We start from the raw sequence: 72,089 nt of genomic DNA, 5'->3' as shown, positions 1-72,089 counted from the left end.
ATCTGTGCTACCCCTTTAGAACGGAATACTCTTCGTATTTTTCATAGACTACAATTCACTGTGTTGTGCGATCAAAAATACTTCGTTTTATGATCATTAATCAGCATATTTGTGCATTAAAGTAGAAACACCTAAAATAGTTTTCATTATAAATCTTAATGACCAATTACTGCAATAACCTAACTTGCATGCCATTAATATCTTAATTAAAACATGCTCTTTTCAGAGCGCAGGTTTTAGTTTAGAGCTTGTTTCTGAAAACAATACCATTGAGACAGAAAAGCAGGAGTATACTGCTTCAGATCAGAGACCAGTGAGCAGACCTATGGAGCCCACATCTGTGGAGAATACCTCTGAATCAAACAGTGTGGATTAAGCATGTGTTGAAACAGGTGAACAAAGTTTTACATTGTTAATCTGTGGCAACAAATCACAGCTAAAGGATTTTTTTAAAAAATAGGTCTTTTCCATTGTGACAAATATATGTTACATTTGTATTTCGAGCTGTTGATATCTCCTTAGAAATGTTTCCTATGTCAACAGCATACCACTGGCTCTCGCAGGAGACCAAGGATTAGAATGAATGTTAGTAAAACGCCACCTGTCTATGGTGCCCATCTGTATTTTAGTAATAATAAAAGTTATTTTGTGAGTATTTTATATTGTATTTTAAAGTTTGTGACCTTGGAATTTCACTTTCTGGTGTGAGTCAGCATCAATTATAATGCTACTACCATTAAAATTGAAGTTTTTTTGTTTCCCTGTGCCTCAACACTGATTATGTTGTTCTGGTATCATCTTCACGTGATAAAAACTGACAGGACACCTCATTAAAATAGGACTGTAAATATCTTCTTAATAAGTGATTGCAATTTCATATCATAAAAAGTCAGTGCATGAAAAAGTAAACAAGGAGCCATCGTGATATTACCATTAGACAGAGTGTGCATAATACCACAGAGTAAGTCACAATAATTAAGCTGTTGTTGATTAATTATCTTTAACTCGATTAACAGATCTCTGGGCTGTGAGAGAGATGCTATACATCTGTGGAAACTTTTGTCATAAGCAGACATCTTCTCTTCTCTTCCCTTCTCTTCTCTTCTCTTCTCTTCTCTTCTCTTCTCTTCTCTTCTCTTCTCTTCTCTTCTCTCCTCCTCAAAAAATAAAGCTTAAACCCGTCATCTTAAACAATAATTGCTGCTAATGAGCTACAGATTTCTAATACACACCCACACATGTTCAAATATTCACTGACACATCACTGTGTTGTATTTTAGAACTGTTAAAATCTGAAAACAAAGTGTGTCACCTCTTTTGCTTTATGATGTTGTAACACACAACAAAGCACTGCATACAAGCATGCTGGATGTTTTCTTGGTTAAACCTCTGCATTTGTTGCAGAAAAAACATAATGACACATAAGACTGTCAGACCTGTCCTGATACAATGTAATTTATTTAAGCATCATAGGTAATACTTTGGCTATCAGAGAAAACAGATGAACTGTTGTTGCTTCTGTTAGATGATAACCGGCATACATGCTGGTATATAGACGAGTGTCCTTGACTCAGTGCTCTTGAGTTTGTGTATATGTGCCAATGTGAAGAGGAAGACAGACTGTGTTTCTGGGGCCTGGCAGCAGAGAGATGACTGATCTCTCTTGCTTATTTTCTCTGCTTCTTCATGTTTTGCTAACAGGCAGAAATATTATTTGAAGGTGCTGCTTTGACCCTCTCTCCTGCTCCTGTGGTGAAACTCTACAACATGTGGCACCGTACGGTTTTAGGTGCAATGTTTCACTCACACAGTGACTGAGGAGAGCCTGCACTTCAAAGACATATGACTCACCATTCTAAACAAAGCAAAGTAAATTAGTGATCGCCAGTGGCTGTCACAGAAAAGGCTGAATTTGATCATATAAGAGCTTGGAAAGAAACAGCCCTTATACAAGGCTTGTAATACCTTTGAAGGAAAAAGTAGTGCAGTATTAATGAATGTCTTTGTTCTTAAATGTGAAGGAGTGCAAGGACAACATGCCTATAGGATGTGGAGTTATTTTTTAGATATTAATGGGAAATTCTGTCTTTTCAGGCCACCATCATCTTGATAACCTGGGATTGATGCCCATTCAAATCTATCTATCTATCTATCTATCTATCTATCTATCTATCTATCTATCTATCTATCTATCTATCTATCTATCTATCTATCTATCTATCTATCTATCTATCTATCTATCTATCTATCTATCTATCTATCTATCTATCTATCGTGAACAGACATGAACCTCTGGAGGCAGAGGAGACGCGTCCTGACCAGGGACCATCTCGGAGCCTTAAACTTCAGGAGGCAGAGGAGGAGCACCCCGACCAGGAACCACCTTGGAGACAGGAACAACGGGTAGTGATTGTGGCAAAAACCTTTACAGAGCTGGACAGGACTTGGGTGGAGCACTGGAGATGACCTGAGCGCCGGCGTGGGAGGCTGAAGCACTGAACAGCACCTGGGCACCGGCGTGGGAGGCTGAAGCACTGAACAGCACCTGGGCACCGGCGTGGGAGGCTGAAGTGCTGAACAGGACCTGGGCGCTGGCATGGAACGCTGAAGCGCTGGTGGTGACACTGGAGACATGGGCCATGGTGCTATTAGCGATGGTGTGAGGAATGAAGTGTTGGAGCCCTGTTTTCTTCTGGCTACCCCAGCTGTTCATGCAGACCCACAAGTCATAAGTCTGCCAGGAGGTGTCCAGACTGCCAGCTCACCAGTTCTGCAGAGGTGATAAAGGCATAACCTGCTGGGTCGTTGGGTGTCCACTACATTCTATCGGGACTGTAGCGTGGATGAGGTGAGGACCCAAATGCAGGCAGATGATCAGGCAGAAGGCAAAACAGAACTAAACATGAAAAGGAACTACAAACTAAGACAAGAAGTTAACATGACAAAACTACCAAAACAAAATCCAAGGATCATGACCGAGACATATCATTTTGAGAATCTCCTTGAGCATACAGTATCTTTGAGATAAAACCTCAACTTTGTTGGGTCCTCCCATTTAACTTACAGCAGTTAAGGATTTCAAAATCATCTAAACATTTCATTTTCCACTCCCCTTAAATAATCTACAATTATGTGGTTGTATTTTAAATGGCTGCCTCGGGAGATCATTTGCAAACTGTAAGACGCATTTGATTCGCTTTGGTTCAGTGAAACTGCTTTGCTAAATAAAAAATATATTTATCAATGCCACACTATGCATCAGTGGAATACCAAAACCTAACACCACAGGTTCATGCACACACACACACACACACACACACACACACACACACACACACACACACACACATATATATGTATATATATATATATATCAATATATAAATATACACACACACTTACACTTCATTTAGGCCTCTTCAGTCTTTCCATAACTGTTTCCATGTGATGGATTAGGAGTTGTTTATGAGTCAGTGCAGCAGAAAAAGCACCATATCCCGTTTGTTTCTCTCCAACAGGCATAAATCTCAAACAGTGGGCTGTTCTCACCACTAATGACTTGGAGCATGAATATCCTTGTGTTTATAGGTTTGTGTATGAATGTGTGAGAGAGAGTGGCTACAGAGACAATAAACTAGTGAAACACCAGCATGTATTTACATTTTCTTGTGTCTTACCAGTAGGTAGGTAAAAGAATTATCTTAAATTTGTACTATTAGTAGAAAAATCTAGAAAGCACTGTTGCCTGTTCAGTCTCCTTCAGAAAGTGAAATAATGTAATCTAGGCCAAGCCAGACCAGACCAGGAAACACAACCAAACTAGTTAGTCACCCTCTGCTCAGATGTCAAAAGTACATTACTAGGCACTGTTTCAGCAGAGTGATAGTCTTTCTCTGCTAACCCTTCAGGAGTCCATGCATAAAAAATTCCTATTAGGATCATGATGACCATCTTATATGTGTTTGTGTTTGTTCTGGGTATGTGATTTGTGTTAACTTTATTGTTAGTGCATTAATTTGGCTTTTATTTGTATGCATGGTATGGTTTTACCTCACTGAATAATGCCTCGTGTCCACCAACAGGTGCAGGTTGGGATGGGATAAGAAGACTAACCTTCATCTCACAGAAATTTGTAAACAACCACGAGGTCTCAACACTAACACGGAAATCAGGGCTTTGTTAAGTCACTGGCGGAGCTTTGTCATTGTGTGTGTAAAAAGTTACAATTTCTTGGAAAAATATTAACGTTTTGCTCTCTTACATTATTTTGTGGGTGCATGTGTGTCAGTTTACTGCTAATATCCATCCACCCATCTATTTTCTTCAAGTTATGGGAGTAGCAGCCAAAACAGGGACGCCCAAACTGTCCTTTACTTTCCCTTTCTCTGCCCACTTCTTCCAGCTGACAGTGCCTCCAGTTGGTGGTTATAGCATATTTAAGTTATAATGTATTATATTTGAGTTATTACGTGATGTCTCAGATCATAAGCTCCCATTACCAGATGGTCCCATGTCTTTAGCCCCTTTGTTGACAAATTGTAAAGTTTCAAATATGCACTGAGGTCTATGTTCAAAAGTCAGTTTTTCAATGGAGTCGTGCAATGTTCCTATTAACATGTTATTCTCCAGATGAAGACATTTCCAATAATGTATTCTTTTTAGTGAAAGCCAAAGTTTTTGTTTTTCTAATTTTATTGATGGAGACCATCAAAGGATTACTTTCAGAGAGCATTTACAAGACCTAGTAAAAAAAATTATATAAGCTTTTTGTTTTTCTTTCCTTATATTTTATAGGAAGTATGTTCCAAAATCTGTCTCCTTTAGTTATAATATTAATCACAATCTATGATATTCAAATAAGCTTGAAAGAAGGTGAAAAATGCTGAATTTAGGGGTCAGCACACAATCTGTGGCTTATAGTCAAGATTAGATTATTAAATATAGGCTACCATTTCAATAACCATTGAGAAATAATGGGAAAAAAATGACAAAGTTTTATTGAAGTGAAACGGGAATGTAAAAATTATTTATAGAAGACAATAGAATATAGTTTTTAAATTAGACATAAAACATTTTCTGTATTTGCTTGTACATGAGTAATTAAATAATGCACTGCTGGGGTTGTAATGCAATGCACTAGATCCATTCTGATTAAATAAATCAAAGTAAAGCAGAGTTTAACGAGGAGTGCAGTCTATAAAGACTTGTATAACCTCATACTGATCATGTTTTTAATAGTTCAAGATTTAATCTGCACATACGGTTATTCATCTGTAGGTAAGTGTAATTTCACATTACTATTGTGACTTAAAAACCAGGCCAAACACTGCAGTGCTTTATTGGGTGTTCTGAATTATTCCTGAATTATACATGAAAATAGATACAGACAAAGCCTATAAAACTCCTTATACCACTGGCCAATGGTAATTTGAAATGGAGTGCAGCCCATTGGCAGCAGACAGCACAAAACAGGATTGGAACATGACATTCATGTAACAGCATTCATAACCACACTAGCAACGATTTCATTAGACCTTAGAAAATCTTTGTAAATTAGAAGGTTTGTTTAGTTTTGTATGCAATAATCTGATTTGTTTAAGATTCTTTGGGAATTGTGCATAGTCACAGTTTAAATATCTTAATCTTATGTTGTTCCTGAAAGTGTACTAATGCTGAGGATTTGAAGTTTGCCGGCAGACTGGATTCTTGTCAGACAGCATCGAGACTCTTACTGTATCAATGCTGCTGATCAGCAATATGGACAAATGATAATGGCCCACTGTCCCATACAAATGGGCTGATAACTGCTGATAACATTGATTAAGTTGGGTGAGAAGGTGTGAATCAGGAGCCCATTCAGTGCGAACGCCCATTGGTTGTTTAGCGTCTTACTATACTTTTTATTAGAAACAATATTAGTGGAGAACTGATAATAGGAGAATAAACTCTTTTCAGTCACATAAATGAGACAATCCAAGTGTCTGTTGTCAGTCAGTGGTTTAATTTAAAATGGTCTGATGAGAACCCCACACCTACACACAAAAACACACATTATTAGAGAGCAAAACCTTCAGGGTACCCTTGTTATATCAGTGAAATTATGATGAAGATTAAAAAAAGAAAAAAAAAGATTCTTCTGCATTTTTTGCCCTTATTATTATTATTATCATTGCCCTGATAAGCTCAGGGTTTCTTAGGATACTGTATGTATGAGGTTTTTTTTTTTTTTTTTTCCTGCATTAGAAAATGTGACTTGTGCCTTTTTTTGTTGTTCCAGAACCAGAAAAGTTGTGCAGACACCAAAGCAAAGCTCCACCTTTGACTAAATATTGCTTTGATTTCTGTGGTCCTGGCATGTAATTTTGAGTGAAACAAACATGTAAATAAGTTGCGTGATCTCGTGGTTCACATATTTCTGTGAGATCTGGTTGAAGAGACAGAGACAAGGTAAGATGTGTTTGTCAGGGTTTGTACCTGTGTTTCACTACTGGTCTCAGTCCAATTTATTATCACACAGTCCCTCTATTTTTCCCATTCTTCACTGTGCGTTATCTACAAACCTCTGAGGATCCTTGGGGAAACAACTCTCTTATACCTATGCACAGAACGGTTACTCATCGCACTGCTCCTCACAAAACCAACTTTAGTAGAATAAATATAAATTCTAACTTGGTGAGACTGGATTAGTGGTTTGAGATGAAGAGATGTTAGATCTGTCTGCCCACATAAAATATATGTGGATAGTTGTGCATGTTAGGTGTATCATAAAGTATGGAAACCAACCTCCCCAAAGGGGAATTTATTGTGATGTCCCTTTTCTTTTATAACAACATGGATATGATTCACAGCTGAACCTTTATCGTTGTGACCATAATTACCAATGAAAAGTGCAAAATTTCAATGTTTCATGGACCTCTAAAAATACATTGTTTAAAAAACATCTTTTATTTTTAATAGAAAAATACTAACAAAAAAAGCTAATATTAATGCTTTTTAGCTACAGCTTTAAAGATCTTCTGTCTGAGTTAGTGAAACCTACTTCTAAGACCTGTTGAAATAATTCCTGTGGGTGATAGGAAATAAGGAAAAACTGAAGCTTAGCTTTTACATGATGAGCGTTATAGAAAATGAATGAATGTTCTGACTGCAGTGAAAACCACATTAGTCGGTGGTGCTGGCAATTATTCATTCAGCTGTCCACAAAGAAAGTTGCAAACAGGTATAAACACACAATTTGCATAAAGTTCAAAGGCAAAGAACAACAACAGGATACTTGTTTAGAGGACAAGTGGCCCATGGAGTTGTACCCATTAACACACACTATTCTTCTATTATGCCTCAAGACCATTCTGCCTCATCTCTTTTTGAGCCGGATTTGACCAGATTTGCGATTTTGTTCTAGACCACTTAAAACACATGATCCACACAGGTGTAAATTTTTCATTTGCATATTAATGATGGAAAACATCCAGTTAGATGTGTGATTTCTTTGTACAAATAAATTATGTTTCTCAGTGATCTTGATTATGTTGCCCATTTAATCAGCTTTAACTATTGTATGTTAGTCACTCAAACTCGTAAAATAAAGTACAACAAAGAAAATAATGTATGTGTGCCTGTAACATATTATATCTTCCTTTAGCACCATACCGCAGGTGTTACACTTGAGTTTTAATAGATTTGCATCACTATTATTAATACTGTAATAGAAAATTTAAAAGGTAGGAAATGCTCACTTTGTTAAAAAAAAAAAAACAAACAAACAAAAAACAAATCCATATGACAGCAGATTAAAACATATAGCCACTGACTGGCTAAAACAGTCAGCTTCTGGCTGGAGGAGCATCACAGGGAAGATATTGTGGATTTTTTGGATGTTTTACTGCACACTGGTTTCCTAAAATTTGAAAAACTGTAAAATCGTTTCCTTTTGTGTACCTCTCTATTTACTTACAGATCCCCAAACTATGAGCTGAATGGACTAATCTGATGATGGGGCTGCACTGTACAATTGCAAAGGACCTGTTTGAAAATGACGGGTCATTGAGTTTAAGTCCAATTTGTGATTATAAACTGGTGTAAGTGTATTCATGTATGTTTCTGAGGCTTTGTGTTAGTCATCTGAAGGATGGTTTGCCTTCTGGTGTGTCCCTTGTGTGTGGCCCTTTATCAACCGAGATAGGCTAAAAAAAAAATGCCTGCCACTCTAATGTTGATAAAGCAGGTACAGTAAATGACACTATGATTTATAACACAGAGCCTGAACTATAAATGAGTTTACACTGACATAATATCAGGATTTTTTTAAGGACAAAAAGCAACGTTTTATAAATCAAATGAATAAGTATCAGGGTGAAGACTTAGGAGAAGTTATATGAAGATGCCAGGTTTAAATTAAGGTTAGGGTTCTCTTATCGAGGTAACTTGGGGTTTCAACCGGGGCTTTCTGTACAACGACACTGGTTAACTTCTTACTGGTGTATATCACCATGGTAACTTGTGCTGAACAATTAACCTGCTCTGGAGCAGGTTATGTTCTGGATAATCAATAGTTACGGCACGGTGCCTTTTCAAAATTTACCTTTTTGTTCTTTTCTGCTTTCCAGCTCCTTAGTTAGAACTTAGTTCGCATTTTCATTCCTCTTTTGGAAGCTTTTGGAAGTCATCTGTCATCAATCTGTATTCATCCAATTCTCTGGTCACGCTGCACCTACTACCTGGAAGGATCAGTTTCTTGCCCTTCAGGAAAATCCTCACAGTGAGCAAATCAGTTTTTACTTGGAGTAAGATTTTTCAGTCCTTACCTGTGGATTCACCAGTTTATTCTCCAGCAGTCTCTGTCTGATCGGTCCGCCCCAATTCCAGTGTTTTCAATCAATCACCTCACCTACAGCCACCATCTTATCAATAAATCCCTCCCTAATTGCATCAGATTGTTTTCTCTGTTCTTTGGGGTCTTGCGTCCTATTCAAACCATAACTTTGCCATAGTAAAGAATTATTATTTTAAAAATTCTTGAATCCAGGCAGTGATCTGTATCACCTCCAAAATCTAATCACTTGTTCCTTATTTCATTCCTGAGATTTCCTGAAAATTTAATTAAAATCTGTTGAGAACTTTTTGAGTTATGTTGTTAACAGACAGACAATCCAACATCGCTGAATACGGGGCCTTTACTTTGCAAAACAGTCGTTTTGCTGTCCGTTTATATTTATTTCATTTATTTATTTTATATATTTAAGTTAATATTGTATAATCTCACAAATTTACAGAGTCAACACTTTTCTGCCAGCATTCCTTCCTGTCTGTTGCTGCAGCAACAGATTAGCTTTTGGCCTGAATGATGTCTTTAAATTCTTCATATTTCTGAAAACTAATTGTTTGCCCCTCTATGGTGAAGTATGTTGCTCTGCAGGGCTTGCAATTGGTCAGACGCTGCAAACACTGCTCCTTTTATGTGAACGTGAGTTGATAACCAGATTCCTAGTGCTGCTTATCTGGATCCTGAATGTCTGGGTTTGTCAACCTAGGTAGCAGAGAGATGTCTGGGGTATGTTAACCATGCTTCATAGTACAGGCCTTTGATCTCCCTATAACCCAATATCATATGTTTAGATCAGATATTAGTAGGTTTCACCTCCCCACTCACTTCTCATTATACTTTCACAGCTAGTGTCACGTCTGAGGTCCATTAGTGAGGATGAGAAAGCTTTGGATTCTGCAGCTGTCACTCATTGGCATCTTCATGCTAAACAACATCTTAAACTTTACTGCTATCAGCAGTTTATTGCATTAAACTAAACAAAAGAAAAGTATAATAGCTTTTAATACAAAAACGTAGCTATGCTGAAAGTACTGCTACAGGTTTTAATGAACTGGAAACACAGATATATCAGTAAATGTCAGACTAACCTTCACCAACATGCTGTTAAATTCTACATGCTTAAACTTCTTCAGGACCAGCTTCTTGCTCAGGGTTGGAGGAAGGATGACAAAACAAATAGACAAAAAAATACAAGTCTGCAAAGACTGTAGCAATGTTGGGTCTTATGGATGACTTGAAAATATCATACACAGCAAAAACATAGCAGTTTTGTATTAAATAACTAGACTAAATTTTACAAGATAAACATAGGTTTTCAGTGTCACAAGGGCTTTACCTCTGCATCACTGAAGTAACTTTTACTGAAAACTAGCTCTAGGGCAAGTTATCTTTGATAAAGATATCAAACACATCAGGCTTGATTAAATATCTTTGGTGTGTGGCCAAAGTGTCAGATATATATAAATAATGAATCATGAAACTGTCATATTAGCCTTTATATCACATAGAAGAGGCCTGCTATTTTACAAAGGATCCCTCTTATGGGTTTACACTTTGTCTTCCCAGCACTGGACGTGTCAACTGTGCTGCTTTAGATTATCTTTAAATTCCTCATATTAGCTTTTGCATAATTATCCACTGAGTTTATCTTGTGAGATAAGCAGCTTCAAATCTTTGGATATGACTGGATTAAAATCAATTAATTATCAGGGATATATAGACATGTCATTAGTTCCAGACAAATGGACATGTCATCAATTCCATAAAAATGCTTTAAACTGAATATCTTTTGGTCATGACATACAGCATTGGTCATGACCTTGACTTACTTGTGACCTTTTGGTTTAAATCTAGTGATTCTAACTTTGTCATGGTCGCAAGTGTCAGCACCATTGTGCAATGGATGCACCTCAGCCCATATAACCAATGTTTACTCATAAAATACACTTAATCTCTTTAGCTCTAAACTCTCCAATCAATGATACACATCAAGATCTTAACAGTCAGAAGGAATTGCCAAACAAATTTTCTCTGAGATAATATATTTCCATTTCTCTCCTCCATGAACCTCTTCTAATCACCTCATACATATCCAGTGGCAGACAGTGTGCTTACACTGAAATAGAAACCATCCCTCAGGCATCACATAGAACTGTGGTGAAGCTTCAGAGACACTTTCTGTTTTGGACTGGTACCAGTATCCACTTTACCATTTCCAAAACATGAGCTGTTTCCAAAGTGGATCAGAATTTGATTCTACTCTGACACTGATAATGACAAACAGAAAAATGTCAACTATTTGGAAATAAGCAATGACTTGGTAATAATGTCTGGTAGAACTTTTTTGAATGATATAAGAAGCACCTGTCTTTTCTTTTTAAGTATGCACATGTCTAATCATACTATGTGTTACATTGCCCCAAATTTTGCTTCAACAGATTTGATTGAATGATAGTATCAGTCTTGCACAATTCCTGGGATTCTCCAAAGCTGACAATTAAGATAGAAATTCACGCCTGATGCATTTGTATTCATTGCCTATATTCAAGACTTTTTGTACAAAATGTGACCTTTTTCTTCTTCAGAGATAAACCGTTTGCTAACTGATTAGGTGCACATTTACATTTTGACATACTTTCAATTCAGAGATAAGCCCATGTCCATTTATAAAAAGAACCCCATAAGATCAGAGAAGAGAGTGGAGAACAGACATAAGGGAGAGGCTGGTCTATTTAATGATCACCCTGGTTTGGCTTCTTGCTCCACAAGCAAGCCATTATGGGATATCATACCAGTGTCCCACTGGCTCACATTGAGCAGACACACTCACATGCATTTGTATTTCTCGTTTTTTGTAACGCTATAAGCCCAGCTTTGGAAGCCCAGAAAAGTGAGAAGGAAGGACCCCCACAAAGCCAGATTTGGACCAGTTTTGGGGTTTAGTTATAAAAGAAATAAATAACAAAGGTGAAAACATTTTTAATTGCACAGTCCTTAAAAGAAAATGTGTAGAAAAACAGCGAACTATACTATAGAACACTCATAACATTAATAGTATGCACTTATAATTTATGTGTGGACTGTGGTTTTTATAAGTGTATAATCTCATTTTTATTGTTATCACTAGCTTGCTCACTATCACTAGCTTGTAATGTAAAAAGAATTGTTGTGAACTTGTCCTAAAGCTAGATAATTTATGCATTCATTTGACCCCACAGTGGAGGGGCAGGAGGCAAGGAATTCTGAATATTTATTTCTATACCTAGTGCAACAATCCAATTAAGTCCCAACATTTATAAGTGCATCTGTTTTTAAAAATAAATGTTGTAACACGTTTCTCATTTTAAACAAAATTGTACCTTCAGGATATGATGTAAATATTTTGTATTGCCCACCCATAAAAACAAAGATGAGGGATGTGATGCAGGACAACTGTTAGAGTTAGAAGTTACTGCAGTGGGTTTAAGAAGATGAACATCACTCTTTGCTACCTCATTGCCTTCACAAGGCTCTAAATAGGAAAAGAATGTTGCTTTGCAGCTTCAGGTCATGTTTAACATTATTTTTTTTCCAGCTTGGAAAGAAATTGCAAAGTCACTGGTGATGTCATCACCTCATAAGCTCCTTCCTGTTTCTCTGCAATAAGTCTTGTCTGAAAAGATATGAGTTATGCAACAAACGCACCACCTGGTGATCTGAGTCTTTAGTTACTTGGTAAATACACTCATTACACATTTAGCTTTTTACCTTAATCTGGCATGTACATCTGCACGATTGTGCTCACATGTATGCTTTCACTAGATAAGGATTTGCCTTACAAACATATGGAAATCATAAATAGAAAGTAAACTACAAGATAGAGCTGTAAAGGCTTCATTATTCTGCCCATCCGCTCTCTTCCTGCCTATTCCTGCTTTTCAAACTGTCTGTTTCTTATCACCCCAACACCTTCCCATAGAAGCTGTGGGCTAAAGCCAACAGAGAGCAGGGGGAGGGTGAGAAAGGAAGAAAGACAACAGACAGAAATGCAGATCTACTTAGAACAAAATCCTAGGGATTGTTCTCTTATAGAGCAAGACTCACATCAGCTTGATAATTAGTGACAGTGGAAAATCCATTATTGTGATTCTTGATCTTGAAGTCTGGACTTTTCTGTTTCCAGTGTCACATGCCATTTCGTTCCCAACACTTAAAACTAATATTGCTTTAAAATATACTTATAAATATGTGATCTGGTAAAACCTATTCTTATGTCAAAATATCTGATTTAAGAAAGTGTGGTTAAATTCTGTCTGTGGTTCACATCAACAGAAGTCTGCATGTGCCTTGGTTATTCACTAACTCCACCTCACTTTTACTCAGTACGTTCCCTCCTAAGGAGAATGGCTGGTTCATGAGTCCATCGTGATATTAGAAATTTCCCACATTTCCCAGAGGTGTTTTATAGAAAGTCTGAGAATCTTGCTCATTGCTATTTCCTGAGTCACAGCTGCTTATTGTTGAATTGGGATTTCTTCCCATAAGGGCTGTCACTGACCTCACTTTGTGACAGTCCAAAAAGTTCATTACAAAAGAAAGGGGACAGTAGTACTATTTTTGGGCCACTTACAATGTCTTCGTCAAGCACTAAGAGTGTATCTGCATATTTTAAACATGTGGCTCAGATACTGAATATGATGAAGGTATCATTTTAATTGAATAAAGTAGTTGTAATTTAACAATTGGGAATAATATGTAACTAAAGTGCTAATTATTTTTTAGGTCAGTTAAGATAAATTACACATACACTTCCAAATCTCAATGTATTATGATGAATTTTACTTTTACTGATTTTGATTTATTTTTTCTTTTTAACTTGTTTATTTTCTTTTACATTTAAAACAGACTCTATAATACTATAGTACTATATAATACTATAATGGTAGTCCAACGAATTTCACTGTGTCAGTCTAGAGAAATGTCTCAGACAGACCAGACGAGTTGGGCGTGAAGCGTGTGTGCGTATGCACACACTCAAAGATAAATAGAATTTATGCTGGAGTGTGATTACTGTTAGTACCTCTGGGATTACCAGAGCTCTGTGCAAAAATGGTAAGATTTAAAAGTCATTACAAACTGTCAGTGATATCAGTTGAAGGTTTCTGATCAATCAGAGCTCATTAACATGTTGTGCTTCCCTGCTAATGAAAACATGTCTCTCTATAATTCATTTGCTAGGAACAATAGCATTTTGCCTTTGCCAGTGTTGTGACTGCTGATTTACCCAGTGCAATATCTGTACTATATACACACTTATTTAACACATGTCCATCATTCAACCTGTGTAATATGTGTATAACTGCTTTTAGCTGCAAATGAAGGTCGCACAGTGGCAAACCGATCCTGAAAAGAGAAGAAATCTTTGCCCCCTAGTAATTTTTTTTTTATAGAATTGAATTAAAAAATATATTTCCTAAATGCTCTGTTCTAGCTAAGCTTGCATTTTCATGTTAACAGGGCACTTTTCTCTTAATATGAAAAATTTGAGCACAAAATGGGTCTTGGAAACAAATGCAATACTAAAATTTTGCTGATAGCCTCTGAACCTTTCTTTTGCCTATTTAAAAGTTTCATCCATTGTCAACTTCCTGTTTTCCCTCATTTGCAATATAGTCAAACTCTTTAGATGTCCTTTTTGTAATTGTAGATTTCAAGTCTGTCCAACGGTTTTATCTAGGACTCTTTGCTGGCCAGCTGATGTATTTTGAGTGTTAGGCCTATAGTACAGCATAGTTAAAAGACCCAATCTCATCACTTAAACTGATATTATTGACACTGGGGATTACATTTTAATCTGAAATGCAATGTTACCTCATTTCATCATTCTTTATACATTTAATATCTCTACAAAAGCAAGAAAGCAGCGCCTTGGCCTGAACTGTTGACGGCAGGTTGTGTTTCTTTTTCCTTTTTCTTTTTTTTTTTTTGTGTGTGTGTGTGTGTGCATGTGTGTGTGTGTGTGTCCTTCTTTTTGCAGTCTATAAAGGGATTGATGCACTGAATTCCCAAAGAACTTTACTAGATATTATTTTGTTTCTACACTTTGTGTGGTTTTCTTTAAATTGTGATGTATTATATGACCTTTACCCAACAAGTCTCAGTTCTTTTAGGATACAGCTTTTGGTAAAGGCTGAAACAATCACTCCAAATTCCTCCAGGCTGGTTCTCAGCTCTTATGTGATTACCTTGTTGCCTTTTCTAATTGTTTTGCTAAAATAATATTTCAGATCCCAGACATTTACATACAGACACACAAATTTTATAGGTATGTGACTTTTATGACTTTATAAAAATCATTTGATTATATACAATTATATACAATTTATATATGTATATAATTGTATATATATATATATATATATATGAATGAGAATAGGTACCTATAGATAAGATTCTCTTATACTCATGAGTAAGATATTGCTGGAAATGGATGGTATGAGCAGGAGCATCCAGGGTATGAGTGATTATGTCTGCAAGAGATGGAGATACACACAGAAAGAGGTATTTGTTTTGGTCTAAAACAATTGTGTGAATATGTGTTTTTTGTGTATTAGACATGCATTAATAATTTATTTATTTATTTATTTATTGTGGAATACAAATGTTTGACATTGCACAAAAGAAAGAGAAACACCCAAATGTTCATAATGCAGAAATATGGATTTGAATGTGCATCTGAGTATTGCTCAGTCAAACAGCAATGATAATAAGTGCTTATATATCGTGTTGCATATATGGAGTAAGGGTGGCATTTTTACATGAGGGATTTTGCAATAGAAAAAAAATTAATTATGCCCCTGATATAGTAATAAAAGATATTTAAGTCAGTGTGAGCACATTTACTAAGCTTTCATATCCACCATAGAATTTTTGTGCATTTCTGGAGTTACTGTATCATTGATGTCTTGAGTATCACTGCTCCTTCCGTCTGTCTGCTCAATGGTAAGCTCCCTCATGCAGGCAGCTCTTGTCCAAAGCCAGCATTGATGTCATAAGTGGCCCCATTTCTCTGCCTCCTATTGGTCTATCCAGTGTGACACCGCTTTCTTGTTTGACGTACAATTAACAAATTCACGTCACTGTAGTAAGTGGTCTGATCTTTCCCCTTCTCTCTCACACACACCTTTGAGCCATTCGTCTGCACCGTTCTGCGTCCCTCCTGCTGCAGTAAAAGGAAACACCCAGTGAGCTGTTTGCTGATTGGCTAAGACAAAACCAGCCAGTGATGCATGTCGCTGTCGGAAACAGGACTAGAGCTCATGTGTTTGTGTATGACTGTGCTCAGTGTTTGTTTATATCCCAGTTCTCATTACAAAGGAGAGTCTGCCATAAGCACAGATGGTGATAAGTGCATACATCATTCGTCACAGTCTGAGTCTGTGGATGCATTTGTGTATGGGTGTTTACCCTCTCATATGGTTTTGGTTCTGATATTTTTTGACTACGTCCTCCTGATCTGTCTCTTGTTAGTAATAATTAGTTAAATCTCTGTAGTGAATTTCTTAAACTTAATGTTATTGTTTGAGGAGCCAAATGATAGAGCAGAAGTAATAATCATTATATTCACAGCAAAATAATTACAAATGCTGTCCTGAGAGTAACACGTATGGTTGTTATAGTAAAAAGCCATTATAGGCTTGGAGGACCCAAACATTCCATGAAATTTAAAATGAGAAAAATAAGTAGCGTACATACACTTAAATAAAGCTACCAAAAATCTTAAATAGATAGACAGGGACATTTTATACTGGGAGCAACTACATTAACTGCCTGTGTGATAATATAAAGGCTTTGTACAATATCAGTGTTAATGTTTTAAAGTAGTGATTGTAAAACTATTTTCTTGTCAAATAAACAAAGAGTATGTTTAGTCAAGTCATATTTAGTAACTATTATTAAACAAAAAGAATTCTGATTATTTAGCAATGTCATGGGAGTTTGTAAACTGTGACAAAATCCATTTATTAATAACTTTGGAAACCATTGTCTGTATTGTCAATGTACATAGAGATTTGGTGATGCAGCTGCAGACTATCATCCAGGAGTATCACATTTGTATTTATACACATTTCTTAGAATTTAAATTAAAGTGAATATATTAATTTTTAAGATGTTAGAATCAAGGTCCTATTGAGTTCAAACAAACTGCAACATTATGGTTTGGTAAAATGTGCATTATACTGTAAATGGGTGAAATGTGTGTTTTGCACCATCTCCTCTCCTCTGTATTTCCAAAAAACCTGCTGAAAAGAAAAAAATTGGGAACCTCATATGGTTGTATTTTATCTTAATTTTATGATTTTACATTTTATTCTACTTTATTACTTAGGAAAATCTTGTTAAATGTATGGTTTTATAAAGTATTCATTTATGCATATTGTCTGTACTGAGAAATAAATCTGTATGAACCATGACTGCACAGCTGAATAAACTAACCATGTTTATTTATCATTGTGCCCAGTATTAGAAAAATAATCTAATAAAATAATAGAACATTATAGTAAGGTCCATACAAGAAAAGATAAATGTTTTTATAAATCAAATCTTAAGCTACCTCATTTACAAGACAAGACAAGAACAAGAATAACTGAAAGCCTTTAAATAGAATATTGTACTGGCCAATGTAACTGGAACTGTTCATGTTTCCCCTGCAGGCAGAACCAAATTGATGTTAGTCTATGTCATTTTTAAACAGTGGGAGCAGTTGTCCAGAAACATCTAATCTATTTATAAAATAATAAATGCTATAAGACTTATTAATATTAATCCAATGTAGAGCATTTCCTTGTTGTCATGCATGTTGTTATCATTTGCATTTGAACCTAGAATAAAGGGCCTGATTCATTCAGAAAAGATTAAACCACTCTGAGGTGTACCATCTGAGATTATGTGCTAAGGTTTGAATCTGATTCATGTTACCCCAGAGTGTATAATCAAATCAAATGATCCTACTCAGGTTATGGCTCTTGAGATAAACCATGCCACTTTTGCATTAGTAGTCTTTCACATGGTTTACCCCAGAGCAGGTGTGTGCTGGTGCATTAGCATGAATGGATGTTTTAGCTTAATTCGGAACTGCTTTGCATGTGTGTCTGTTTTAGCAATCATGCATAAAAGAATACATTTTTTCATGCCACATGATGAGCACATTCTGAAAGGAGCAAAAGCTTAACAAATGCATTCTACATGTAAATTACAGATATTTGTTTTTTGTTAGGGTTTTTTAAAGATACTCCGATTCCAAATTTTTTTTACATGGGGAACATATGCTGGCTATTTTTAAAATCCTACCATTTTATTTATTGAAGAAACCCAGACATACAAAAACGCATATCACCTGCATATTAGTTATGCAACTTCCAAGCATGTAAATTGTGCTTCAACAGATGGGTGTCCCATCGGTGACTGGCCAGTCTGTCGGTGAACCTTAGGGCACCTGCAGCCTTGAGGCAACTGGGCAAACATTTAAAATATTATGCACGGCTTCACAGAAACAAAGTCATGTCCTGGTGACCTGTTGAGGAATATGAAAAATGTAGTGGAGAAAGTCCAAAGAGCATACTGCACTCAGTCTCTCCAAAATAACTAAGCATTAGTGGTTTGTAAATAGTCACATGATGGCACTGTCAGCATGTGAGTATGTCAAATATCTGTTAGTTAGTTAGATAGATAGATAGATAGATAGATAGATAGATAGATAGATAGATAGATAGATAGGCAGGCAGACAGACAGACAGACAGACAGACAGACAGACAGACAGACAGACAGACAGGGTCACCCAAAGAGCATAGAGGGTCCCCAAGGCTTTGAACATTCAGAGCTATTGTGATTAATGTTTACACATTTTCTCTATTTTCAGGGAAAAAAAAGAAAAAAAAACTAATTAAGGCTATGTGTTGTTATTTTAACTTTGGCTTTATCGAAGGACAAGACTCAGCCAGAATTTTTCATTTCATTTTTCATTTTATTTATTTATTTCTCACATGGCTATGCACAAGCAACACAGAATTTTACGAAAACAAATCAAAAACACATCTTAAGGCACAACCATGCTTGAAAAGGAGCAGGAAGAAGAAAACTTATAATGCCTGCCCCTTTTTAAAACACAATATACCAATAGATAATTTATCAGTTACCTATTAGTCCTCAATGGAATTACTCATATATGTTACATAATAGCCGTCATTCAGCAGATTCATACTCTCCAATTATATTTATAATATACACATATATATTCACACACATACACACATATATACATATACTTATATATACATACTCATATACACATGTATATACACATACATGTATATATTTATAAATATACACAGATACATACATGCATAGGCATGCACGTACATATACATACACATACTAGCACTCAGGCATACATACATCAAAATGCTTCTGTCCTATATTTATGTAGTATATGATTTTTCAAAGTACTTTTAAGTTTATTAAGAGTTTGACATGATTTCATTTCATCACTTAAAGTGTTCCATAGCTTAACTCCTTTAGTTGTAATACAATGATATTTTGTTTTCGTTCGTACCATAGATGTTTTTAGCATACTTGTACCTCGTAGAGCATATGTACTTTCCCTTATCTGAAACAACCCCTGGATACTTTGTGGTGCTTTTTGATGAATTACTAAATACATAAATTGTATTATTTTAAAGTCAACTAGATCTCTGAATTTGAGTGCTTTCAAATTGACAAAGAGTTGGTTTGTGGATTGTCTGTACGGAGCATTACAAACGATTCTTATTGCTTTTTTCTGAATAATATATAGGAGTTCTGTATTTGTTTTGTAGGTGTTACCCCAAAGTTCCACACAAAAAGTCAGGTATGGGAGTATGAAGGAGCAGTACAAAGTATATAGTGAATTTGAATTTATAAGATTTTTGGCTCTAAGTAATATTGCAATTGATTTGGATATCTTTGACTTGATGTAGCTTATATGTGATTTCCAATTTAATTTATCATCAATTATTACTCCAAGAAACTTGATAGCTGTTACTCTTTCTATTTCTATTTTGTTTATTCTTAGTTTCTTACATTATTTATGCTAACAATCTCACTTTTGAAAGCATAAAAATCAGACATGGTTACAGCACAGTGTGGGGCAGGGGGTCCATGGCTTTTCAGTATTTGCATGAAAGGGGTCCCCAATGAAAATAGGCTGGGAACCACTGTACTGTGCAATTATTTTTTATGCAGTGGAAATTCTTGTTGCTTTTAGTCATTATTGTCATTTTGTCTTGGATTACTTTCTTTTTGCTGCTTTATTCACAAAGAAAGTAATGAGCAACCCCAAGGCTACTCTCTACTGGAATGGAAAGGGATTGTGGTTCCCCCTAATGGCTAATTGAAGTATAAACCAAATGTTTCCTGTCTGATTTCTGTTTATCAATTAGTAATTAGTACTCATTTTGCCCTCTTTCAGTCTAAAAAAAAAGAACGACAAAAAACCTAAGAAAAAAAAGGAAGAAAACACAAATTACAGAAAAGTGATTACTGACTGAGTTTTGTAATGTTTTAAGCAAGCAGTGGCTTTTTCCTGAGTCAGAATACATCTAAAATGGGAAACTGTTCCCCTATTAATCTTTGGCAATTTTTCTCAAAGCCTTCAGCCTATAAACAGTATATAACTAATGAATAAACATTAAACATTTTCAATCATTTTGTAGATCAACCTTTTGTGTACCTTCAGCACTTGATGATCAGTCCTAATTAACCTTTTTACTTTATTTTTTAAAGGTTTTGATTTATCAATATTATTTGTTTGTTGGCTTTTACAACTAGAGCAATGTTTATGAACAAAACTTACTCATGATTATTCAAAGTTAATGAATAATTATGGCATAGGATATACCAAAACACGGTGCTAGTGCTATGTCCTTCAAACATACTGATTCTAATAATATTTTAAAACCAGAGACCTTAACTGGCCATGACAATACTAGCACTACCCACTAGTTGATGCTGCAGGACAATACACGTAGGTATCAGCAAGCTATTTTTTTTCTGTCACAACAGAACAGACCTGTGGTCCCAGTTAACACTATAACCACTGCAACCATATTACACTTACAAAGTTGACTATAGAGTCCACAGCTCAATTAAAGAAGGGTATGATTGATGTCATCCATCAGAAATAAAACAAAGGTAAACTGAATTAAATCCACTTTGCAGATAATTTTGCATGTTTTAAACCTTTAAAGTTGTAACTTAATGCTATTAAATTTAAGAAACTGAAAGTTTATTATTGGTTTCATAAGTGGATGGAAATTTAATTTTTCAAACTATATGACCTCTCTTCCAAAAATATCACCATAATGAACTTGTTGCTATGGTAACAAATAAGCAATTGTTCCATTTCGCCTAGTTAACTTCCCTTTCTGTGTATGTGTGTTTGCTTGTTCAATGTGCAAATCAATGAGTGGCCTCATTGGCCTCACTCTAACCCCATTGTTCAGCAGACAGCGGTTTGATCTCCACCTCTGTTAAGAGACACATGACCAGATTCAAATCCCTCTAAATTCATGTAAACACAATAAGCAAGTAGCAGCGGCACAGTGGCACCATAAACACCAAGATATATGACTTTGACTGCATCATAATTACGCAGCAATCTTCATCCATCCTTTGTTTAACACTGATGAAGCAGGTGGTTGATATTGTGCTTCTAATTGCTTGTTTGGCTGCAGATGAGATCATGTCTCCTCCCCTGAGTCCCTCAGTGCAGCCCACCTGCTCTCACAGCCGCCCAGGGAAACTAATGAAGTTACTCCAAACCTCATTCAAGCTCTTAAAAGCTCCAGCAGCTGCCCTGATTGCAGGGCAAAGTGCTCCCCATTGCTTTACCTCTGCCCTCTCTTGGCTCAGTGAACAGATTGTCATTTCACATCAGCCAACAGACTGTGCCTCAACTGTGTCTGCTGCTCATGAAGCTTCTCTATCTATTCCCTTCCTTTTTCATAGATTTCAATCAATCTTTCTCCCAAACTTCAGTTAAAATTAGTTTCTCTTCTTGTTATTCTTTAATGCTAATTGATGCAAATCTCCAACTAAAGGACGCGTTTATGTCTCAGGAGTTTTAAATCCTGCTTTACAGTTTACAGATATCACTTTAAGAAATCATTTAGAATTATAAACCCACAAACCAGCATGCTATGTTTGGGAATGCTGGGATGGTACTGATGCACCCCAGATGCTGATATCTGAATTTGACTTTTTCCCTGGTTGCCTGTTGCATTTTATATAGCAATATGTTCCTTTAAAAAGACCTGACTCAATGAGTAGAAGCAGAAAAATAAAAATAAACTTTCACAGCTCGTGCTATTTGCTACACTATACTTTGCTATCTATACTATATTGTCTACTGGATATTTTCTCTGAAGACAATGTCAACATCCCCAGATGTGTTTACTTTTTCAAAATGTACCTTGTCGTTGCACATGCGCTTGTGCCTTTATAGACAGAATCAGTTGGAAAGCCTGTTAATGGATGTTAGTTTGGTGAGTCCATTAGGTTTTACAATCTGTGGCTCATGCTATACCTATATATCTTCCAAATTATTGTGCCTTATCATGCTGTTTGGAGATGCAAGAGAGAGGATGTCTGCTCCATTTGCCGATGGCATATAGAGCTCTAAGTGAACTATTGGTCCTTTCCAGTCCATTACCCTGACCTTTGTGGAACCAACTAACCAGAGTTTTTTTATTTTGTTGCAGGGACTAAGACTCCTAAGGGCTGACTCAGAAAGAACACATCACCAGGACTGGGGTAAATCAAAAAGGTTTTATTGTTCAGACTTTGGGAGCAAAATGATAAGAGTCTTTATGGTATTTAAAAAAATAAAAAATAAAATAAAACCACTAAGGTAGGCAGCAGTCCTGGGAAGTCATACCACTAAGCAAGCATTATATGTTAGCAAACCGTCTGGCAGTGAATGATTGTGACACCAGGATGATGATGATGATGATGATGATGATGATGATGATGATGATGATAGGGTATAGGTGTGCTGACACACCAGGAGATAGGGAGGAAGAAAAACAAACATTACAGCAAAAATTAACAATAAATGTGCTTTTAAATGGTGGCTGGTTAGCTCAGTTGGCAGAGCATCAGTCAGAGTTTGAATCCCCCAGGGGATGAATATTAACACCTTCCAGTTGGGTCCTTAGGCAAGACCCTTAGCGCTACTGCCTAACCACTGTAAGTCGCTTTGGATAAAAGCATCAGCTAAATTACTGTAAATAAAATCATTTTACTTAATTAAATTAAACATATCTAGAATTATTATTATTATTATTATTATTATTATTATTATTATTATTATTATTATTATTATTATTATTATTATTATCTCAATTACCCAAGGGAAATTATAATATTAATATTTGCAGAAATATCAATTAGCTTGTCATAATTAGCAATTTTGAGCAATTTATTCTTACATTCAGATGACATGTCTTCAGTGAGGTTTCTCTCATATTAATCTGAACAGAAGTGCATGATGCACTGCGTGTGGACCAGCAAGTGTCAAAGGAGGGGCTTCAAAAAATGGGACAAATTAAAAGAAATCACCATCTTCATAATATAGGTATTTATAATCATAACATATTTAAAGTTACTTTCAAACATGTTAACTTCCTGCCAATCGCAGACCCAAAATGAGTCCCAAATGAATCACTGCATTGATTGACAGGTTCTGTGATCTCAACAAAGTTGATGTGGCACCCAAATGGCTAGCAGCAGCCCTGAGCCTGAAATGAATCTTTTTTCCTTATTTAAAGATATTAATATAATAAGAGTTGACCAGAAGCTTATGAGCTGAAATTTCCTCAGTGTGCTAGCAGAACAATTTGTTTATTTGTTTTAAAGGTCCCATATTATGCATTTTTTTTCAACAATCTCATATGGGTGTCAAAGGTCCAACAACATCATTTTCAAAGTGTATTACTCCAAATTCAGCCTTGGTCCTTAATTTCATGCATTCCAAAAGTGGCTCTAGTGAGCTCTACGGAGAACGGGCTGTTTCTGTGTCTGAACATTTAAATGAGTGGTGCTTGTCTGCGCCCCTCACTGGCACCCACTCTGTGGTTTTAGAGGGCAGGCTCAGCTAGCTGGGGGGGGCTGGTCAATGACAGTATCCACTACCAGGGGCAGTGGTAATTCCCTTTGTGAGGTGACAAAGAAAGATCTCAGACTCACCCGTTTGAACACACATTCGCTAAAAAGTACAGCAAGCAAGTGAGAGAGATGACAGAATTTTCTCATTTTTGGACCTCATACACAGGCTATGAGGACCAATATGACTGTTAGAAAACATTTAGAAAGTGAAATTTGCATAATATGGGACCTTTAAACACAAGAATGCTTATATCTCTATTTGTTGGCCTTTGAACAAAAAACTAGCTTTTGTTTGGTTTGCCTTTGTATTTGTGTATAGGTAGAAATAAGTATTAGATAAAGTATAAGCCTTCCACAGGGACCATTGTGTTAAAAAGGCCAGATATCCAAGTATATTTTATTCTAGATTAGATCTGCTGCTGCCCCATTAAACTGCTAACTGAGCTCAGCAGTCATACTGTTTTGTAGTGTATGCAGGCTTTTAAGATAATTTGATACAAAATCAACTTACCATGCATCAAATTTTAGAATCAGAAAAAAAGTAAATGCCATTTTGTCTTGAATAACCACTGTTGTTTAATATAAATCAAACATTCTCTGTAAACTGTTATGAGAGCTTGGATATCCTGCCAGATGCTGAGGATTTCTCTTCCCAACATGCCTAAATAAAATGCAGAGAAAACAGAATCAAGTAGCAAATGTAGCAAAGGGGTGTGCTCCTGTTAGTGTGTTTATGTGACACCATGTGTATTGGTTTGCGTCCATGAATATAACAATTAGTTGGGAACTCGCTAGACAGTAATGTATTAATGAACACCTGTTTCTGTGTTGCATATAAGTATTTGGAGCACAAGCGCATTAACGTTAGTTTTTAAGCAAGTGGTGCAATGTAAAATACTTTTTGTATTTCAATATATTCTAATTTGGATTCATTTTTCTCTCATGCTTTCCTGACTTCAGTCTTTTTCTTCTTTAACCTTCCTTCCCCTCCCAAACACACACACACACACACACACACACACACACACACACACACACACACACACACACACACACACACACACACACATTTTGAGAAATGGGATCTTGTCAGCCTAGTTGTCTCCTGATGGTATAATGGAGTGCATTAGTCAAATGTAAAAGTTCTATAATGCCATTCACTTGCAGTAAAAATATCTAATGCTCCAGTCCTTCTTCTTCTGGTATGTTAAAAGCTAAAGGTGGCTGATACTTGCAAATTTTAGATATTTTTTCTCTTTAAGGCTGATATTTGTCAGATGAATGCATGACTACATCATTGTTGTACACAAGCACTGTTTAAATCCTGGAAAATGAGGTGGAGGTAATAGAGGAATTCCATGGAGCTCAGCTTGACAACAGACTAGACTAAAAAAACAACACAGAGGCCATCTACAAAAAGGGAAAGAGCAGACTCTACTTCTTAAGGAAGCTAAAAGCATGCAATGTCTGCACCAATATGTTGCATATCTTCTTTAAGGCTGTTGTAGAAAGTGCAATCAGCTTTGCTTTGGGACAGCAGCATCAGAGCCAGAGAAAGAAGTTGAACAAGCTAAACAAGAAGGCTGGTTCTATGCTGGGAATATCTCTTGGGCTGCTGGAGTTGATAATCCAGAAAAGAATGCTGCTTAAGCTGCTAAAAGTAATGGATAGTTTTTCACATCCTCTACACAGCACAGTGAAGAAACAATAGTGTGTTCAGTGACAGGTTTCATCAAGTCCAGCGCAAAACAGGAAGATACAGGAGATCGTTCCTGCCAGCAGCCATCATCCTTTGGCACAAGGCCTTATTATCTTATAATCAATTATTATTACTCTTTTGCTTTAAAAAAATGTCTGTGCATGAGAGCTAATATTTGGAAAATGATCAGTGCTAGAAGCCACAGCTGTCTGATCTCTTTGGGATGATTCAAAGTCAGAACCAGGGTAAATAAATATCCACGTTTTTGTGAGAAGATGTAATTGAGAGAAATTAAAAAGTAAAATATCCATCCTAGCCTTCTTACACAATATGAATAACAATATTGTGCAGTAGTTTTCAAAGCATGGTCCTCCTGAAAATCCTGCTGTTGCACATGCCTCGAGAGGCTCAAATTCTGTTTTAACGCAGCCCTCCTCTGCACATTAACATCCTTTTTACCAGGCTTTAACAACATTTGGGAGTCTTCTAGATAAAATAAGCCAAGGTAAAGTTTACGGAAATGTAAGAAAGAACTCAGGTAAGTCAGAATGCGTGACCTGTTAGATCACTGCAGTTGTCTCCATTCAAATCATATTCATTTAACTTTCCACATCATCATCCTCCCTGTTTTGGCTCTTGCTGGAGAGTTCCTGCCATAATACTACAAGGCTTTGGTTGTCTGGTCTTTTGCATTACCCAATTTTTTTTTTCTTTTCAGTTGATTTTAAAAAATATGGCACTGATTACAGAAGTAACACTGAAGCAGAATGAATGGTAACATAGTACATTTATGTTACAGAAAGAGGGTCTCTCCAAATTAGCATGTAGGTGACAGTATTATTACTTTCACTTCATATTGTATATAAACCAAGTTCTATATTGTGACTTATTTATTTCCTTAAGAATCCGTGTGTTTATGAGCTGTTCTCAAAAAGGTACATCACAAAGTATGAATATGGGTTTTGGGAGGAATGAATGTATGTTGAATCAGATACATTAGCCACATGGTTCCATGTTTTTCTGGGTTATACCCAAAACTCCTAAATAAAATGTGGATGACACATTTGTCAGATTTCTTTTCTTTGTTCATGGCTTTAGCCTTGAATGACTTCCCTTTACAAAAGCAATATTTTAGTCACTAGAAATATTTACTGCTGTTTCCCTGAGCAGATCTTTCAATTTTTAAATTAGACTGTACTATGATTCTCTTATATTCTCTTTTAGTGTGCTTGCCTATTGTTTGTATTCACCATATACTTTTCATTAATTGAAACAGGAACATCTCTGTTAGATAAAACACCCACACACAAGGCTAACCTACATATATTTGTCCTGTTGTCAGTCATACATAACAGCTGACCCAACATTGATAAATGTTGACATGTCATTCTGCCACTCCAACATTTCCCACATCACTTTTTTTCTTCTTTATTTCTAAAATTAACGTATTTACAGTCCAGTCTCACATGAGAATGTGAAATGGTCAAAAATGCCAAACCTTATGTTGGTGGTGATGAACATGGATTTTATTTTTTATATTTTTTTGTCTCCCAACACATTTTTTAAAGTAAGCTATGTGTTGATACATCCACCCTTTCTGTGCTGGGTGGATGTGGTAGTGTGGTTAGGAGTCCAGGAAAAGAGTCACTTGACACAGTTATTCTACTACAATTACAAGCCATTATGTTGTCCTGATCAGATATATTGTAATGGCTAACCTTAGCCATGTAGTTTGTAATGAGTAATTCCTCAACCCTCCTGACCTCCAAATGTGGAATTTTGATCTTGATGTGCTTCAGTGGTTGTTTTGTGTTGATGGGCTTCTCCATGGAGTTATTTTCATGTACACTAGCATGTAACCAACAAAAACCTTGTCTGTAAGTATATATATCAATATACCTAAATGTTCTAAATGTTCCTAGTTCAGGACTTTCATGACTATATGTGATTTAAAAATTATAGCAAATTGATGTAAATCACATGAACAGAATGAACATTGTGTAAAAGGTCAAAGAAAGGACAGATGAAAAGAGTTTTATGAGGAGTTGCTCTAAGTTATCAAGAGATTTTCATCTCCCATGCCAAAATTTGTGTTAGTGTTTCATATCATCTCTTGAAAATCTCCTCAAGACTTGAATATCAAACTATTTAATAAAGGTAAATCTATGGAAAAAGGCTTCTTTGTTCTCTGTTCTGCTTTCCTTTGTTTCTTCTTTGATAGAGCTGGATATTATTGTAGAAGTGTACCTTATTGCACCTTTATATTCTCTATGTGCCGTTAAATCTGTAAACATGACAGATATTTTTACCATGACATCATGTGTGAATTATATTTTATGTGTGAATGTATCCAACATGTGTAGCCAGCTTCACGTGTAAACAAACAAGACAATCCTGCCATCTCTATGAATTTTGCATTAATGTGGATGGCTTTTGTTTAAAGGTAAAAACTACAAACCGGAAAACTCAAATCACTAAATCTCTGAAATTCTGCACCATCTGTAGTAGAATAAACCACCTCATTATCAGGAGTTCTTGATTTCTAGTGTGACCTCCACCCCTTTGTACAATCCTTGAATGTTTATGCATGGATGACAACAGCCTAAAGTCTTAATGAGTGCTAAGTGACATAAACAGTGCATCCAGAAGCAGGCCGTGTGTGTAAATAAGAAATGAGGAGACAGACTGTGCATTGCAGAGAGCCTGGGAAATATTGTTTACTAAGGCTGGATGCCAACAAGGGCAGTGTAAACCCTCATGAGTGCTCCATAGACTTATTAGTGCGTGTTTGGGCCATATAAACATAATTATTTTTAAGCTTGTATATAACTCCACTTTGGAAGGACAAATCAACCTCTGCCGTGCATGCTATAATTTTTACGTATCAATATCAAATGCAGAAAAATCAGACGCTTGATAGTAGCTTGTTTCTAAATCATTTCTGACAGACGTGCCAAGTACAGCGATTACTAATGTCACAGCCCAGCTGCTGTAATTAAATATTATTATATTTTTTTATTATTATATGAGTAAGCAAAGCAAAACTTGTCTTACTGGTGGATATTGCTTCTCTTTTCGTCTCCAATTCAGCATCCAGGTTAGAAAATGTCAGAGATGAGATGACTTGATCAGATACTGTGCTGTGTATTTTTTGACTTAGCTGCTTATAGCATAGCGTTTTTCCTCCCCGCAACCTCAATCTAGATTTGTAACTGAGAACAAATGATTAGAAAGGAAGAACAGAAAAATGCTTTTTACATTTAAAGCACAAAAAATTGTGTGTCACTCCTGTTTAATGTGAACAAAAATGTCAACTAATAACACACCTTGGTGTGTTGTTTTGTGTGTATTTTACATTTTACTATGACATCATGCAAGACAGTCTACAAGTTTTCAAAAAAAATCTATTCTAGTTACCAAAAGAGTAAAATATATCCCCATAATAACAATGATGTAATACAACAGGCGTTTTATTTAAAAAAAAAAACATTAAAATATAAGTCATAGGGACAGTTATGACTTATAGTCATTTTTTCAGTATTTAATGTTCTAACACTCCTAAACGACAGGCATAGTGTATTCATTGAGAATATTAACATCTCAAAGGGCTGTTTTTGTTTAATATAATGCAGCATTGTCCCAGTGAGACCTGTCAGTGGAAGTGGGGCCATCAAGTTAACACAAAAGTTCTTTTACAGATTCATCTTTTTTCTTGTTCTTCAACTCTCTTGTGAATGTGACTCAGGTCAGCGTTGGAGGTTTTTGCTTGATCTTCCATTGGCTGTTACATGGCTGTGAGCTTTCATTGTTTTTATTGTTTGTATTTTTTTTTCTCATGGCTGGGATGGGCTCGTGTGACTTTATTGTTGTGTGAGACTTTGTCAAAGGCCATTTTCTATGTGCATTCTCCTTTCATGTTAGAACTTCCTTCCTGCCATTCACAGTTGATGTCATTGGTGCTATTTCAAGAGCACATCACAAACTGTCATTATTGTGTTACTGACAAGAGGACTGTACACTGAATTGTTTGGTGAATGTGTTCTGGACCCCAGTGAAGGCGTCTCTGATTTATCTGCATATGGATATACAACTCTGAAAAATGAGAAAAGTGAAATAATAAAGAAAACGTGACCTAAAAAAGAGCATTTATATAGAAACAGGCATAGATAGTGAGTCAAAAAATTATGTGAAATTAAAGCATCACCTCTTTCCCGTTAAGGTTTAGATAACTGTGAGTGACTGAAAGATTGAACTCAAAAGTAGCTGAGTGGAAATGACCACCACTCCTGCTTATTCAAAGATTGTTGTTCTGACTAAAGGGTGTATGTTGGATTATATACAGTAAAAACCAATGTGCTGTTGGTAGAAAGCTACAAATGCTTCTGTCAGGCTTCAAGCACTTTATCTGCAAATATGCAAATATCAGGGCACCACATAGCTGTGATAATATAATAAAACCTAAAATATGAATCTAGTCACCGGCCAATACAATTTTAAAATGTATTATGATGATGATGATTATTGTTATTATTGTTATTTAAAATGTTTTTTCTTACTTTTTTATTCATTTATTTAAAGGACTGAAAAAATTTTAAAAAAAGTTCAGATGCCATTTCTCATTTGTGATAATTACGTCTCCTTTGAAATGTTTAATGTTATTTTTAAAAATTGAGTGGGCTTTATAGGCAAGTATATTGTTGAACGTGGGGACACACTTAGAAAATCATGCTGTTCTTGTTTCATGCCTGCCCTTCCCTGTCAAGATTACAGTTCAGTGACTGCAATTAACTTTTATGGGCACTGAGTGGATTAGGAGGGAAAGTTCTCACCACAAAAGCAGCTATGTGAACTCTTTTTAATTAAATGGAGAAGGATGTGACATAAGTGTGTCTGTGTGTGAGAATCAGAGCTATGTGAAGGTTACTATGAGGAACTCTGACAGAACAGGAGAATATCAGACATATACTGCAGCTTTTCAACATTTTGTTTAAATACAAAAACAGTGGCATCTAAAAGAATCTTTCCTAAACGTTAAAGGCTTTTTATCAGAGAATAAAAAAAAAAATAAATAAAAATAAAAACAAAAAGATGGGAACCACTTCCAAGAAGGTTTCCTCAGCCAACACAGAACTGCAGTTTTCAGTAGACTTAAAAGGCATGCCCTTTGAAATAAACTTCAGCTGCTAAATCTCTTTCCAGTAGGAGCATCTTCACTATAGTTCCAATCAAGAATTGGCTGATCTTGCTCTTGAGAGCTTGCTCAAGATTTAGTGTGGATATGTTCCTGTATTCATGGTCCTCTGGCTTGATGAGAGGACCAGAAACTCTGGTGCTATTCTTTTGTTATTTCATGAGAGATAGTTTCTAGTAATGGAAAGACCAAGAATGTGTTCTCACTTTGAAACTAAAACTCCCTCCAATTCACCAATATCAGCAAGAATTCTCCCAATGCTTGTTATTATACAGTCTATCAGGAGATCCATGAAACCTTTGCCCAAGTTACCAGTTTTACATAACCTTCTCATTTTCATTCAGCTCACTGGAACTGAAAAGTCATGTACTGTTTACTATACATTCAGAGCCGGTATGAAGAATACACACAACAGATGAAAACAAATGTAAACACCATGCAGGACTTTTAAAGTGAACCTGCTCAACTATGTAGCAGATAAGAAAGCAATCGTCCATGAAAGATGCAAACAAAGATGCTTTACCAAAGCAGTCATTGGATGAGATCCAGCATAAGCATGTGGACTTTCATCTTGCTAATTGCATATGTTGCGGTTACAGAGAATGTGGGGCACTTGATGGGCACTGAACCCTCGTGTTTATTATTGTAAATGTCATCCCTTAGTTATCTACAACAACAACAACAGTGGGGAACAGCTTTGAAGCTGACCATGACATTCTTAGCATGATTAAAAGAAAACAAAAGAAAAAAAAAAAAAAAAACTGAGAATAAAATTAATTGCTGTGGATTAAATAAGGTTACTATATCTCTAGTGTCAGGTCGGCAGCTCTATTTGAAACAAGGAAATTGCCATGGCAACCTAAATTCTAGTTTAGGATTAAGTTGCTGATGTTAACTGACGTTAACAACAAAGTGATAGAAAATTACATTTCTTTGAATGGCCACTTGGTGCTTACTATAAATAAGTCATCTCCTGTATGCCCATGTTAAAATGTTAAATTTTAGAGCTGAAATTACCATGTTTACAAATTGGTACAAGAAATGGTTTTGGTCTTTTTCATCCTTTAATACAACTGTTTGGTAAGTAACTTTTTCATAAAATGTATCCATTTCAGCTGTAATAAAATTTAAAGTTATGTTTAGGTTTTAAGGGAAACAATTTTAAAATGTTCTGTGGACATGTGTACTGTCCTCTGGTTCTCAATTTGATCCAACCCAGCTTCTCACTTCCTGTCAGATCTGTGTATGCTCTGACCACATGGCCTCATGGAAAAAGGGTCAGTTAGAATGTGGAAAAAACATTTCTTAATTTAAAAAATCAGATCGTTAGAAAACAAGCTATGGATTTGAATTTCTGGGTATTATTGAATCTGTTGTCTCCATATGTACATTTTTGGGTCCACTTCCTAACTAAAACCATGACATATCATAAATATGCCCTTTGCAGGCATTCAAGCAATTTTATGTGCATTGGTCTATTTGCAAGGGATTATCAGGCTTCAACATCACAGCAAAAAATAAGTTATATTTCTGGTACAGTAATTAGCAGAACTCATGAGATTGTAAAATTTTATTGTGACCCACTCACTGCTTCAATTTAATCACTCAAGTCTAGTTTGGACACACAAGTGTTGAATCTTAAAGAACAGATTTGCACTACTCAGACAGATGAACAGCAACTACTAGTTTCCATGCTGAGGAAGGATGACTGTTGTCCTACCACATGTTTACCATTGCTAACTTCCTCTCGGGCACCATCAGTGTGAAATAAGATTATACATTCTCATCAGCCAAGTCTCTGTTTTTGTCCAAACAGCCTTGTTGCTAAGTTGGAACTCAAACTAAAGAACATTTACGAGAAAAGCTCCTGAGCCAAGGGCCCTACATCAGCAGACACTTGATATTTTATGAGCTCGTGTTGTTCCCTGTAGTGCACTCCTGCTGCATTTCCCCTAGTATGTTCTGTCTCTTAGTCTCAATCAGGCACTAAAGATTGTAACAAATGATGGCCAAAACAGATGTTGATTTGATACTTAAATGTAAAATAATAAACAGATCTTAACGACTCGACTATTCAGTGCCATTACACATTGTTTAAAATATACAACAAATATTAAGTTACACAACTTTATTTTTTATTAATTTATAAAAATTTCACTCTCAAAAACCTAAAATAGGCTAATTTTTTTTTTTTATCAGCGCTGTGAGTATATTTCATCAGATTGGATTTAGTGTTGGACTCCTCCACTAGTGGGCGATGCTAAATGGGCCTTAAGACTAGCAATGAAATATTTAATAACAGCTTTAACCTGTGTGTGTTTTTTAGGGTCTTTGTGTATTGATTTTCTGTTGCAGCTATCTCACGTAGCCTCCTTGATTCAGTTATTATAGATTGTTTTAGCACTTAATATGAATGAACGCGTTGATGTTTATTTTTGGGCATCCTACTTCTCTGTTGCTGTGGCAACAGCAAGAGAAATTTTTCTATCTGGAGAAACACCCCAGCATAACAAATCTTGGACATAATTCATCCTGTCATCTTATTATCATGTTTATAAATGCCTTGGCAACATGTGGTTGTTACACTTATGCTGGAATCATTTCTTTTAATGTGGTCCACTGTGGCGATAAAGTTCACCTAAATTTTCAGGTGAACTGTCAGAGGATGCTCTCAGGTGTCTCTGGTTGTGTCTTTATCTGACAAAGAGTGTTAATGTGAGTAACACTATTACGATATAAATAAAAAAGTCATTTCTAGTGTTTTGACTTGGGTGAAACAGAAGAAACAGTCTACCACTGATAACAGGTTTTTAGGACCATTGATAATGGTGTGTATGTTCTTCCATTCTCTAAGTACTAATGAAAGAAAAAATGTATATTGCTTGATTCGTCTAGTGCAGTTTGTCCCATTTATATGTGGCCTGGCACACTCTCTTTATACTTTTATTAAGAACATGTAAAAATGTGGAGAAAGATTTATTAATCCCCATCTAATCTTTTTTTTCCATGAGGCAACTCATTTGGCACAACTAGGAAAAAAAGGTTAAAAAGAGAAAAGAAGCAGTCAGATACATCGCAATAATTTTGTATATCTTTGTATCACTTTCAGTTTGTACCACCTCTGCTTTCTTTGTGTATCAGTTTCTAGCTTCTCTTCAGTTCATCCTCCTTCCTTTTTCCTCTTTTTGTTTTATTTTAAACTTAGTCACCCCTCCCTTCCTTCTTTGGCTTTCCACCAGTTTCTTTTTGTCCCTCAATCAGTTTCTCGTCTTTCCTTTAATTTGGAGTCCCAGTCTTGGGGGAATGATTATATCTGAGAATAAGACTTGAATTAGCTTTCCTGTTGATGGGCTTTAAAATTAGAAGTGGGCTCTGGTGGTTGGCATAATGCAGTTGGCCTCTGCTGTTCTTGCACTGACAATATTTCATAGAGTTGAAAATCAAACATTATCACCAACAGAACAAGGTCAAACCTCAAGTGTAAACATTCAAAAAGTCAAGTTTAAGGTTCAAAAGCCTGGCAGCTTTTACAGACACGTCCTGAAAGATTTTTATTAGACCTCATTTAATACTCAGTTTTTTTTAACAGCATAGCAAAGTGCATTCCATCACACACCATTAGCATGAAAGGTTTCTGTTGCCTAAAACGTTTCAAGATTGAGCTGAAATGCTAATTTTATGTCACCGGAAATTAAACTAGAACAGGAAGCCTGCTTCTGAGGATGTGGTCATGAGCTGACACGAGTAAGTGGGTAAAACAGTGAACTTTGCAGCTGAATGGGCAGCTCATGACTTGAGAAAAACCTGCACAACTCACTTTTCTTTTTTTCCTTTTTTCACGTGTGATTACATTTATTTGATTACTGATATGAGTCAACATAAGATTTACGTCACTCTCAGGGTTCAAGGGAAGTACAAGCATCACCACATTCAGAGACGCTTATGTTTGAAAAGAGTTAACATAAACAAGAGCTTTTCATATGGTTGCACTTTAGCAGGTTGAGTGAGAGGTGACTGTGACGTATCTCCATCTTCAGTTTACCCCAAAAACAATCAGTCGTCAGTCAAGCAAACCAAGTCTGAACAAGGATGCTGCTCCAGTTCTCCTGAATTACAGTAATCCAGTACTCTGTGGTTATGGCTGTGCCATGGTGACACTGCAGGGGCTGAGCTAAAAGAAGGGCAGGAAGTGGAGGCAGGGTGAGACAGGCAAGGACAATGTGAGACCAAGACAGCAGCAGATAAGTCTTCTGTCTGAGAAAATCAATACACAAAGGCACAAAATGGCAGAACTCCAAAATAACCATAAATGATTTGAATACCCAGCAAGAAAGCAAATATTAAAAAATGGCTTCACAGAAAATGAATAATGTATAAATAAACTTTAAATTATAAACTAGTCCTAATAATCTTGTCTACTTTTACCTCAGTAATGGTAATGGCTAATAGCATAAGACACACATGATGACTAGTTAGCAGTTAACGTTTAAAAAAAGGGATTAATTACTGTTAAAATGTTATTCTTGATTTTACTGGGAAATAAAGCTGCTTGTGTTTCTTTTGGGCTCCTGGGTGGATGTCTGCTAGAAGGTTTATTTTTTTGCATTATCTAGATGGCAGAGGAACATAAAATGTAACCAGAATATAAAAGCCTTTGCATTATTTTGACTTTTTTGGTTAAAAGTACAAGAAACACATTGAAAGTAAATGTAATACCAGCTGAAGAATTTCCACTTTACATTTTCAGCACCTGCAGGGGAAGCACAGCTAAATATTTTAGTGATGAGGAGAACAGTTTTGGTGCTACACCATTTTAATTTAAATAGCTTGACTTTAGTTCAGAAAAAGAATTATCTGACTTTAATTATTGTAGTAATATGCTGGAGGAGATTCTACATTCAGCAGCAAGTTATTTTTAATGCAAGGTAAAACATTACAAATTCTATTATTTCATGTTAAATGCTGAGAACAAAGTTTTGATTGCAATTTCACAGGGTGAGAGCAAGTGGAAATAATGGAACAACATTTATAGATGTACAAAAGAATTAAATATTTTACATATCTGATAGAGCATAATGACACAATGAAGAAACGAGACAGGACAGAGCCCCCAGATTCCAGTCTAATTTACTTTCTTTGCTCGTTAAGGTTCCTGACTGAGATAAATGACCTGTGAGTTTCAAAGTGTTAGCCATGATAAGAGATGGTCAGATTCTTTAAATGCTAAGGAAAGAAACTTTCTTTAAAATCTCCTTTTGCATAAAATAGACTGAACAGTCTTCATGAAAATAAAGGATTGGTTCCTTCCACAGGACTTGTGTGTGCAACATATAGTGCATGTGAGCCTGTGTCAGTATCTTTAATACTTTTATCTTTTGCTTTACTCTTTTGATTTACCAACCAAGATATTGAAGGAATATTCTATAATAACTACAATATTGAATTTCCCTTTGGGATTAATAAAGTATTTTTCATTCATTCATTCATTAATTCATATTGATAATATTATATATGTACAGTCTCTGTGAGGCAACTCTTTCCGGGAAGTGTTTAACACACTTATTGTGGAGTAGTTTGTAAACATCTGCAGTCACTATAAAATAATTTTATTGTTTTTTTTACATCTCTGTGCTGTCTGCATTTACTCTTCCACAGTAAAGATGTGTAAATGTCAGCAGAATCACAGCCAGAAGAGTCATTCATGTAATCTCTAAAATGCATCCAGACTTTTTTTTTTTTCTTTTTTTTTTCGGCCTACTAGCCTATTTTTTCTATTGTGTCAGCACTCCTGGGTGCATGCCTCGCATTCTGCAAAGCAGATTGCAGATTGGGTGTGTGTGTTTTGTGTGTCTGAGTATGGACATTTTTCATCTGAATTCACTTGTTAAGACTTATCACACCTTTACTCCTCCACTGAATAAAACAAACACAGAATCTTGTTAAACTATCACTTCCCCTTTGCTGTTTATTGATAGCATGGCTTCAGCTTTAAAGTGGAAATTCTCATGATGCCATCTTGTGATAATTAAGTTCACCAGTGCAGGGTTGACTTTGGTTAGCTTGTTACTTTAGTTAGAACATCTATTCACTCCCTAAAAGTAATGAAAGAGTGAGCAAGATCGCTTCTGTTGTCACTGTTGTTTACTGTGTTAACAAACTGATTATTTATGTGCCTTTTCTCAGTTACCAGTAAACCTTAAGATGAGTCTTTAAACAAAGCCCTGTCTATTTGTTTTGTGACAACCTCTGTGAAATTTTCCAGGGGCTTTTTACATCACACAGGTTCTTGTTTCAAGCAGCACCAGTGCACGTACAGTCCAACCTTATCTAATGAAGTTATTTCTGTAATCTGCTCCTAAAGGTCAAGTTGATTTGATTCTTTCTGGCCTTTTTTCTATTTCCCACCTTTACACTCCTGTTGGTCATCAGTGATCACTCACCTGCCCTGGTTTCAGTCATCACTTGCTAGATAGCCTGTATCTGCTGTACTAGTGGTCAGCCTGTTTTTCCTCTTGTGTGTGCTCTCTGTAAGTTTTGATCTCAGCTTGTTTTAAGTTTGTATTTTTCCCATGATACAGATAACTGCTTCTGGATTTCTGACCATTACTTTGTTTCTTGCCAAACCCAAAAGTGTGAAGTGTGTCTACTTGGGTGTACCCCTTCTCTATCCTCTGATTGTTGAATATTAATATTAAAATTGTTGCCTTGCCTTGAGTCTTGTCTGGGTCTGCCTTCACGTGTGCTGTGGACCAATGTCTATGACACATTCTGGAATGAGACTGTATTTAAATCTAACATTTTCCATCATGGTGAAACTTGGCTTACTTCCCTGCTCTGGGTTGGTGTCAGTGCAGTCAATTTGCATTTGATGTAGAGAAACTAGAAGCACAGCTTTCTACATTTACTAAGTACCTTTGCTCAATACCATACAGTTAAAAGCTTATCTTGTACTGGAAAAATTAACGTTAGAAGGTTAAAAGTCAGTCCCTAACCTTTGCATGTATACAAAGGATAAAAAGTCTATTTGCAGTTGTAGGAACTGGCATTATTAAAAACTCTCCTCCCCCCAATTCTCCAGTGCACCACTATTAGCTGTCTTGCTGTGGCATCCTCGAAGATGGTATCATAATCTCTGTAGCTGCTCATTTGTCTTTATTCTCTGCTCATTGGTTTGGCATCTGCCATTAGTTTTCATTTACTATCAGCTAATTTACTGGAATGACATAAATACAAACTGGAACATGTAGACAGTAATCTACTGCACTGTCAGTTTCTGTTTAGTTTGTTTCCTGATGTAGTGCACTGCACATCTACATCTAATACCAATTTACACTGAGGATAATGTGCATTGCCATTCTGCCACTGGTTAAATGACTGTTGAAAAAACTGTTTGCTAACAGCCTCTTTTCATCAGATCTGTCAGTGTGGTACATTGTAAGGAGTGGCATTAAATGTTATTTGTCAGTACTGCAAATGTAAATCGAATATTTTACCATTGGTTAAAATAATCTAAAAGAGCAACTGTTGGACAGCCTTGTTCTTTTATTTTGCCTCAAGCAGTAAACATATGTCCATTTAAAACAGATGTTATCATCAACACACAGAATAAGTTCTTTAAGATAACGACATAAACAGTTTAATCTTTCTTAATCTTGAAATATATGTGCATTTAAGTTAAACTACAATTTTCAGAATTTAAATTTCAAGAGGATGTTGGGTATCAAACTGGATGTTTGCAAAAGTATATGTCAGAAACTGCAGGTATGAAAACACTGCCTGTTTTCTGCATTTTCCTCAATAACTAACAAAACTAAGACACTGGGGCACAAGCTGAAGCTTTTACATAAGCAGACTCAACAGGTTACATGACTTTACTCAGTCTAAACCCAAGTATTTGCTTAATTCATGTTTGTCCTCTCAATGGATCAAGAGTACAAGGTCACAATGAGTACATGTTGCCAAATTCTTTCAGAAAGAATGTAGATCTGATACAGAAAGTTCACCTCTAGTGGCAGGTCTGTTCGTGTGGCTTGCTTATTAAAAGCAAGATTTTTATTTTTTTTTTCTGTCATCTCTTTTCTAAGAGAGGTGGAAGGATTTGAAGAAAATGCTCGGAGCGCACTTCTTGGTCCTGGTTCGTGGAAGTAATTAAATTGAGGGTTATACAGCATCATCAAGCACGGAGTACCTGTTCAGTCAAGGGGGTGGGCGGGGTGGGAGAGGGGGTTGGGGCGTTTCCAACACTGGCTGCGCGTCAATCATTTCTCGCGCTCCAAGCTGTTGGGTAGAGGCTACACAGTCACCCTGAATACACGAAACGTGAAGGGACTGGTCTCGTTTATCTTAGAGTAAGCTATAGGAAGAGGTGAAATGGTGTATGTTTGGACTGAGCTGAAATGAGAGCAGCGTTGGCTAACAGAGACGTCTGAACTGGTGCGCGCTGGCACTGGAGGGATCTTTAGGAAGGAGCTGAGCACCAGTTAGTGAGTTTGTTTCCCCATTAGCTGCTTTTCATAATGTGAACGTGTATAAAAACCAGCTTCGGCTCCAGAATTAACTGTGGAAGTGTTCGCGTTGTCCTCGTCTTGTTCCTCACAACCGTGCCAATGCTGGAAGGGCTTGTGGCTTTGTGTATTCTGATCCTGGTGGTCTTTATATGGCCGGGTTCCAAATATTTTGGTACTGGATACCAGTCGGATGATGTGCTTCAGAGATTGGGGATCTCACAGCGGGGAGCGAAAAACAGGGTCGGCTCAGACCTAGATGGGAACAACGTCGCCCAGCCGGTCTGTGTTGGAGCTGTGACCGAGGAGAACGCACACACCGCGGCACTTATATGCAAACCGTCCGCGCTGGCCAACTACCTTCAGAAACACTGCAAGACTTTCACTAATTACTCGCCATGTGTCGGCTGGACGTGGCGAGCCAGTGCCTTGCTTCAGACTGTGTACGAGTTGTGTTGGCCGGGCGAAAGATCGATCCAGTTTGTGCGGGACAACCTGCAGCTGAGTGATGACGGGCTGGTGTCATTGGACTGGGCAGTGCCATCCTACCAGAAAAGACGCAGAACTTCAAGTCACTCTACCAGTCCGGTTCTTCTCATCATCCCGAACTCTTTCGGGAAGATTACAAGAAATGTGTTAAAGGTAATCTGTGTGTCACTGGCTCGACTTACACACTCAAATGCATGAAATTATACATAGAAATCACAATTTGACATTCACGAAACGCAACAACACACACACACACACACACACACACACACACACACACACACACACACACACACACACACACAAGGAGCAAAGTCATTGTAAATTTACCCTTACGCATGTGTAAAACAGGAAACTTACAAAGAGGTGCACGTAAGATTTTTCACAAACTTGATAACTTCCTACTACTTAAAAGGGATAGTTGGGAAATCATAATACTGTCTGCAAACTGGTGCTTCTCAATGATTTGTCTCCTTTCACTCGCAAATGTTAAACTGGCTTAGTGACGCATGTTGGAAACCATCATTGCAGCTGCTCTTCTTCTTTCTTACGTGTGTCAGCATGATGGAAAACGCAGGAATTCCACTGTACTGTTTTATTGTCTATAGCATTTTGCACTTTTACATACACTTGCACACATTATGTTTGTGTGTACAAAGTATGTCATCTGGTCAAGGCAGACGTGCTTTAGTTATTAAAAGGAGATGATTGGCTGTGTTATTGCAAATCAACAATTGCCATTTGTGCAAAGGCAGCCTCTTGAACGTAAGCCAGATGCAATAGCTCGAACAGAAAAGTCTTTTAAATAAAAATAATAAAGAAAGAATAAAGTCATGGGTTTTTGTAAATTAAAAATAGTGGGATAGACAATGGCAAAATAAGAGCTATAAGCAACAAAGTGTAACAAAAAGAACAAAAGAGGAAAGTTATGGAGAAAAGTAAAAGAAATGCCTCTGATCTATTTTCATCATCAGATTGGAGCATTTGTGATGCTACCAACCAGATAGGCTTGAGAGGTCTGGAAGCAGAGGCACCATAAGGGATATACACCAATTAAGATTGCCTCAGTCACTGGCGAGACTCATGCAGAAACCACTGTGTGAGCAAGCATAACAGACGAGATAAAAAAGAGCTCATGTTTGCACAAGTACACACAAGTTTCTGTTTGTGAAACAAAAGAAACAGAAAGGGAAATGTTATGGTTTGGGGTCCTTGTCACTCACTCTTTAACAAAACACATTTCAGGAACTTATGAAATAATAAATTAGTCATATCTTCTTAAATTTTATGCTCTCATAACCAGCTGGTTACTGTGCAGCACATTTGTAAGCTATTTTACACAAAATATTCTACCACTGTTCATCTGAGCACGAAGCTTGGTTGAAGGTTTTGTGCCTTTTGTGTAATCATGCTCACAGAAAAAGTCACAAACAGCCAATCAAATGACAGTGATTGACATTTTCCTCCTCAACAGCTCACATGTTGATAGAGAAAAGTGGCTTAACCAGGAATTAGTTCTGGGGTCATGATGATCCTTACTCTGCTTGGATGAGAAATAGATGGGCATGCCATCACTCATGTAATCATTTTGGGGGATTTTGTGCATAACTGAGCTATTTTTCCTGCCGATTTGCTGTAAGTGTTACATATTTTTAGGACACATAACACATACAAATAACTTAAAAAAGGACAGTTCTAAGAATACACTTGAAAACTTAAGTATGTACTTTTAGAAATTATTATGAATGTAAAGTTAATTCCACCTTGAAGGGAAAAGTAAAGAAAAACAACTTTGAATATCTCAGCAGGATTCAGTGTCCCTTCAGTTATGTTTGATTGAGCTGATGAAGCTCAAAACAAGTATTTAAACCCTTAGCCATCAGTGCACTAACTTAAGTCACCAGTAACGTAACCAACAATTCTGACGCAGATTTTATTTTTTTTTTTCGAGAAAATTGGAAAAAAAAGGAAACAAATGCAGATATAGAAAAGATCACCTTTTCAGTAGTGTGATACATCCTGTTCAATGGTGATTATAGAACACACTGCAGTGCTACTACTAATACAGGTATTAATGAAAATGGTGATGCTAACTGATGTAATGACCATAATCCAACCTTCCATTATCTATACCCATTTTATCCTGTAGAGATATATTTCAGAAAACACTGGGCAAGAGACAAGGTTCTCTAGACAGGTCATCAGTTTTTCACAAAGATACACAAAAAGACACACACTCATTTACTGTTGTACAACCACTTAAGAAATGTGTGAGACACGGTGCACCATTATGCCACTACAACTCAAATAACAAAAAAGAAAAAATAGCAAGGGAAAAAATGTTTCCCCTTTGAGTGAAGTTAATAGTAATACCGTTAATAATAATAATCATACAGCAGATCACTGTTCATGGTCCAGTTTAAATTTACTCCACAGATCTGCACTACGACCAGCTGCTTCAGCTTTACTCAAGGTACTGAAGAAGGAAGATCAGTCTTCTTGTAACTTCTGGCAAGAAAGTAAAACAACATGTAATTTCTCTTCATAGTTAGCCCATCGTCCCAGGTAATCTAAACAAATTATTATTATTATTATTATTATTATTATTCCTAAAATTAATTTTATCCAAAGAGGTCAGTGATCAGAGATGTTCTTTTAAAGGCCGTAGATATTCCTACAAGCTTACATCCGGCTGTTGCAGTCGTCGCACCTTGTGTTATAAACAGCCATCACATATTCCTGACAGAGCAGATTTACTCGTGCGCATAATGTCATGACCTAGTTACAGTGAGTTTCCTGTGCATTACTCAATATTTATGCTTTAAGTGCTCAGTTTTTTAGTATTTTTCATTTCTTAAAGAGACACGGTGTGTTATAATTTAGTTATTTTGTGTAATTTCTCCCTCAGCATTGAAATAATTGTCATCCTCTCTGTCTAACTGCAGACAAAGCTACTTCTGCCCTTTAACATGTTTTGTGGGATGCAGTTAAAGCCTTAGCTGGGTATTGCTACTGTTTATATATATTTTTATATCAGTGGTGTAATTATGCAAGGAAAATGTAAGCTTTTCCAGATTTGGAACTGTCTTTATCATGAATATAACCACAAGATGTAACTCATTACCAGCTGTACATACTGTATGTCTCCAAGGCTACTAAGTATTTTGTTTATCTCGCTGTGATTTTCAGCCCCTGAGCTCTCTCTGCGAAGTTCACACTTTGGTGTTGGCAAAGGTTGACTGAGGAATTAACACTGAGTATAATACGTATTACAGACAAAAGGTTATTTTCAGTGTTGCTGGGAAGACTTTTACTGTCAAAGTGGGTGAACCGTTCAGTTCAGTTCAGTTCCTTTATTGTCCCTCAAGGGAAACTTTGGTTTGCAGTGCAGTACAACATACGAGGGACACTCAAAACAACCAAGACAATAAAATTAAGAATCACAACTACAATACAACCCTGGATAAGTAAAAAGGGTCAAATCAAGCCGTCAATATAAAAATAAATCTACAGAAAGAATAAAAACAATACTCATAATTCAAGTTCCAAGACCGAATGGAGGACTTTTCAGTCGCTGTAAGCAAATTAAATTAAATCTCTCAAGGCTTAGTGCAAGTTAAGGACATTTATTGCACTAGGAATAAAGGAAATTTTAAACTTATTGCTTCTAACCCTTGAAAACCTATATCACCACCCAGAAGGGAGAAGAACAAATTCTTCTGATAATGAGGGATCAGAGCTGGTCAGGATTGATTGCACCTTACCTGATACTTGTCGATTATAAATATCTGACAGAGAGAGCTGCTGTGAGCCAATTATCTTACTAGCTGCTCTGAAGATATCTGACAGACGGTTTTTGTTCTGAACTGTGAAGTTTCCATACCAGCTAATAATACAAAACGTATTCGTATTTTATCTACATTAAAAGTATTTAATCTGCACAAAAAATAGTCTTTGTAGATCTTTTTTGCAGGTTGCTTTCTTGCAGGAAATTTAGGATATGATTTAAGTACTGGTGGATATGTCTATAAGAGAAATTATGGGTATTTCTTTCTAGTGTTAACTAAAATTAATTTACAAAACAATCAAGACCTTTTTTAAAATAATATATGCGATTATTCACTAGTGTTTGGTAGCATTTGTCTATAAGTCATAGCTGCTTATCATCATGGCAAGCTCAATAGCCAGTTCAATGAGGAATACTTATTTACCCCAGGATAAGGACAAAATACTCAAATATTGTATTTTAATACAATTGTAACAAGCCCACTACAAAATCAATTTTAAGAAGGATGATGGGACTTGAGCTTGAAAAATGTTTTGATTTCAGGTCTTTCAGTTTCACTCTGTATTGTCAGTGTTGCCTTAGAGGTAATTTGAGTCAGAGTGTAGAATCTTCTAGTTGTCAAATAAAAAGTATTTGGAAAAGGGCAGGCACTTTAAAAAGAAAAAAAAGAAGAAGAGGTCAAAAACATCTTTTTTCCAATGAGAAAAGCCTTCAGCTTTTTTCTTTGTTCTTCTTCGTTTGAAAATACTGTGTATGAGGTTATGATATAGCTGATACTTTAATAGTATACAGTAAAATCATTGGGAGCATCATTGTGACTTTCTTGTGATCTTGCAAGAATCCAACTACCCACACTATAAACAAAGTCATTTATTTCTTGAATAATCATTAATGACTTGTACTTGAATCACATACCTGTTGAAGAGAGTTTAGACAAACCTTTTTGCCTGAGAAGAGGACAGCATTTTGCAATGAGGCACTTTCCTGCCACTATAAAGCTTTTAACTAAATCACACCCTAACTGAAGATGATATGTGATTTGATATTAATGCTAAAGGTGGTGTAGCCAAAGTAATTTACAATATTAAGTCTGAATTAAAGGGAATATTACTGGAGTGCAGAGCCCCCATGCCGTTAGTGCCTTTGTAGTAATGTCAGGGCAGTGGGTGTTGTCTGTGCTAAAGGAATTTGTCACTCAGCTGACATTTAATCAGCTCTGGCAGAAAACCGCTGGAGTGTCTGCCATTGGTTTTTACTATTCCTGAAATTAACTCTATTAAAAATCTATATTTTCAATGCACTGCATCACAGATTTTATGAGAAAATTTCATTAAAAAAAATAAGATATCAAATAACTTAATTCTTTTTTTTTTTGTTGTCCATCTAAGTACTAAGTAAAATGTCAGTAGAACTTGTAGATTTCTATAAATTCATACTTGGTCATGAGTCATTATGTATTCCCTTAGAAAAATGTAGCTTTTGATGATAGAACATGAACTCTGCAACATCTCTGGATTCAGTAAAAATCTCATCAGTAACAATGTTACTACCAGAATATCCTGGGTGTGCCCAAAATTTTAACACTGATTTGTTACTTTATTTGTGTCCATATTACTGTAGATGTCTAATTTTAGTTTCCCCTATGAAGCTAGATTAATACCTGAGCTGGCAGGCACTGGTAGGAACAAACCAGTTCACACTCGTATCACCTCATTTCATCTCAGCTGCTACATTCATCGCTCATAGCTCTTAGTCAAACTGTGAAATATCTAATCGTGTAGCACTTCATCTTGGGAATTAAGCTGAACTCTGAAGTGATTCATATTCACATTAGCCTTCCACTCGTATGCTCCTCTTAAATCACAATGATTCAAAATCTCATTGGGTGCTCCTACAAAGAAGCTAAAGAATGAATAAATGAATGGCATTGCAGTGTATTTGCTTAGCAAAGAACTAACCTGTCACTGCCCTGTAGTGTGGCTGGAATAATTAATTTTCTTTTCATATATTAGAAACAAATGGGTTAACACTACTGTGGTATTTCTCGGTTGATAAATATTTAATGCAGTGATTTTAGCACTTCTTCTGGATTCCAGTGAGATTTCTGCAGATTTAAAGCAAAACATAACTCGTTTGGATAGTTTATTTGTTGTGGGTACACCACAGACCCATCATTTATCTCGAACTTTAGAGAGGAAACACACTTAAAAAGATGACAAATCTTGTGCCTCCAGACTATGTCAGACTGTAAGTCATTTAGTCAAACAGTGACATTGAGGTTGTAGACTGTAGCAATGCCTTATTTTTATTCTCTGTATATTTTTTCAAGCAAAATATAAAGCAAAAATCAAATGTTTGAGTATAATAAGAAAGCTTTCTGATATCCCTAAATATCATGCATTATAAATAAACATTTGATGTTCCAGCCGCACACCCCGGGAACCAGGGCGCCATCGACCTCCTCCCCCCACTCCCCACCTACTCCAATCTGCTAAAGACAAAGTGAAAATCTTAAAGGAATTCAAATAGAGAACCAGGAACATTGTACTCTTTGCTGACGATGTTATCATGGCTCTTCAGGATTTGGACAGAACCTTCCCCAAATTGATGTAGATATACTAGAGATTTTTACTTAATACACAGACTACAATTTAAATTTAGCTAAAACACAAGTTCTTACATTTAATTACTCCCCAGGCCAAGAACTCAGAGAAATAAAGAAGAAGAAGAAGAAGGATACACAAGCGAGCGGACAATTTCATCTATCTTCTACATTGGTTATGCGCACAATTTGGACCATTTTCATGGAGCTTCACTATCTGGGGTTTGATGCAGAAGACAGAGCAAAACCACTGAAAATCGCGGGGGCAGTGCTGAGCAGAATAGCTGACATGCGACCAGCAAAAGAAACAACCCAAAGGAAAAAAGAATCAGGAAGGGAAAAAAAAGCAAAAGAACAAAGAAGATGAGGACAACAACTGTAGAAATTGTGCAAGCTTTTGAAGAAAGGGTATGCGAGTGTTTAGTGCATGTTGGGCAGCTAGAAACAACTAGATATCAGTGCATAACCGCTGCCAACCAGTGTCTGAAACTAACATTGGCTTGCTGGAGTGATCTCTGAACTTAGCACTGCCCTCTAGTTGAGGAACTGACTTAATAACCATGGCAACGCAAAAGACACATGGAAGTATGAGAACATATGAGAACGTTTGAAACAGACGACACTTTTTACGTAGGTAAGGGAACATAAATAGGCCTTATCTGTGAGTAAGATCCTGGGTTCTTAATAATGCTGTGAGTGTTTTTATGTGTCTTGAACGAGAATGTTTTGAATAAGAAAGATTGGTACCTATGTACACTGCTAGTAGCATGTAAAAGAACTATCACAAGGAACTGGTATGAAACGTAATCCCCAACCCTTAATCAGTGGATGGAAAAAGTTAAGGAAATTTATGCACTCGAAAGGTTTACTTTTAGTTGGAGGACCAGAGAAGCACCCTTTTACAGAAAATGGGAGAAATGGACTGCCTTTGTCAAAAGGCTAGAAGACGCTACTAATTGTTCAGATCTATAGAACTCTAGACATGAAACACCTTACTACAAGAATCAGAAGATCTACTTCATGGAAATGACATCACTTCTTCAGCAATGTCCCCACAGCTCAATTTTGTCATCATACCACATTTCTATAAAGAAAATAAAATGATAGCAGTTCAGTGGATAAAACAATGAGTCATTCCAAATTTGTCTTTTGCACAGTTGACTGGCAAACATCCCACTAGTGACATCGCAGGTATCCATATTCATACCCTTTCAGCTCTCCTGTGCTAGTTTCACTCACAGCTTTTTTTCAATGACAACTACAGTGATGGTTTTCTGTGGGCTGCACGATCATCTCAGCTGAGATCGTGCATAATATCTCAAGGACAACACAGGGTCTAAGAGCTGCCACAAATGCTTGTTTGTTCTCCAACTGAAGGTCATAAACCTGAAACGTGATAACATGTAGGTACTGAATTAACTCTTAAGATATCAGTATTCCTGGGTGTTACAAACAGACAGTTTTATATAATAAGCTGATGCAACCTCTCAGCCTGGACTTTGGCACTAATGTTCACTTATTTAGGCATAGGGTGCATAACACAGAACAGTAACACAACTAAAATAAAAGAAACATTTTGATTTAATGAGAAATATTTGCAATAAGAAAAAAACAAATCCATTCTCCAACTATGTTCTCATCTTTTGTCAGCAGCAAGCTGTTTCGTTTTCTGTACAAAAGTCATTCCATGCATGCTCAGGTATTAGAGCTGTGTTGAGATTTACTGGAATAAAGTGGAAACAGTGTTCTAAATGGAGCCATTGTTTAATACAACCACAAGATGAGACCACACAAAATCAAACATGTGGCCTAGTCAAAAGGGCAATAAAAGAGGATTGCTTTATATCAATGTAGCATGTTTAAACTACATTCCTTATCTGCCATAAACCATTTCACAGCCTGGTGTTTTTGAGGCACTAGGCTATCTTTTTATTTATTCATTCCTGCCTCTCTTTTCTCCAGCTGTGTGAAATGGCACTGTCCCATGGCTACCTTCCGGCAGTTTTCAACCGCCGTAGTCACAACGGCACACCACTTACCACCCTCAAACTGCAGCAGTTTGGCGACCCCACAGATCTGCGTGAAGCTGTGCGCTACATTCGCTACCGACAGCCAGCAGGAAGACTGTATGCAGTGAGTGAGAGCTCTGGGTCAGGCCTTCTCCTGTCGTACCTGGGAGAGTGTGGATCATCAAGCTATGTGACAGCAGCTGTCTGCCTGTCCCCTGTGTTTCGCTGTCAGAGCTGGTTTGAGAATGGGCTATGTTGGCCCCTGCAGTGGGCCCTGGCTCTGTACCAGAAGATGGGTCTCAGCAGGTAAGGAGAAAGAGCTGAACAAGAGAAATATGTTCACATTAATGATATTTACAGTGTAATGGGAAATTATTAATGAAAAAGGAGTCCTCGCCTATTCTACAATTCTGTTCTGGCATTTCTGCCTTCCCAGATATCAGTAATTAACTTGCTGATGGGAACAATACCTAGGGCTATGAAAAAATAAAACTAAATTACAAAATAATAATTGGCAGCCATGAATCCATTCACCATACTGTTTTTATGCTTTAGGAGCCAAGTCACAAAGGAGCCAGAGCCAATCAGTGGCCCTGTTTATGCAGAGATAACTGAACTTCTTATGTTGAGATGTTTCATGTCCCATGTGAGACTTCATTATTTCTATCCGAACTGTGAGGTGACAGTACCCAGTACTACGGAGGACTTAAACTGCCTAGATCAAAAGTAAATACAGAAATATGAAATGGCTCAAAAAACAAAATGAATTGCTAATAAATTATGCAAAAAATATTGATGTACTCTACCCTGCCGATGCCAAAGGGCCTATCAGAGCTAGCCAGGCTGGGCTGTATAGTCCTTTTAGAGCCTGTGACCTGGTCAGTGTTGTTGATCAAGAGGCAAAGATCTGCCACCAAGACATGCCTTGAAAGACCACACTCCCTCATTTACATAATGAGGCATAATTGCATACAGAAATGTAAAAAGGAGACACAGAAATAAATATGTTTATGGAAATAAATAGAGGGAGAAAAAGCAAGAATGGAAATAATGAGGAGGTAAATATGACTTTGGATTTAAATGAGTGTCAACAAAATGTAAAATACAGAAATAAATAGTTTGGGGGATAAGAAAATCTTAAAGGAAAATAATACAGAAATAAGTACAGGCATAAAATAAAGGAGGAAAGAAATAAAAAAATCATATAACTTAATTAAACTGAAAATTACATGAAAAAATATATAAATAGAAAATTAATACCACCTTAAATTTAAAAAGTTGAAAATGACAAAAGAAATATAAATTTATGTCACATTTTATAGGTTTCTTAATGGAAAAGTGATCTTTTAATAATTCTTGTATAATTTATTGGCATATCAGTTTACTTATCTACTTATGATTTTGGCAGTTTCGGTTCTCCATATAGCATTGCTACCTTATCACAGTTTTTTTTTTAAAAGATCTATTTTCAAGCATCTATAGTAGATTTGTGATAGTAAAATTAGTTACTTCACATACCCTTTATTACATTCATTCATTCATTCATTCGTTCTGCTGCTTAATCCAGTTCAGGGCTGCGGGGAAGCTGGAGCCTATCCCAGCAATTAGCAGGCGTGAGGCAGGGTACACCCTGGACAGGTCACCAGTCCATCGCAGTATTTTCAAACATGTTTCCTTTTTTTTTCCTTCAACATATATAGTAAGTTTGGTAGACTAAAATAAATAGCTCCACCCTTCTTTTAAATTTCCTTACAGTAACACACATCACAAATTTTTTAAAAGATTATAAGGCTGTTGCCTTTTTTCGTTTTTTTGTTGAAAAAAAAAACTGCAAAACAGTACATGTAAGTCTAACAGATGTAAGTACTTACGTACTCGTATTTATTGGAAAAGCACAAACAATTGGGGAAACAATCATGTTACCATAGCAACAGATGGCCTGCTCGTTGTCAAGTAATTGTTTTGGAGGGACATCGTGACCCAGGTGAAGTTTCTCAAATAAAGACCATTAGAGAGTACAAGACCTTTGCAGCTCTTGAAGATACATGTACCGTTTTTCACTTACTGTCTTCTAACTACTGCTGTCATGTGTTTCTATGTACGTCTTGTTTGGTGCGTATGCATCTTGTAGGTACAGAACTGCGCTGGGTGAGACCATGCAAACAGATGCCCTGTTTTCTGCCTGTACGTTGCGTGGTGTGGAGGAAGCTCTGTTCTGTCAGACTGGACATGTGGGCTGTACACCAGCAGTGCCAACAGGGATCAGCAGTAGCAGCAATACTTCAGGTACCTGGGATATTTACTGGGAACGAAATGAACCTTTAAGAGACGTGGATGAAGTGGCTATTCCTGTTCTGAGCGTGTGCGCCAGGGATGACCCAATCCGCGGAGACGTTCAGACCACAGTTCCCTTGGAACTTTTTGAAACCAACCCACACTTTTTTCTCCTTCTGACTGACCATGGAGGTCACTGTGGTTTCTCCACCCAGTCAGAGAGGAGTGTCACTGGTGCATCAAGTGCAATCAGTTCTGTAGCTGCTTCAAACAGTGGACTGACAAGTCATGGTACTAACTGGAGCCACAGAGTTCTACTTCAATTCTTCAGGGCCACCACAGACTTTTTCAGCGCAGAGGAGAGAGCAAAGCAGCTGGCTGCAAGGAGAAGAGGGCTGGGGGGAGCTGCAGGAGGGAGAGCGTTCCGTCACCGCAGTGTCAGTACCTGTAAACGGGTGCCAGCGTGTTCCCACAATATCCATGCTATTTACAACTGGCAGAGATCCTACACACGATGAACAAAGCTTATCTGAAGTTGTAGGTACTTTGTAAAGTATCACGCAGTCTGCACGCTTGTGGATTAATTGAAGTTAATGAACTTGCTTCTCACAAAACACCAGGAAAACAGAATTTTCTTTTGGACCATGCATTGCTTATGTCACTGCTTACTAACACATAGATCTCTGTCTGTGCTTGAGGTATCACAGCCATCTGTAAATCAGCTAGAAAGTGTGACACCGTACAAACAAAACAAAACACAAACCTACTTATTGCACTAAGAGTGTGAAACTCCACACGGAACCATCAATAATCTGCACTGATGTTTTAGTTTGGATTTAGGATGTGAAGGACTTAAATTTTTCTGTTTCATTTGTGACACAGAAGGGTTCTTCAAAGTGTTACTGAAGTCAGAAAGTTTGTCAGTGCTTGTGTGTATTGTCATGTTTATAAGTCATGTTGTGAGCTGTAAACCATTAGGTGAAAGAAAATGAAGGCCACAAGATTTCATGCAGATTGTATGTTTAAATGTTCAAGCCTGACAACAAACTCTCAGTATGGGCATCTATGTATTTCTACAGGCAGATTCACATCCTTTTAATGCCAAACAGAATCATTTTACATTTTTATTCATGTATATTTATTGGTAAATTTAATCTGCTTCACATTCGCATATTTCAGTTAATTTGTTACCACATTTGCATTGTTACCTCCAGAACTGCATTGTCATTTGAGATATTATAATTGTTGTATATTACAAAAAGTGTATTTATTCGTCAGCAAGCCCTGTGCCTTGGCTAAATTAAAAGAAAATTCATTTGAGCTAAATACTAAATGAAGATGACATCCACTGTTATTGTCCAAGGGACAGAGAGTTTATTCTATGTATTATTACATCAAAAAGCGGAACGTGTGTTGTTTCTATCTAGTGGGCTTTTTAGAGGAAAATCTGTGTCAGTTACGACATTTTAGTCAATAACTGGCTGGAGGCATGTTTCTGTTACATCATTTAAACATTTTAGGTTTTTTATATTTCTCCAGCTGGTCAAGATCTGTTGGTGGTTTCACACTAGGATGGAAAAAAATGAGACTTTCTGTTTAAAACCTTTTTTTCCATGAAATGTTTGTCACTTGTATTCATATTTCTGCATTAAAAATAAATTAATACATATAATTGAAGAAGGTAAGTTTTTTTAAAGGGAAGTTTAAATATTTATTTATTTATTTATTTATTTATTGTAACCCATAAGAGCCTGACATGACATATTTGTCACATACATTTTGTGAGACATTTTGCTTTAATTTATGGTATAAACTTTGCTCAAAATCCTGTTGAACACAATCTGATATTTGTCTTCTGTCCACTAATAGATACCCAGAAGCAGAAAACCATATTATAATATTTTTAAACTATCACATGGTAATAAATGGTCATGAGCTGTGGGTAATGACGGAAATAACGAGATCGCAAATACAAGCGGCCAAAATGAGTTTCCTCCGCAGGGTGGCCGGGCTCTCCCTTAGAGATAGGGTGAGAAGCTCGGTGATCCGGGAGGGGCTCAGAGTAAAGTCACTGCTCCTCCACATCGAGAGGAGCCAGATGCGGTGGTTCGGGCTTCTGGCTAGGACGCCTCCTGCATGCCTCCCTGGTGAGGTGTTCCGGGCACGTCCCAACAGAGAGAGGCCCCAGGGCAGACCCAGGACACGCTGGACGGACTACATCTCTCGGCTGGCCTGGGAACGCCTCGGGATCCCTCCGGATGAGCTGGTGAATGTGGCCGGAGAGAGGGAAGTGTGGGTTTCCTTGCTTAGGCAGCTGCCCCTGCGACCCAACTCCGGATAAGCAGAAGAAAATGGATGGATGGATGGATGGATGGTAATAAATGGTAGATATTCCCCCAAAAAATGTTAAATTTTTATTGTTACATTTTGTTTAGGGGCAAAAAAGACCTCATATTTAAAAAAAATTGGACTTTTCTTGTCGGGCCTTAACGAGTTTAGTGGGTCAGTCTTTGTACATTTTTCCCAAATTTGAATTTGAGGAATATTGTTGATTATAAATGACCGTTAAATGACATAAAGGTTTATAGTAATAGGCAATACAAGTTTAAACACAGTTACCAAATACTATTTGTCAAATTATTGTATTCATTTGATATTTTGTTACTTTGAATGTGTTATTGTTTCCAGGCAGGATGTCAAAAGACCTTTAAACAAAAAGAAGAAGAAGAAGAAGAAATAGAATTAGAAGATTCTTTTGTTAAAGAAAGAAAATATGCATTGAAATACATTGGATTTGGCCATCCAAAATATGTTTTTTCATGTAAGCCCTTGCTTATTTCAGCAAGACAATGCCAGACTATATTCTGTATATTTACTGTCCTCTCAATTAAATTCAAAATGAGTATATAGTTAAAATAAAATAAAATAAAATTGGTAGTCTCAGTAAAATCTAAATGTTGAGTTTAAGCTGTTTGGAAATCATTGTCGTAATGGGGTTGTGAAGCAAGAATATACATATTTAAAAACAATATTCATCCACTACAAGTGAATTCCCCGTTAAACACTGCATGACTTACTCTGTATTATAGACCTCACACAGTTGTGATCTGTGGTCTTGTCAAAGCCCATCTTAGTCAGGGCTCACAGACTTTCTTTATTATAGCACAGTCCCCACAGCCATTCCATGCTGAGCGTGTGTGTGTGCGCGCGCATGTGTATGTGTGTGTGTGTGTGTGTCTGTGTGTCTGTGACATTCACTGCAGTGTTTATCCACCCACTGAGCCTTATCCACTCGGACAGCTGGAACATAACAGTGTACACACAGACACACACAAAAAGTGCGCTGGCAGACACACTGTCAACACCAATCCTGACAATCACACACACACACACACTAGCAGACATCAAAACAAGTTGTTGCATAGAGGATATTCTTACACATTCTCATTATCTACAGTAAGATTCATAGTCTCACACAAAGCAGAAACTACCTGCAAGACACACTTACACTTACTATGTGTACTCCATAATAAATGTCTTTCACATATAATCATGAACTCTGAAAATGATTAACACAATTTTAACAGATGTTTATTTTCCCATTTCTACAGGATGGATTTATACTTTTCATTGTCACTGTCAAATACTGTTATAGTGTTCTATATGTTCTATAATACAGCATAGTTATCTGTTCTGCAGCTGTAAAATAAAAAGAATTTGTGCTTCCCTCTATCTTTTTCCTATATTCAAATTTTGTTAGGTTGAAACTGTATTTCCTCTTAAATTAATCTCTGCATTAACCTCTGGGTATTGTTTTGTGTTTTGTTTTTTGTTTTTTTTGTTGTTGTTGTTTGTTTGTTTTTGTTGGTTTTTTGTTTGTTTTTTATTTTTTCTGAAAGAAACCATTTGCAAGTTGACTTTCTGCTAATGTGTGCTTTTTATCTAATAATGAGCATGTCTGCAAAGACAACATAAAACTCAATGAATGCTCACTGAACAATATTTTTTAATGATCAAAAAAAAAAAAAAAAGAGAAGAAAAAAAAAAAAGAAAACTGTTTCCTTCACGTGTATGCATTTTAGCATTAACTGTCCTCATCAACAAAGCTGATGTAACTTGCAGCTTCAGCTTGGTGTTAAAATTGTTGGAGTGAACAGTAACTGATCAGAGCGGTACCAATATGGTGTCCTTATTCCTGAAAATAAATCCAACTTATACATAATGAAAAGGACTCTAAATGACTGGAGGGGGATAGTGTTTTAAAAGGTCTTATATAACCAATTGTTGCTGACATTAAACCACGTAATTTATGGCCAAAATAAGACTGTTTCTTCTCAATAAATGCTGGATTTTATTGGCTTGTAGAAAAATTAAGCCATTATGGTAGAATTGGCCTTTCTCACTTTGCTCATTCAATTCAGATCCACTAGTGTGCCTCAGTGTTAAGACTGATTTAATTAAAATGACTGATACCCAATTAACATAGGCATGTGCTCAATTCAGGGCTTGTAGATTTGTGGAATGACATTTAATATAATTTTTTAAATACACAATTTTTCTAAAGTTATAACCTTAATGAGAGGGGGTGGGTATGAGAGTTTTAACATGAAAATATTATCTTTGTGTGTAAAAGGGAGAGATGTAGTTTTTGAAAGATGATTGCACATTCTTTAAAATACCAATAAGATTCAAAGTGAAACAATGGTTATTTAATCATCACATCATTACATGTGATTAAATCGTCACAATCATTTAATCACTATTAACAATCAGTTAATAATATTAAGAATAACAATTCTTAATATTATTTGGGTACAATGGTACCAGTCAAGATCTGAAGTATCTTTTTCAGAGATTTACAAAACGTGAAAGCAGCAGGAGATACTGTATCTACACAGAATGGTGAAATTGGGTTCATGCAGTCCAGCAAACAAGTTCTTCCCCAACTAACAAGTGAGAAAAGGAAATAAAGGCATAACAGCATGAGGAGAGCAGGTGTTCTGTGGCATAACAGTTGAATTAGCCTTGTCTAATTTACTTGTTTGCTTTTTTTATTTTTATTTATTTTTATTTTTATTTTTTTTTGTTTGTTTGTTTGTTTTTTTTGTGTGTGTGTGTGTGTTTCAGTCACTTCAGGACTTGTAAGACCTGCAACTGGACTCTGTTAGCTTTCCTTAACAAATGTAGTTTAGATATTGCTGTATAGCATTCATTCATGAGTTTGTTGATAAGTCCTCTTATGTGTTGCTCTTTAGCTTATAATTAGACTAGCAACATTGATAGCAAACCAGGTGTAACCAGCTGCCACAATACTGCAAAAATAAGTTAAATGCGAAAATTAGTAACAATGACACTTGGTGTTTCAAATCAGAACCGCAGTCAAAAGAGAAATACAGGAGCGTTCTTCTTCTCTTCCCCCGTCCCCCTCTGAGAGTTTTGTACAGGTTGCCAGTTTGTGAGAGGACAGCTCTTTACAGTCTATGGAGGACGAAGAACATAGCATTAGCAAACATTATGATGACGAGCAAAAAACAAGGTTTTTCTGAAACTATATCTGGTCCGCTTTTTTCACTAGCTTCCATACCTTCAGGCTGCTGCCCCTTTGCCAACATAAAAAAACAAACGCTGCGCTGTTGTTTGGCAACCTTGGGGAGTTGCAAATGATTGGTTAAGGAACCAGGAAGTAGGAAAGAGCTACACAGTTATTCCATCACGTAACTCTTATTTTGAAAGAAGAAAAGCTTGACAAAAACAATGTTGATGTAGAGAGGCAGATTATCGGGAAGCTTCCTTTTATCGCTTGCAAGAAATGAGAACATTTTCAATTATTTTTACATTAAAAATGCTACTCATTTAGCCTTTATGTTATACAATGAAGGAAAAACATTCCAGTTCATGAAATATGTTTGTACGATTTTTGTTGAGCATTAAATGGAGATGAATAATTTAGATGGCCACAGAAATATCTTGGCATCTTTGCTGGGAACCTCATAGAAGTTTCTGTTTCATATCAAGATGTGTGCATGCTAATTGTTGGTAATATAATTAGTTTTTTTGTTGAGATTATAAAGAAAACCAAACTTGTTTCTTTCACCTTTTTTTTTTTTTTTTTATCATTCACTGAAAAGGAACCTGTGAACATGTCAATCTCATCCCATCCCATTTCTCCACCCACCAGCATGACACCAGCTACCCTGTCTTCACTACATTTTGCAACGATTAGCTCTAATACTGTTATATCAGCTGTATATATCCGAAATAAAAAGCCATTTTATAAAGCGGAAACAAAATTGCAGGATCCAAGCATGTAATATTGTATGATAATGCACTGACTTATAGCTTTTAAAAACAGTATGTTCTGTTATGCCTCTCTTCCCCGCTCGTAGCTCTTGTGCATGTGGCTAATTATTGGATGAACCTGGTCCTAACTGTCTCCACCATCTAAGCCTGGGTCTGCTCTTCATTTAGCACCAGTTTGTTTGCCCACCAGCAGTATTGTACGGCCACCTGAAAATCTGTTGTGACTAATTCAGTGTTCCTGTTCCTTCCTTCTCTGCCCTTCTCTGCCCAGCTTTACTCAGACTGTTATTTTTGGGGCTACAACCCAAGTTTCGACTACCCAGACCATCTGCATTTTGTTGGACATCTGCCACATTCTGCACAGACACCGCAGATTTCTCAGGACTAAACCTATTTCCCACTGTTGTTAAACTGCTTTCACACTTTTATCCTTTTTGGTTTCTGTGAGGTTCTTGCTATCCTCCCTTATCCTCAACACAGTATGAGCATAACAATATCAGAGCAGTGCAGCTGGTTTGCCAAGGACACATGGACCCCAGATAGTGCTTTCAGACAGATGCCATTCTGGTTCAGACTCGGGCTTCATTCTGGAGCCTCAGAACCTAACCTACCATCTTCATTTTTGGAAGACGCAGGGATGGAAGCCAGAACTCAGTCACCTTCTTCTCTGGTTGTGGCTGCTACAGCAGCACACTTCAGTTACTTGTTTTGTTGGACCTATCACGCTGTAAAGCAGTTGAACGCTGGACATGTATTGTAATGGGAAAGGGCTCTAAGTACTGGGAAAAAAAAGTTCTGTCCAAATGCAGAAATTGTAAACTAAAGAAAACACATAAGAAGAGGGGAAAAAACATAATGGTTGACAAAAATACCTGTCTTTAGCTTGCTACCAGTGGTCAGACAAGGGCTAAGCCCTCGGTGTCTAGCCTCAGTGGTTATCTGCCAGCAATTATTTAGTCAAACAAGCCCACTCATACATGTGGTGTCTCCCAGAGAAATAATAGGAATGTCATCAGACTTTGAGTTAGTTCAATGGTAAAATCAAGCTGTTTTTGTGTCAAAAAAATCAAATTTGCAGACCCATGTATGATCTGGTGTTTTTGATTGAATGATGAAACTGAATCCACTTTTGTTGTAGCTTAACATCTTTGGGTAAGACAAGAAAACTTAACGAATGTGTCAGGTCTGTCATCTTCACAACGGGAACAAACCAGACCAAGCAACTTCTCCACCTTGAGTTTTTCTCCTCCTAGATTGTGCTACCTTATTATCTCATTGGTTCCTCAAAGCACGTGCAAATTAGCTGTAAAGCCCAACCCAGTGAGAGTAGTAGGGATTGGCCTGTCTAGAGCTAATTCATTAAGTTGGTGTCACCAAAGCCAGAACCAACATAATTTTAAGAAGAGAAACATAAGGCCCTGATATTGATGTCATTGTAATTATGAAGATTTCTACTATTCCACATGTATACAAGGACCTCTTCTCCAGTTTCTAAAGTACCTTCTGAATTTCATTGCTAAAGAAGATCTAGCTGGTTTGGTCAGGCCTTTAACTTGTTTGTCACAGAAAATAGCAGGAATGCCTGAGATCTGACAGAGTACACTTTGGAGATGTTTCAACTAAAAGCATTATGTCATCAGAGTTTCTTTAAAGCCAAGACAATTAAACTTGATCAGACAGAACCTAGCAACCAGCGGGCTGACAGAAACATAAAACAGATGTCTGGGTTTGGCTCAGTGATACTCTAACTGCACTTACTTTGGATGGTAATGAGCAAGGAAAAAATAAAAGTGTTTTTCTGTGTCCTCATTGGCCCTGGTTCTCTATAAGAATCCAAAGTAGTCATACGGCTGTGTTTATGGTGGAGGAATTCAAGCACCCCTGGTTGTTTACACTTGAGTGCAACTTAAATAAAACACCCATGATAGTGTTGTGGACACACAAAGCAGATTTGTTACTGAAATCTTTTAGTTTGTTATATTTTTTTTTTATTTATTTATTTTTTATTATTTATTGTATTTCACTTGCTGAGAGTGTGCCAAAGGAAAATAAAAGTTTGGTCGACAGTGGAATAAACTGCACATTGCTTGCTGTAACTCGTGTGTGACATCTTGCTGTTTCTTAGCCTTCGGCTGTACCTCACCTGTACAGATTTGCATAAAAAAAATAATAATACTGCTAATAACTGTATTAGTCAGACTAAAACCAGACTTTGAAAATGTGTGTAAGTATGTCAGTTTAAATTAAATCTGAATCAAAATACTTTCTAAACCAAATTCAAAAGTTTAATATATTTACATCTTTTTGTAAAAGTAAAGTGTAAGTGTATACAGCCAAATTGCCACTAAAATTGTTTTCAATTATATATTTTTCAGTTTTGTTGAGCTAAATGTGCCAGAAATAGTGCCAGATGAGCAGTTCTGCTACATAAAAACTTGTAGCCACTTAAAGCATTTCTGGACTGTTGCTTTGCTTGAATACAGACTTACATATACATACTTACAAACAGGATAATTCACAAAGAAAACTGATATCAAAAGTATGTCTTAAATATCTTTACATTTTTCCACACACCCACAACATCCCAGCATTGAACATCCTGCCTTCTATTGTTTGTGTGCTAGGACATGCACAGTCATGTAATAAATAGTCTGATGGAATAGGTGGCACTTAAAAGATACTGTAGAAAAGGCATGTTGCATTTTGCAATCCCTTTTACATCCTCTATGTATTATGGTTCCAAGAATATTTCATTTTTGGCTACAGAAATTGTTTGTACTGTCTCTTAAAGTAAGGCAGTAAGATGTTTTACCATCCTTTTGATTTATGTCTAAATGCTCTTGTCACATAACAGTGAAACAGGGATTACTAATGATTTACCAGTTACCTTGCAAAACTAAAATGGTCTGAAGAAAACACAGAAATACACTTGTAATTGGAAAATGTGAGCTAATTCACTTGTATAACTGAAGGCTCTGCCTCCCATTCTTTTTTCAGAGCCACGGGTAAACTTGAAGTCTGAGAGCAAAATGCTCTGTTGGGAAAATATAGTACGATGAAACCTTTAAGATTCAGTGGAGCTTAGCCATTGAGAGCTTTGTATGGGAGTATAAATTTAAATTATATTCCAGATTTAACAGGAAGCCAGTTTAAGAGAAGCTAAAACTGGCTAAAAAGAACCTCCCCTGCTAATTTTCATCAGAACCCTTGCTGCAGCGTTTTGGATCAGCATTAATTGCATTTTTTTTTAAGTGCAAAAATAAGGAATTGCAGTAGTCTAATTTTGAACTGGCAAATGCATAGACTAGTTTTTGGATTCATTCATTCATTCATTCATTCATCAATGTTGACATACGCTTTTATGAGTTTCAATGGTGATAGTCATGTTTAAATCACTTGCAATGAAAACTTCAGCAGAAGAAAAGCAATGAAAATGTACTTTGAACAATTGCCCCATCTTGTGGATGTTGGTATTGTGGAATATTTAAACTTAAAATGTTAGAATATGATCACATTTTACATTAGATCATCCCATAAAGTAACATAAAAAGAAGAAGAAAAGAAACACAGATACTATGATGGAGTATTAGAGCCACGTTAAGAAAATATTTTATCACAGGCTTTGAGATAAAAGGAATAACACGAGAATAAAGTTGTAATTTTGAAATAATATTTTAACCAGTTCTTTTAGAAGAGGAACGTTGTTAAAATGAGGGAGGTTTCATGAAGTTGTACTTCAGCATAGGTTTCACAAACCGGGAGATCGTTGAGCACATCAGCACCACATTATGATTAATATCAGGACTTTGAAAATAATCTGCAAGAAGATGAATCTATTGTGCAGAAAGAAGCAGACTAACTTGGAGGAACCCATTGCTTTTGTGGAGGGGAAAAGGAACTGGTACAATTAGGACTTTTTTCTTGTAAAATAACGACTTAATTTTTGTAAAAGTATGACTTTATTCTCGTAATAGTACGTCTTTTTTTCTGGTAAAATTACAACTTTATTCTCGAAGCTTGTGAAAAAATATTTTTCTTAATCTGGCCTTAATACTCTGTCGAAAATTTATAGGCTACACCACAAAACCCAGCTTTTTTAATTGGTTAAATTAAAAAGCAAACAGGGGGAAATACAAGAACATTTAAAACTGTTTGACTAATAATGTGACCAAGGATGAAACACAAAGTTTGAGGGGAATATTGGGAAAAGAGTTACACATCATAAAACACTGCATTATCATAAAACAGAAAACAATAATAAAATAGGAAAACAATGGATTAAAAACAAGAAGCACAATATAAATAGTTAATTAATGGTTTAAACGTACTTGGATGCAGTACTAAAAGGAAAATATAGGATTATATATTAGAGTAGTGTGAACTAAAGAGGATTTTTGCCAACATTGATACTTCAGATGAAGACATTATCCATATGTCTGAGAACTGGCTTCTGCTTAAATGTCAGTTAACATAAATTAACATAGTTGGTGCTAGAACAACATATCTATTTTTTTGTTTTAGTTTAGTTTGTTTAGTATAACAGAACACATCAGTCAATGGCATGAAATTAAATAGACTAAGATATAAAATTGGTTATTCAGACTTTTATGACAGAAATCACAGGAAAGAAAAATAGTGTTCAAGATTTTCAGCGTTTAAATTATGAACTGGATTGAGGAATGTTAGCACAAAGCTACTTGTTACATGGCCTCGGTTTGCAATAGAAGCTACAATCACTGCAGCCCTCTGGTAACATCATCATTCAGTGTAGCTTTACATTCACAACCCTTCAAATGGGTCTCTCTGCTCTGGGACCTGATTGCCGATGAAGCCTTTATCTTAATTCTCCAACCATGTCATTAGACATTGCCATGGAGACCTCCTCCTCAATAGTTATGGGAACCCGTACAGCAGATGGCAGTACCAGCAAGGTTTCAGCATGGAATGTTCCACACTGCAACTTAACCAGGGGTTAACTCTGCTCTGACAGACACAATGACGCAGCTATCTCTGCTTTTGGCTTGGAAACTGTCTGTATATTTAGCACCTTATTTAAAATTAGAGCTCAGCACATGGGGATTAAATTTAGCCTGTAGTTTAAATAAATACCTGCTGAGTCACAAAAATTGGACACAGGCTAGGTAAAGTGTATCCATAACAGATGCAAAGAGGAAATGAATTATCTGGAAACTTGAACATAAATTTATCACTTGCCTTCAGTGTTATGAAATGAATAACGATTACTTTATACCATATGATTCCATGGTAAAGAGATGTAAACATGGCAAAATGGTTGCGGTACAAGCTATACAAATAGTAGATTGTAACCACACACACATACACACATCCTGCTGTAACAGGACAGCATTTACATCTTTTCACTCTGCAGAAGGGTGAGGCGCAAACAAGCCAGAACAACAATCAAAACAGAAACAGAACAGCAGCACCAGTGTGCATAGTAATGTCATTCAAAGAGAAATCCTTGTAAATGAAGGGAAGATTTTTATGTTTCACTTGCATATTGTGGGAAAAAACCGTGTTGTTCTCATTACATTTTCATCCTTTCCCCCCCAATATATACTTTTTGTTTGTTTTTTGGGTGTTCAGTATTTCCTCTAATTTTATTTTTAGAACTGTTTTGAATGCTGGAATATGAATGTTTCTTTCCATCCATACTCAAGGTTTGCATGTATTGGTTCAGGTTAATAAAATGTTACAGATTTACCAGCACTATACGTCTATAACTATTGTTCTCTTTCTTTTTTAGATATTTCTGAATGCATGTTTCCAAATCAGGGCCTAAAAAGAACTTAAGAGAAGCTCAAGTATAATTATAGGCTAAAAATGTATGAAGTATATATTTTTCAAGTTCTTGAGTCAGCACTTATTTGTACTACTGTAACATGTCATGACCTCCTTTAATGGAAAAGGCAAAACGTCAACTTGTTTGAAAAGTATTACTGCTATCAAATTCATAATACAATTAAATTTCTCAGTTTTTAGCATTTCATATATCATTTCTGTTTTATATACAAATACTGCAAAATATGGGGTTGGAATTATTTGCAAAGGGTTATGGTATGCTATATCATCACAACTTCTTGGACATGGGCTTTGCTTGTTTCCTATTATTTACAAATACATGTACAAAAATGAAATGCCAGCAAACATCTGCAATAGTCAAAAAGAAGCCAATACACTAAAAACTGTTTTTTATCGAGCCTGACTTCCACACCACTATTTACTTGTCATTCACACCACCAGTGACGTCCAAGTACCTCCAACTTATGCAGCAAATATTTGCGGCTCGCCTGCAGCAAATTCCTCAACTGTCACATTTCATAGGTCATACTGGGTGTGGCCTTTATTCGTTGGAGAGGAGCAGATCAGCTTAACTCATCTACTGGGAAGTGTTTGCTGGTTTCACTTTTTGTTGGGCCTGATAGGAACAAAAGTGGGAGCACCAGAGACATGAGACAGAGACCTGGTGAGGCAGAAAGGATTAGCACATATTGCTGTGTCAGTGTCTGTACATGTTGTATGTATATGCATGTCCTTTTCTCTGTGCAATTAGATGTTGCTGGTTGGAATCCACCTCAACTTTAGGCTAAATTGGAGTCACCCAGTGATGAAGTATCTAATTTAACATGACAGTTAGGCTGGTCTGCATAACAGTTTATGCATGGAGTCTAACCAGCCCTGCAAGATCACACAAGTCTCACCTGTGAGCTGTCAAGCACTGCTTGTTTTGTATCCAAGCAAAAATGAAGCCCTGCTGATTTATGTTATGCACATTTACATTTAAAAGAATCAAAGCGAACTTACCCGCGCTCCACTGTACTCCTGACCTGAATGACCAAGTTGCAGTTCAGTTGAAACCTCCAAAGACTGTCTTGTTTTTCAATTAAAACTCAGTTTTATTGTATAATCATAAAACATGATGCACTTAGTACATAAATTAATTAATTATTCTTTTACAGGCAGAAGCTGCTGTTGAAAAAAATCAATATGTAACATTTCTTAGATTATTTTAACACTGTTTCTCTTTTCTACAGTCAAACATGTTTCCTCTCCATTTTCCTCTCTCCTTGTGGATCCCATGGAGCGTTGTGCAAGGCAATGTGCTGTATGACAGGGCAGCAGTTGACACGGTCCAGAGACCAGCAGGTGGGCCACACAGCAGGGCTCATCTTTCCCTTCACCAGTCCAGTACAGTATGACCCGACAGTACCTTCATCTTCAGAGGACTCTTTCTTTGTTTGTCTCTAGTTTTTCCACCTTTTTTCTCTTTGTGTTTAACAAACGCAGAAAAGAAAAAAAAAGAAAGAAACACTTGACATGTTCAGCAATGAGGACAGGGCCTGGTCAGCCAGTTTTCTCCAGTTCTGCAACATACAGTCCTGGCTTACATGAGTAAACACACACATACACACATATTGAAACATAGATGTTGCTCTTCTCTCAAGATGCTCATTTACTGTACATTTTATTCTGAACATAAGCAAAAGTTTCATCTTTATATATTTCCCAGTCTGTCATATCAGCACATGATAGCAAGGCATCACCAGAGGATGCTTCCTTGTCCTTGGAGCTTGTCTGGGCTAGACGGCTCTGACAAGAGACCCAGACTAAAGGGGAGGTGGGGAGGAGTGAGAGATGGGGTGTGAGGAAGGATGGGGACAAAGTGGAAGTGACTTAACATAGGAGATGGTGAGGGGGAAGGAAGAAAGGAAAGTCAGGTGGGGAGAGAGCACTGCAAGGGGAGGGAAGGACTTAGAAATAACTTAAGACTCATTTTGTCTACTAAATACTTTTCAACTATGCTCCAGTGCCCATGAAAAAGATATGTTTGGCTTGCCCAGTCTGGGCTACAGTAGTGGCAAATGTGAGATCATAGTTCATGAATATCCTTAATTCGAATTTAGACTGCAGAAAATGTCCAAATAACTGATCCAGACTTTTTATTTACGTAATGTAAAAGATTCCATTACCGTAGTAGATATTGAATATGAGAAGAACAATCTGCTTTTTTTATTTAATAGGAGAGGAAAAAATCACAAACTTATATTTATATTAACAGACAACAAGAAAACATGTGTTTAAGCTTACCATTAAGTGACTACCAATAGAAGCAGAGGAGACACTTCTACTTAAGCATGCCCCATGCAACTTTGAATTTTACAATTATACAAAGCAGACAGCACAATTTATTGAGAATACAAGTAGAGTTATTGTTTGGGTATGTGAAGTTATGAAGAACACTTCCTGTTTTCTCCATCATGATGAGTCACCATCAAGCAGCCAAAAGTGAAAATGACTTGTTCGGTTGTTGCTCTGATTAACTAAAGTTGCAGTGAAGGCAGTTCTCAGCAATAAAGCTGATATGGACTGGTGATGAAGTGGTGACCTATCCAGGATGTACCCTGCATCTGGCCTGCTAATTGCTGGAATGGGCTCCAGTTCCCCTGCAACCCTGAATTAGAATAAACCACATAGAATATGAATAATTATTGAATTGAACTGAATTGAATTTAATTGTCTTTTTTCTGTTCTTCAACTGACACTGCCCCTTTTTCACACCTCTCGCCATGTGGCACAGCTCACAGCACCAAAACAGGAAAAGATCAGATCAAACTCCTGGTATTGATGCCATTGTTAAAAATCTATGTTTGAAAAGAAAAACACTCAAAATTTAAGCCAAAGCATTCAGCTTTCTAGGATGTCAAAGAGAGTTAAATATTTTCCATGACTACTCTTGCATGCTTATGTAATTTGTCCAAATAAAATCTACTTCTCAGCCATGAGCTACCCCCCAACATGTGTTTTTCATTCTGTGTGGATGCATGTCTGGGCATGTTGTGGAAACGCCTCACCCACCCGAGTCTGAATCTAAATGCCTACATGACTCTCCCGACGGGCGTGAAGGGGTAGAGAAACGTCTCGGCAAATGAAGGGAAGAGGAGCCAAACGGCAGGAGGGAGGGAGAGATCTCGAGGAGGAAGGAAAAATGTAGGTCAACACAGTCAAAGCCCTTTCACATGTTCCAGTCAGCTGGAATCTTGCCTCCAGTCCAAACCAGAATGTTACGTAAGAGGTTATTGATCCATGAAAGCGCATGTCAGAAAACTGAGTGTGAGTCGGTGCTGAGGCTGCTTTCTGGTCTGTCTGTCGCAATACTGTCACATGGTGTCGCAGTGTGGAATGTAGATCTGTCAGAGTAATGATAGAGGTGAACTAACTGTCACAAGCTGATCAGATTTTAAGTTAAAATGGCACAAGAGATTTTTATGAAATTAAAATTTAATCTGCTCGTGTGAAAAAGCAAGCTCTGGCTCTTTGAAACTGTAAAACAGAAAGTGTTTCAGAGTGGCCTGTCAGCTCAAATAGCTACCACTTGTCACAAACACGTCTTCTCTCTATCTCCTGACTGGAGTAAAGTCATCACTTTTGGCAGCCACTGTTTTTCCAAACTGTCTCCATCTATTAATTCAACAGTTCTTTCTCCTTTTGTTTCCTGTTTAAAGCAAGGGGAGTGGGGTTCACTTGCAATCATTAGTTGTTCCAAGCATAAGATAAATAAGGGTGTTTGGAAAAAACAGAGGTTGGATCAGACTGTCTGAGGATAATGTGTTCCTTTTCCACCAGCAAGGCTAATCATATCAGTAAGTAGGCCTTTGCCCTGGATGTGGCAACCAAGATAAACTTTGTAGAATTACTGTTCTCCTGTAATCCAAGCACAAATGCACATTGCTGTAAACTCCTCATCTTCATGTAGGGATCAGAGTTCCCTGTCTACTGAAAGGAATAGGGGTTAATGAGCAGGAGGACGATATAAAACTAGGGCTAAAGTAACCCCTCATTCATAAAGTAGCTATTGCAGTGTAGAGGTTGGTGCAGTGAACAGTGACTACACATGAAAAAGAAAACTCTCTGTGTTGTTTCCTGGCTACAGTTACACAAATGAATGAGGCTGACATCACAGCCACAGCAAGCTTATGAAACAGGTGGCTTATATGAATCAATGAGGAAACAGCTGATTCCTTTCTCTAGCTTTGGCTGTGAAGACAGAAAGTGATGCTCCAAAGGGTTCAGGGTTTAAGTGAGAACATTTCCTTGAACAAACAAGCTCAACGTGGAGAGGTAACGGAGACAGAGGGTAGTGGTTCACTGGCTGCAAAAGAGTCCAATGAGCACCAAAAGGAGAGCACAACTAGGAAAGCCCTTTGGACTAATATGTAATCGGCTCAGAGCAAAAATAAAGTTGTCATGACTGCTATACAAAGAGACTGGACATGCACCTAGTAGTATGAATAGAAAAATAAATAGTGGATTAGATGCACATGTGTAGAACTCAACATATTATAATAATTCTGGTCACTGCTGGAAAAAATTCTCACGCTTCTTGCTTTTCAAAATGATCAAACCAACACTTCAATAACATGAAGTAGCTGTTTATGTATTAAGAGACTTCTTCCCCCTCTTATAGTTCCCATTGAAATTTCTATTCTTTTACAGTGACAACTGAAATACTGGAGATGACTCTAGTCAATTACCGCTGGCAACAGTATATGTATATACAGCCCTCATCTTGCCACAGAAGTATGCTGTGCAATGCCGACTTTTGCAGGCCTGACCAGAACAATACACAGGAGTATCTTTCTCCTGTGGACGAATGGAACTTTCCACTGCAGTTCACAGACCTGACTTCTGCATAGAGCGACTCCGTGTTACAGTACAGAGAGAAAGGAGGAACAGTGCCTGACTGCATCATTATGTGGGTCATTCAATCTATAATAAAGCTAGAAGAGCCAACCCATTATCAGCTGCAGATCTGTGTGTACCAATGTGAGGATGACACAGATGGTTGCATTTGAGGAAACAGATTATGAGGTGCAGGAGGAAATAGATTTCCATTGTGAGAAATTAAATCATATTCAGGGTGTTATGACCCCGACAGAGACTCAAAATACAAATCATGTTAAAATTAAATTAACAAAATTACTGTTTTAGGGCAGTAATAATTTCAGAAAGGTTTTTGGAAAATCCCATTTTCAGAGAAGTTGGAACATTTTCTAAAATCCGGTAAAAACGTAAATTTGTTAGTTTGAACTTTAGTTTGATTTTGATGAATATCACCCTTGTTGGACAATTCAGTTAAATGGAGAAATGGATGCAAGCAAAATACTTAAAAAAGGAGAAAGACGGGCTTACCTATGTCTTACATCACCTTTAATTATAATGATTTTAGCTGTTCAACAGTCTGGTTGCTGTTGTGATTCTCTGACATGACACTAAATACATTTTCAAAAGGGGACAAATTGGACTGCAGGCAGGCCTGTCAGCCACATACACTACATTTTGTCTGTGAAGTTACATAGTTGGAAGTTGAGCTAAATCAAGTCTTGCATTGTCATGATAAAACTATCCTTTCAGGACAATATGTGTGTCTTTCCAAAATTCTGATGCTCTTTTACATCAGTGATATCTTCTGTCAGATATTTGTGACATGAGTGCTGATCCACATCCACATTGCAAATAGTGGCTTTTAGGCCACTATTTTATTTTCCTAAAAACAGCTGAAATGTGGATGATAAGTGGTTTAGTGTGATCTTCTAATGAACTATCCAGGGCCTCTACCAGTAACCCTGCAGAACAACATGGACAACATGGTTTCTAGATCTGTCCACGGGGGAGGGCATGAATATTTGGCCTGAAACCGAAAGAGCATTTTTCACCTTCTTTCGGAGTTTGCCCTCTGGCCCTTTAAAACATTTCAAAGTGTTGTCTCACATGCATCCAACTTTGCTGAGTCATTGGGTTCAGACTGCTTTTGTAACCTCCACCCAGCAGGATTTCTTATTGGCTTCAGTGTTCACACAGCACTCCACGTGGTTGGTTGCAAGCACTACTAACCAGTTTCTTTTTGCCATAAATATTTCCCAAAGTGATGAAGATAGAGTCTTTGGGAAAATGAAGCTGTGCTGTAGACAAAGACAAAGAGAAAAACATAACAAATTGGTGGAGGGGTGGAAAACCCATACAAATCAGCATCTGAGAAAGAACCAGCATCTGAAGTAAAGACGTTGACAGGAACATGTGTGTATTACTGAGGCTATCAATAATTCACTGAGTCTCTTTAAATATGGATAAGAACAATATATATATATATATATATATACATATACATATATATATATATATATATATATATATATATTGTAGAAATATTGAAAGTGCTGAAACTGAAAACTTCAACTACTGCTTGCAACTGTATTATTTGATTCTTTGAAAGAATCAAAAGATAGTATAGATATGCAAAACTGAATGCAGGGAAATTGCCCAGAAGAAAGTGTGTTAAGGATGTTCACATACTCTATAGTCATGTGGACTGTAAATTAGTACAGCAAGTAAAATTACTTTTGTTTCACCTGTACAAAAAATGTACTGTTGCAGTATTCTGTTACATAAATATTTATGTAATAATTTAGATATTTTATTATTTTACCAATTAAAATGGATATTATTAAAATAATTTGTGACATTTTTATCAGTTGCTGTTGAAAAGGCATGATTCCTAAAATCTGTACTAAAACATCTCTTTTTGGCTGAGCCACTCTTTCATGGACCATAATACCTTAATCCTGTATGACCAAGATGGCCTTGGTAATATCCTCTGCAGTCTGTCACTTGATGAACCCTCTGACTCGCAGCCTCAGGCTTTCAGTTTCATCTCTAGACTTGCTCAAGTCTTGCTCACTTGAAGTAGATTTTACACCCACCTGTTGATGTGTGGGACAATGCTATGTGTTCTGCCTTGGAGAGTATTACCTGGCCTCCACAGCCTGCAGAGTGTTTCTTACCTGACAGAGTCATCATTTCCTTCGTGAAATCTATTTAAGAGAAGTATTTATAAACTCTAGGACAAATTTTGAAAGGAAGAAACAAAGGAAGAGTGGACAGAGAGAAAAGAAAAGAGAACGTGTTAGTCTGAGATTACATCACAGCATTGTTCTTAAGTCTCTGCCAAGACACAGAAAGTGACAGTATTATGTTTCCACAGATAAACTTAAACATATTGTAGCAACAGAAAAGCATAAAGGCTTTCTTTCTTTGTGATGCAATTCTTCTGTAAAGGCCAGATGGTGGAGCATACAGGTGCTCTTACTATTACTGAATCACTTAGTTTGTATTTGTAAACCAGAGTGTAGGTTTGAGTCATCTCAGGCTTATGAATTATCTTACATGCATCAAAAGATGTAAAAAGACTGCTAGATAGTGGTTAGCCACTTCTTTACCTACTGGGTTGAACACAATTTTATATATCTGTTTTGATTGCAAGAAGGCTTCCGAGCTGTTCGTTTTTATTGCATGTTTTTCCTGTTTCATGTTCTATAATTATTTGATTATTTGATAATAGTGTTGAAGAAAATTTTGCTAAATCCTGCTAATTTAAGTACAACACAATGAGTACTATGATGGCTGCAATCCACCTATTTGCAGCATCAGCTTGACTTCCAACTAAAGGAAAATACATTGAATTTCCATGTCTTCCTGTTTAATGCACAATCTGAAATTTCTTCTCCAGCGAGTCTGTCATTCAAACAACAAAGCAGATATATTTTAATTGCAGAGCATGAGAGCAGTTTTTCTTGCTGATGAAAATGAAAGTAAAGCTAGCAAACTTATTATAGTTTTTAACCTATTATTCTTTGATACACACTTATGGGGATTTAGAGACAATAATTCCACTCATTTATTGAGGGTATACAGTAAGAGGTTGCCAAGATTGCAGCATCAGTTGTGTCGCAGAAATATTTCTCCTGTATCAGTGCATAACTATGTGAGAGAGTAGGGACCTGCAGAAACCATTATCTCATGAAAAATGCAGACAAGAGTCCTACGTTTTTGTTCTTTTCTTAAAGAGATAGTTTTGTTTCTTTGAAGTAGCGTTTAGTAAGTTATCCTGTTTGTGGTTTTCACCATGAGAACACATTGTGCAGAATGTTTCAGAGCATACCAACATCAATAGGTGTGTACCTTGTTTTTGCATAGCACACTCAATCCACTTCCAAGAATTAAAGCACCTTAACCAAAGACAGTACAGGCTTACAGGGTTAGTGCAGTTTCCTTGAAGTGGAATGCATAAGGTCAGCACACCTCAAGTAGAAGAAGAAGCTGAAAGATGGTCTATTACACAAAATCATGGGAAGTCCTTTATAACAATCATTTGGAAATGGGGTAGGCACTAACAACAAAGCAGGTGATTAGATAGAAACAAAAACAATTCAGAGTATTTTCACTGCTGTTTTCACTGGCTAAGGGCAGTGAGGCGGCCCTTAGCCACAGGGACATATGCAGACTTCAAAGACACCAGACTCAATTGAAAAAAAGAAAAGTGATGTTATCTCACGGAATACAAACCTTTACTGGACTGCCACTGTCTTGATTGGTTAGACTATTTGTGTTATTGTTTGACTTTGGTGTTGTAACACATGACTTTAAAGCAGAATTCTTTAAAACACAAAGGTCAAGGCATTTTAATTATACTCTGAAGACTCTTCTCTTCCATTAGGTAGTATAACATTAGGTTTTATAGTATTAATTCAAGAAATTTCATTGTCATGTTGAGCTTATACATAATTTCATTACTGTGCAAATTACCACTGACTATAGATGCAGATCTGTGTAAGAAGAATAACATTATTCTGTTTAAAATGCTAATAGACAAAGCTGCCATCAAACAGTTAGGTTATCTGTGATGTGGTTTTACATTAGGATTAAGTTATACTGGATTGCATTTTCCTTGATATGTTTACTTTCATGAAAGACTCCCTGAGCAGTTTTATTTCTTCTGTGGCCTAGGTGCATTTGCGAAACTGCACCACCCCGCAGATATTAACTGAGTGGTGCACCCTGCCCTGGTGAGCTCAAGTCAATGGACATGAATAAAGAAGGGACAAAAAAGAGAAGGGGGCAGTGGTGTCCGCTCATGAAGGAAACAGACACTTCACAGTGTAGATTCAAAGCCATGCAACAAGACTGAGAGCGGGAAAGATTGGTTTGTGATGCATTTCTTCTCAGAATTGTGAGTGCATTAACATAAATTCAGGTGAGGAATAAAAGCTGTGTCACCATGCTGAAGCAGCATTGTGTAACAGCTGGTTCAAAGTATGTTATAACAAAAAGTGGAGACAGATTGCTGCCTTTGATCTGCATTACTTACTGCTCT

General features: G+C 36.8%; 1 protein-coding gene across 1 annotated transcript; it reads left to right on the top strand.

Moving 5' to 3' along the window:
* Positions 1-39,144: 39,144 nt before the first annotated feature.
* On the top strand, positions 39,145-52,200 carry abhd15a (abhydrolase domain containing 15a). The gene is made up of 3 exons (XM_041995768.1): positions 39,145-40,041; positions 48,240-48,592; positions 50,418-52,200. The coding sequence occupies exons 1-3, from the start codon at positions 39,502-39,504 to the stop codon at positions 51,076-51,078; spliced, it is 1,554 nt and encodes a 517-aa protein (XP_041851702.1). The 5' UTR covers positions 39,145-39,501; the 3' UTR covers positions 51,079-52,200.
* The last annotated feature ends 19,889 nt before the right edge of the window (positions 52,201-72,089 follow it).

The sequence above is a fragment of the Melanotaenia boesemani genome, chromosome 9, assembly GCF_017639745.1.
Source record: "Melanotaenia boesemani isolate fMelBoe1 chromosome 9, fMelBoe1.pri, whole genome shotgun sequence".
Lineage (NCBI taxonomy): Eukaryota > Metazoa > Chordata > Actinopteri > Atheriniformes > Melanotaeniidae > Melanotaenia > Melanotaenia boesemani.
Note: the sequence above shows the minus strand (reverse complement) of the source record. Positions and strands in the feature narration are given on the sequence as shown.

Bases quoted from the DNA above. Each gene is read 5' to 3' on its own strand.
- abhd15a (XM_041995768.1), top strand. From the start codon at position 39,502: ATGCTGGAAGGGCTTGTGGCTTTGTGTATTCTGATCCTGGTGGTCTTT. The intron at 40,042-48,239 runs GTAATCTGTGTG...TCTTTTCTCCAG, and splicing joins TTACAAGAAATGTGTTAAAG to CTGTGTGAAATGGCACTGTC. The intron at 48,593-50,417 runs GTAAGGAGAAAG...TGCATCTTGTAG, and splicing joins CAGAAGATGGGTCTCAGCAG to GTACAGAACTGCGCTGGGTG.